This window comes from Phaenicophaeus curvirostris, chromosome 4 (genome assembly GCF_032191515.1).
Source record: "Phaenicophaeus curvirostris isolate KB17595 chromosome 4, BPBGC_Pcur_1.0, whole genome shotgun sequence".
Lineage (NCBI taxonomy): Eukaryota > Metazoa > Chordata > Aves > Cuculiformes > Cuculidae > Phaenicophaeus > Phaenicophaeus curvirostris.
In genome coordinates, this window is record NC_091395.1 from 72994762 (window position 1) to 73066850 (window position 72089).

Below are 72089 nucleotides of genomic sequence, written 5' to 3' on the forward strand. Positions count from 1 at the left end.
CCCAAAATCTGGGCATGGACAGAGAAGCACATGTCTCAAATGGAATAAGATACTTAATTCCATTACGAAACAGACAAGAGGAATGCCTGTGACTGGGCTACATGGTCACATTAATTTGACTTTTATTTGTACTCTTGATGAGAAAGTCTTTTCTTACATTCTGGACCATTACTTTCCATCCATCCCTTGTCTTTGAAGCATATGATGAAACAATCTAATAAAATGAGTATGCTGTAAATAATTTATTTTACTATCTTCTCCTTTTAATTTTCAACCAGGCTAGTGTCTGCATCTATTTAAAGAACAGAGCTGTTATTCAAGAGGCTATGGAAACAAGTAGTTGAAGGCAGAAGAAAAGCTATGATCAGATATAGTAGCTGTAGAGATTTCTTTTGACTTAAAGTCACAACATTACAAAGAGACACCAGGACAAAAGGGGAAAAATAAGAAGAAAGATGGAATCTAACAGGAAAATTAGAGAAAACAGATATGAAAAAGCAGTAAAGAAAAAAGAAAATTAAGTTTTAGAATTAAAAATTAATTGGTTTTCCTTTATGATTCAGGCTAACAGTATCATCTTTTACGGGAACACTGGATAGGATGCTCTATCAAATACAAGAAAAACACTGATAAGGCCTTATAAAGGCAGGAGGGAGGAACTGTATTACACTATTTATAGATGTTTAAATTTCCTTTCTATTTTTCCCAGTTGTCTGGGTTCTTTAACACACCTGCCAGAAAAGGAATGTGTCCAGAGTGGAACCTACCTTATTAAAGTCAAATGTCTAGAGCTGATGGTATGAGTCACCCACTGAGGTGACTGCCTCCCTCCAGTAGCTATAAAAGAAACCTAGAAAATGAGCTTATCATAAAGCCAACTTTCCATGTAGGTCAGATAAGAGGAGATTAATTATATCCAGAAGTCAATGTCTCTAGTTACAGGCAAAGGTAGCAGATGTGTGGCCATATTTTGTATTCTTGAGGGGCAAGAGATACAGTTACCATCCTAACAGAAGAAGTGAAAGGGAAAATTGCAGTGGATGTGGGAAGAACATGGCAATATATCTAAAACACAAATGTCTTAATTTGTCTAGCCGTGTAAGATTTAGTTTGCTCACATGTGGTCAGCAAGTATTTATTATTTTGTCTTTAAAATAAATAAATAGCTGACAGGTCAGCTTTTTGTTCTGTGCAACATGATTTTTCTTTGATTCATTAACGCTCATTACGCTGAATTTTTCCTCTGAGTATTGTAACAGAGAATAATGCAGCTATATGGGAAACAGTCCCGAGGCAACACTAACTTACCTCCTAGCAAGCTATACAAACTTTAAGATGCTTACGTTCCTTTAGTCAGTGAAAATGCACATTAATTGTAGAAAGTTCTGGCTGATTCTGCAAGGGCCCCAGCACCTTTGAACTCCGGGGAGAAAGAGTATATGTGGAGCAGGTGCATTTGCTAAGTAAGTTTAATGCCTGTTAAAAAGCAAAGCAGCAAGAAAAGGATTCAAGTTGTAGACCACCATACTGCAGGAGGAAAGTTTACTACTTTTACCTGTTTGTTTTCACATATCTGCTGGCAGCCTGTTCTGGTCATGGACCTCTAATCTTATGGGTAAATCTACCACTTTTACAGTGGCAAATGATTTCAATTATTTAACCTAATCTGTCTGCAATGGCTTAATACAAATCAGAGTCAAACTCATACAAACAGAGTGGTAAACTGAATAATCCCAGAAAGAGTTTAACACTCATTGTTGAATAGGGAGAATTATCCTTTTCAGTGACACATCTAAGTTTGAAATGCTGAGTTTGTGGACTGCCTTTGCTTCACAAAAAATAAGGTAGAGATGTACCTGGTAGAGCTCTAACAATATCTGTGCTGTAGTCTGGGCGCAGTCAACACTACAAGTGATCTCAACTGTATTTGTATTCATTATAGAATCATGGAATCATAGAATAACCAGGTTGGAAGAGACCCACCGGATCATCGAGTCCAACCATTCCTATCAAACACTAAACCATGCCCCTTAGCACCTCGTCCACCCGTCCCTTAAACACCTCCAGGGAAGGTGACTCAACCACCTCCCTGGGCAGCCTGTTCCAGTGCCCAATGACCCTTTCTGTGAAAAATTTTTTCCTAATGTCCAGCCTCAACCTCCCCTGGTGGAGCTTGAGGCCATTCCCTCTTGTCCTGTCCCCTGTCACTGACACAAGAAACCATAATGTCGGAAAAACCTGTGTAGAAAGGTCTTTAAACATTGGTTAGTATTTCAGTACAAATAAAAGCAACTGCTTTTTCATTCATCTTTCCCTGTAATGGATAGAAGGCAAAAAGAAATATGAATAAGGTAAAAGAACATTCACAGAAAGAAAAAAATATGAATGATGAGGGCAAAAATAATAGCAATTAATGATTTAAAATAATAATGAAGAAAATTGGACATAATTCACTCCTCCTGAGGAAGAATGTCATCTCCAGTTCCCTTTGCAAGAAATCTAGATTCTCTTCTTTGCTCTTTGCCCAAAACAAGCTAGTCAGACACAAAGTCAAGCACAAAGTACAGGATTACTACTCAGAGGAACTGTGCAAAATGAAAGGGAAAGAAAATCAACTTTGTTGAGCGATTGGTCTTTTTGACCCTGTAACTTACAAAGTTTTAGGGTTGTATGGTTTGAAGCAAAAAAATTGAGAAGACTGCATAATGAAAGCTGGCACAGAATGAGCCAAATAGTGATAAGGAACCATACCCTAGCCTCAAAAACTTGGCAGTAACTTGAACAATACACTTTTAAACTACCTTTGAAGCTGCAATCTTGCGAGATCCTCTGTACTTTAGAAGTGCTGCTTGATGCACTCCCAGCTACAGTGGCTTATTAAAAGCCATCAAAATGACTACCCAGTTATTACAGTGTTAATGCGTTTTTAATAATAATTATTTATTGCATCTGTAATTTTGAGTCAATTACATACAAGGCTACCCATGTCAAATAACATGATTTCCTCCAGTACTGAAAACCTCCAGAGGAGGTGCACTTATAATAGCCTATAGTAGGCAAAGCATATGGTAGCTCTTAATAGGGTTTAATTAAATGCTTGTTTAAATCAAAATGTTGTAAAAATATTTATTCTATTTCTATGTATAATTAAAGTGCATTTGTAAAATTACGTTAATTGCTATGCACGGGGGGAAAAAGAACCCTCCCTCCAAATCCATTAAATAAGCCTAATAACACTATGCATTTACCTTACTTAATGTTAATGTGATAACATTTGCAAACTATTTTGAAGCTCTGAAGGGCTACATTTCCTTTTAGTCCTTATTGCTATTCCAATTGCTTTTTAACAAATTTGTTTATTCATTTAATTATATTTCATTTTACAAGGCAATATTTTTCACACATCTGGTAAATGCGGTGTCAGGCATAAGAATGAAGAACTCTACCGGATCTTACTTGCCCAAGACATCATGGCCTGAGACCATGAGGAAATGCTCCAGGACTAGAAATACAAGTGACAGAAGCATTGCCTGCTGGGATTGCAGTCAATTCACGTACAAATTCTTCCTGATATCCAAGTGTTACCATCAGATCTTTAGCAAAAGTCTCCCTAAAGACTCTTTAAATAAAGTAGTAAGGTGCTAGCTTCCACAGGGATCACTGTATGCATTAAAGTTAGGTGTCTGCTGTGCTCAGCCTTTGCAGGAGCCTCTCCCTGTTAATCTCATAGATAAACAAGGAGCACACCTTTCAGTGGTATGAATTCTCCTGTAATTGGATAGAGAGCTGGGGTTGTTTAGCCTGGAGAAGAGGAGGCTGATGAGAGACCTCATTGCTCTCTACAACTACCTGAAAGGAGGTTGTGGAGAGGAGGGTGCTGGCCTCTTCTCCCAAGTGACAGGGGACAGGACAAGAGGGAATGGCCTCAAGCTCTGCCAGGGGAGATTTAGGCTGGACATTAGGAAAAAATTTTTCACAGAAAGGGTCATTGGGCACTGGAACAGGCTGCCCAGGGAGTTGGTTGAGTCACCTTCCCTGGAGGTGTTTAAGGCACAGGTGGATGAGGTGCTAAGGGGCATGGTTTAGTGTTTGACAGGAATGGTTGGACTCGATGATCTGGTGGGTCTCTTCCAACCTAGTTATTCTGTGATTCTGTGATTCTGTGATAATGGGCCTTGTTTTATACCCATAGCATTGAGTTTTGTCTGAGATTTTTTAAAGTGATGGAAGACACAGAGTCTTTAAAGTGAACTAGCAAACACTAATTAACCTCTGTGTAAGATAGAACAAATAAGACTTCATATGGGGTTTTAGTCACTGTGTCTGTCTCCTGCTGAACTCCACGGCTTTAATTCAGGTTACTCACACCAGGAAGGTTATTCGAGCCTGACCCTACTTGCAGAAAATCAATGAAAAGTCAGTGATGGAGGTTAATAAGACCAAGAGTACAGCTTGTATTTGAGGTTAAGATGTATCAAGAAAGGTATTTTACTCTGGAGTTGGTCTACTTTTGGACTGAATTTTGTACAGCAAACACGTTTAAAGGTTTCTGCTAAATAAAACTCAATTGAAAAATATATAAATTATCTTTGTTTCCAATTAGGAAGTCATATACTTGTGAGAAATAAATAGGAACCAGTGTAGTTGAATTCAGATAAGTTTTAGCTTCACAAAGTCTTCCCTCCACCTACTGCACCTTTTGAGAGTGTGAAGGAAAAAAATGTTGGAGAAAAAACACTTGACTTTTTGTTTTTATCAGAGGGTTATTTTTTTCCAGTTCACTGATTTTAATAAGTATAAGGATTTGGGCTTCCCTCTTTGTCCTCACCTTCTGTACTCCCTCTGTGTTACTTCTTTCCTTCCATGTTACTTGAAAGTCTCTTGCACTCTATGCTGTTTCTGTTTATAATAATAGACAGTTAAACTACTTGGTCTCCTTCATGGCCATATCTAATGACTGTCTATGTCAAACCACATCTCCTTGACTGTGCAGCACCAAGCCATATCAATCCTGCAAATAATTCTGAGCTTCCAAGAACAAAGACAACTTTGCTTGGTCTCCCTGGGAGTCGATGCAGACATCATGCCTCGAGAATGCAAAACCCACCCCCTAAAAATTCCACAATTCACCTGCTTCAGGCTAGAGTTGAAGGCTAAGTCATATGCAGAGGACTTTGCCTCAAAAAGAAGCCCAAAGTATGAGACAGAGCGGTTACTACAGCTTTTGTGGAACGCTGTGCAGTGAAAAAAAGGGAGTAGGGCAGTTTTATGGCCTTACACAACGTCCTCATTCTGCTCCCATACTTCTCAAAACTTCCTGCAGGAGGAGTTGTCCTTGCTCCATCATTCCATCTTTCCTCTTCTAGGCGTTGTTACTCCCTACCAGGTAATGGCCTAAAGGGGTCAAGCAGGGAGGACAGCAGGAAGATATATCAGCAGGAGCTCCATTATTTCTCCACCTGCTCGCCCTGTTGACGTTCGGTATGTGACAGGTATTATGTTGGGTCACCATGTCTGTATTCTGAGTATATAGAGCAGCCAAGACGTGACCACTGCCTGTTGCCACCCTGTAGAATCTGAGTGAGAGGTCCCACAGAATGCCTGTGTTCTGCGATACTGAAAGATCAGAAATGAGAAAAGAGTTATATTTCCCTTTGCTCTGTCCTCCATACTGTGCTTCAGAACACACCTGCTGTCCCTGACTGCCCTTCCTTTAAATGTTTGATACAATTAAATCAGGCTCTGTCTGGCAGTGTACAGAATTCCAATGTGCTGAATTCAAAAGGCTAAGATCCTTTATTTTGTCAGGAGAATGTCAACTCTATGATTTGAGGACAGCAAGGGAGAGGAGAGACAATAGCCTACTTTTTATTTCTCCTGTAAAACATGTTGCACGGCTGAAAGCTGTTTGATATGTTTTTACATATCGCTGACAGCACCACATGCCTGTCTTGGCCAGTCAATACAACGTAAATATGCTTTGGATTTCTATCTCCCATTAGCAGCCCTGTACTTTAACAGAGCTGGAGTGCCACACCAGATGTAATGGTCTGATTTCTTTTCAGATTGCCCCCAAAAGGATGGATAATTTCATCAGTGGATGGATGTTTATTACCTACTTTTAGGCCAGGAGGCTGCTGCAGTGTGGAGTCATGTTCTGTGCTTATTTTGCTTAGCTGGAAGTACAGCAGCATTTTCTTTGACTTGAATAAATGGCTGACCTATAACTCATAACAAGGTAGTGCTGTACTGTTTTGCCTCAAAGTTTCCAGCCATAAATGAGAATGGTTTTGAATTTGATGTGCTTTTATTGATGTGCAGCATAAAACAAATGCATAAACTGTATGCAGGGATCATTAATTCATCCTCGAACTGCAGGTAACTAAAGTGGGTGCAACAACTCTTCAAAACATATTTTAAGTCATAAAATAATACAAATATGTATGCATATGCACGTGTCACTGATCTATCCACATTTATATATACAATTGGCTATGTAGTACAGCTTTCTTTCATTTCTTCTAATTTTTGGAGAGGTTAATTCTAGCCTCTCAGAAGACAATCCATACTCAGGCAGATCATTTAGAGATGGTAGCAGCTATGCATTCCCTACACTGCATAATCAACAAAAAAAAGACAAGAGGAAGAGGTGAAGGCACAAGAAAAATGATTAAAAATATGAAATTGGAGAGATCACTGTGTAAGGCAATCAAATCAAATAAGGAAATTCAGCTTAATCAAGAGATGCATAATAAAGTACCCAGTCAAATATAGACCCTTCAGCTAGTAGGAAAGAACACAGGTATAGAGGAGCTAGAAGGGCTGTGAGACTTACATTAATTATTGAAATCAATGAACCTGACATCCAGCTCTAAAAAAGAGGAAAAAAAGGGCCATGCATACTGAATACAGACAGGATTAGGAAACCCCACTAAGCTCTCGCTGTGAAACTGTGTTCTGCATTCAGTAAATCCTCAGACATCTAAGGGCTGGGATAGGTGATAGGATCAGGAGTTTCTTATATGTACAGGAGTATGGTAATTCTTTCTGACAATGTGGCCAACGTGTTTTGAGAAACCAAGTATCTAATGGCAAATACAAGAAGGAAATGATCTTTCACTGCTGCTCTGGCTGGTGGGATATGCTATGTTTGCTCCTCTATGGGCAAGATGTGGCATTTATCTAATTTTTGAATAGCAGAGTCCCATGATCTTATAGTCTTCCAGTCTTCCATCTTAAATATTATCCCCCGGGTTTTTTTTTTGTTTGTTTTTTTTTTTTTTTATTTCTCTGATGAGTGAAGGAAAACCCTTAAAAAGACTCAAACTGCCTTAGTCAATGTATGACTAAGATGGTGGGGGTTACACAGAACTTTGCTTTGAATTTTAATCCAAGAGTGTGTTTGCAGTTTCCTAACTTGGGACCTCTTCATCTTCTGTCATGATTTAACCTACTCTCAGCTAGCTGCCACTGGAGATGCGTGTTCAATAGCAGGTTTGGATATGATGACTGCTTCAATTACTGTCCCTAGCTATCCACAATGCGACAGCATCCCTCTAAAAGCCTGCAGTCTTTTTAGCCGAGATAGATAAACACAAAATGCTATATTACCTACACAAGCCTGCACATCTAATTGGCCAAGCAATTCCATCACATTTTCAACTTTTCCAAATTGTCAATATGCAGGCGAGACAGACAATTGGATATAACCTCAACAATTCCAGCTTATTCCTTTGTGATGTGTGTGGGAAGATACTTAAAACAACAGCAGCTCCCTGGGCATTAGCCACTCAAAATACAAGTGAAGGGAAAAATGGTTTAGATACATCTGCTCTTTCATACACACCTCAAATCTGGCTAGAAGCCTCACCACAGCTCTCATGTTACTTTCATGTTTCATAATAACTTCTTTTCCCTATAACACATGCATGAGTTCTGTGCCTCTTCTTTTGTCCAGGGTTGTAGCTGGCTCTCTACACTAAGGCAATTGGATTAGTTCATGCTGAAGTTCCAAAACGAATGAAACAATGATGACGAAATGTCTTGACACAAAGAGAGTGGTAAACATCTTGTTCCACCCTTTGGACTGTATGAACACAAGCCATACTAAACCTGCAAGTGCAAGGCTTACAGTACCTGTTCTATAACCACTGCAAACCTAGAGGGTCAGTAAAGGAAATAACCTGGGGCATGTCCATGTTCCCTACAGGAACTATTGGAATTACTTGGACATGCACCAAAAGCTCCAGGTTACGGACAGCTAATATTAATTCTCCTTTAGCTTAAGCCCGGGAATTTCCTAAATATTATAGCCTGCAGCAAAAAAAGGTGTGTGCAATAACTCTACAGTTGTGGACTTGTTATGCTGTGTTGTTATAAATAGGTCCCAAGTATTGCTCAGAATAAGTTATATGTTCCTTTTCCTGTGTATGATGTTTACTCCTAGCTTGATACGTAATTAAATATTGTCAAAATAAAACCATTACTGATGCCGTGTGTTAATTTAAGCACTACATTTAGTCTGTTTACTAATTTTGGGGGTTTAGATTAAGATGCAGACCACACACTGAGAAAAAAACCTGGAAACCCTCAGGGTAAGAACTGTAATCTTGCAAGTCTTTACTCTAGGTTAGTATTTTTTCTAACTGTGACTCAGAAACAGGCTCTTTCCTGCTACTTGCATTTCAATGGGCTTGTGCCTCACTCTGTGAGATGATAATGCCATTCTAAATAAGCTGCAAATCTTAGCCAGTTAGTTCAAAATGTCTCTAGAAGTTTCTGTATTCATGGCACAGGATAAATATTTGGAGTCTAGTTAGGACACAATACGTCATTAAGACTATGCTTCCTTGTTATTTGGCATTTTCCTTGCAGTTAATTTTAATGTTTTGGTACTCATTAATATTCCTTTCCTACTTCTGCATAAAGCTACTTTATCTCTATGACTATCAGGATTGTCTAAACCATCAAAATAGCAGATTCTCCTTGGAAATTGAAAAATCTATGAGTATATATCTTTTTGAATATCCCAATTCATTACATTTTCTTTCAGTTTAGGCATCTAAATGTGTGCATCGTACAAGCTCCCTTTCCTTGGACAGTTTGAGACTACTGGGTCTTCCTAGACACAACCTTGTTTTGCAGAAGGAACTACAAGCTTATACGGGGAGCCTGACATTTTCATGACAATCAATTTTTTTGATAAGGATACCTTTAATGGCAGTCAGAACATGAATGCACACTTCAGTTCTAATTTTTGTTTCTACTCCCTCTGAACTTTGGTGTCATCAGAAATGGAACTTTCAGAGAAATATTCTAGAGATTATAGGACATCTATTCATTTCTTCACTGACAATTTAAAAGGTATTTTAATCGCAGGTAATGGAAGGAAAAATGAAATCACTATTCAGATAGACAAGAATGCATTACCTGATGGTAGCTTTGACTCACAATTAATAATTTTTTATCAAACTTTTCTGTTGTATGATAGGAAAAAGTGCTTTCACAATGGGGTATACTGTGTTCATCATAAGCTTGATTTATCCAGTGCTGTCTTTGCAGAAATGGAGTAAAAAGGTCGTAGTTGGTCTGCTCTGTTACAGATGTACCTAAACAGTCTTACTACCTGTCCCACAGACCTTGTAACACAGGAAAGAAAATGAGCTATTTGAAGAAATAGACAACTGCATGGAAACAAAAATCTATTTTTCAAGACATCCTAAGTGTACTCCAGGGCTGAGATCCTTATCACATGTCTAGGTATTTTCGCTGCATTGGAACTAGGTAAAGAGCTCCCTTTGCCCGTGGTGTGAAAAAGAAGCATTTCTAAACTGTGACTTATCTGCCCTGTTTTAGCACAAGATGAATTGCACTGTCAATGTGTCTCCTCCTCCTCTGCATTGGCTATTAGCAGAGTCCAAGACAACAAAGTATCGTGCAGTTATCTTCACAAGGAATGTCTACATTTGGTCAGATTAATCCCATTCCTCATATCTGGCTCTCAAGTCACCAACATACTCTTCAAACTGACATCGCCAATGCCATGAGGCATAAAATTGGGCCTAAGACTAACACAAATGATGGACAGTTTGTCTTGATATTCTGAAATAAATCAAGAGAATTGTGCTTACAACTGAAGGTCTAGTTATTTAGCTGGAGTATATCAGAGGCACGCTGTTGCTTTCCACATCATGTCCTCAGTAACAGTTGTAAAGCAAGGAGTAAAGCAACATAAAATTGGTGAAAACAAGTTTCACATGGATACTTATACATCCAAACACACAAATATCTCTTTACAAAGCTAAAAATAACTGAATTCCTCTTCCCCTCCCACCCCTCCATTCAAGGCTAAGAAAAAGCAAATAAAAGCCAGGAGATATAAATGTTATCCTGTCTTGTGCTGTATGAACAGTCACTATATGAACAACCAGGTGAAACTGATCATGAAATGTGTGCTCAAGCTATAATAGACTTTCTATTGACATCTGCTTTTACATTGGTAAAATAAGGATGATGATATCCACCACCAGTCATAGGAAATTTAGGAGTTTTTATCAGAAAGTGACAACACATCTGTGGAAATGTCTGTGAAATTGCTGTAATTTCAGTAACCAGACTGAATCCCTTCAAGAAGGAGGAGTTAAAAGATCTTACTCAAAATTGCTGTGCATCCTAAATTAAAACTACATACCAGTATGGCGTATCTCCTAAGCAAACATTACTGTTTTAATAGGAAGACGTATATTTAAACTCAGTCTTAACAGCTTCAAAAGTAGATTATCATGATCTGCAGATTAACAGAATCTACATAATTTTAATGAGATGAAAGAGCCACACATCTGTCAAAGACTGTCTCCTTAAATTTCTGCAGTACAAGGGGATTCCTTATAGATATGAATGAATGAATGAATGAATTCACTCCCTTTTGTAGACTATGGACTGAAGTGAGCTTGGGACATGACTTAAAGGAGCATGACTTCACAGACAAGATACTTTGACCAATGACTTGAAGCTTAGAATTGAAAAAATACCACTGATCATACTAACTGTAGTAATAGTGCCAGAAAATTATTAGAAGTGTGAAAAATACATATAATCCTTTTGCAATGGGGGATATTATTGAAGTCAATGCATTTTATTTCCTACTAGGTGGCAAGAAATTCGGAAACATGCTGGATAACTTGACAAGCAAAACCTGGATAAACTGTATGACCTGATGGCTAGTGATTGTTTAAATAGATTGTCGTCCGAGCAAGACCCACACAACAGCTAAGGTCTACAATGCAGTAGTAGGTTTATGCATACCTGGGCTAGCTGGACAGAGCTTTGTCATGACTGCTAACTGAACACAAAGACTTTGGTACCATTCACAATCCTATCTGCATACCCCAGATGCGAAACTAAACTGAAGTTTTTTCTTCAAGTCATCTACAGTATTTTTATTCCTACCACCTAGATAGTTAGCTCAGCTATGTCGATTGCAGTTACTTCCTAAATAACAACATGGATGTACACAAAGTTAGTGGGAGGGGCTCATTTATGGCAAAGCATACTAGCAGAATAAAAAAGCAGCCTGTCTGTATGCCCAACTGTCTTCTAAATATCAATCTCTGCAGGCTTACTTCTATAGTTTTCAAATTTAGCAAGGAAAACTGACCTTTTTGATTAGTCTGATGTAAAGGTAGAGCTTTGTGGGAGAAATACCCTCCAAATAATAAGATTTGAGGCCTTAAAAGGTCATTGGCGCTTTAATACCCTATTCTCAGATGCCACATTAATGAGCATAAACTCATTTAAAAGATTTGTGATAAGTAATTAGGCTACTGTACAACTGCTTCAGCATATCCTCCATCACTCCAAGGGCAAGTAAGAAAGAAGGAATGATTTCCTGTGTGAGCAATAATGAGAGAGAAAGGAGACTCATTATTGTTTTCTGCCTGGGTGTATTGGTAGGCTGGTTTCTTCCTCCATCATATCAGCCGTGCTGTTTATAAAGTCCAATGCATTCTAAACAGGAATAAATCTTTATGAATGACAGTTTGAGAAGAATTCAGGGCCACGGTACCTAGTTAGTTGTGCACTGTACAGGGAAAATGTATGAATGACAGGGAGCCAGGAAAACTTTGTATTGGCCATGTCTATAGAGCAAGGACATCTGGGTCATGGAGTGAATTCCACAGATGTGGATATTCCTTAACGAATTAAACAATAGTTAGTGGAACAGCTCATTTAGCCAAAGGAAGCATCCCAGTATCTCTGTTTCTCCAGCTACTGTATGTTCTGAGGAAGCATCAGGTACTTCTCTGTTCTTTGTCTGACTCATTCCAGCCTTGGATGTATTGTATATTATCATGAATTTGTATTAGTGCATTAATTGGCAGTCCTAGCAAGGGTTCCACGCCTGATAAATTCTGTACCCTCTGAGACTGGAATCCTTCTATATTTAGCTATTAAACGGGTGGGTGCACGGTTTGCGCTTGTCTCCTATGGTCTCTCTGTAGTCACTTCGGGACAGCAATTAATCCTGTCCTGTGTTTCAAAATGAGGCATGATGAACTATCCTTAAGAAAAGCCTTCTCTCACTATTACCTAGAAGGGAAATCCCAGTGACAAACATTTAAATGTCTATAAGGAAGGGTGATGAACAAAGGCATTACCTTCACTAGAGACTTTGAAATATGAAGGGAAAAAAGGCAGATAGAGAGGATTTGGCTTGGCTCAGGCCTTAAAGGAATCAAGGTTGTTTCCTAGTAGAACTTGTCTCACAAAACCTACATGGTAAACCAGTATAGCTCAGTAAAATTTCTTCCCTCTTGTCACCTGACTTCCTGCTTTTTTTCACATTTTCTTTCCCCCCCTCTTTTTATTCTGTATAGAAACCACAGACTTTTCTGACTCTCCTCTTCATCACAAAAAAAAATGCAAGAACTAAAGAATAAAGTGAAAGAGTAGCACAATCCACATACCATACACTTTCCTGTCTTCCTATTTTACATCAGAAATGTTTTAGCGAAAAAGGAATGAAGTAAAAAATCAGCTTAATTTAGCCAATACTTTTGATTTTGAAAGGTTATTTGAAAGCTAAGCCACCGAAATTGCTAAATGTTTTGTCTTTGTAGATGTTTTCCTTTGGGAGCAAATTTTCAACAAGAACACTTTTTCCCAACTGTTTTGAGTGAAAAAATGTAAAGAGGCTCCACTGTTCCCCCATATAAGCACCAATGTAACATAAATTGCATTCTCCCTTGGTGCAAGAAGTTGTGAATTAAAATATACAATGCTTTCCTTTAATCTCAGGCTGCATGAATGTCATTTGGTTTTGTACAAGCAATCATCTGCTCAACCAGCACTTTCTAAAGACAGCTGAGAACTGTGTAGATTTTCAGAGAAAAAGTTATCCGAGAGACCTCAAAACAATTACTGAAAGCCAGCTGTATGCCATGTTTGATTTTTTTTTCACTCTAAGATGCCAGGACTGTTAAAAACTTTGAGAGAGAGTCCAAAATTGTGACACTGATGCTACTGGTGCATGTACTCACACATTGGCCTTCGGGGAGCATTGGGCTTCAGGAAGCCACTTTCTCATCTGATGCATCTTTCTGTACACAGTGAGTGGTGAGCAATCTGGTCCTCTGCTTTCCTCCAGCGCTCAGTAAGGAGTTGGTCAGGGTGGGTGTTTTTTTTCATTCCAGCATGACTCCACACATTTGGTCTCAAAAGACTGGAAGGTGAGACAGAAAAAAATACACCATCAAGCAACCAGTCTTATTGCATCTGAAACTTCAGTTTCAGGCCAAAAAAAAGTGAGTTTGTATATTCAATCATTTTCATTTTGCCTCTGCTATTGATGAAAGATAATGAAAATGTGCTGAGGCATTGAGCTACATAGAATATCTGGGATAAATTTAGTGAGTTGTCTCCACCTGATTTGGTGATGTCTATGTAGAATAACTACCCAGTCAAGTGAGATTTAAGCCTGATTTACATTATGGTTGACTGGAAACAGCCGCTGGTGAATTTGGGTAGTTCAGCTTCAGCTGAAATATTTACAGCTTGGAGAAAAATGGCTGACATTTGGAAACGATATATTGTGTTTAAAGATCTCTGATTTAATATAGCTTAAGAGATCCCTAGATGTAGATGTTTTCAAGCTGAGATCCTGGGAGTTTTTAAGTCATTGGATTTGTTTAGTGACTGACATGACTTCTTTCTGGTTAACATATGGGAGCTTTTCAGCCTAATTGGCCTGCAGCTGTACATTAATTTCATGCTGGAGAGAGATCTGATAAGGGCTCGATTATACTTTTCCAAAAGCTTTATCTGTGAAGGAAGAAAGGTTCAGGGGTTAAGATACTAGTGCAACACTGAGTTCGAAAATAATTTCTTCTTTCAAAGTCTGGATAGATGATTCTCCAGTAAGTCACATAGTCTCCATGTGTGCCTATTCTTCTAATAGAAATGTCATCATGCAGTGTTCAGATACATAATGGAATGAGGGTTCCATCAGTCATAGCTGAAACCACTGCCTCTGGCAGTTTTTTGTCTCACTTTGTTTTCAAGCTTTACTCATTAAATTAAGATGTCCATTGATGCAATTCTCACTCTTCAAAATCCAGTCTTCGGAGAGGTTGATTCCATAAACACATTGGAATGTCCTTGTTGTTCGATAATCCATGAGACTTTACAAGCAGTACATGTATTTCAACAATTAAACATATGTTTGCATATGCAATACAAACATTTCATAGATACATTAATATTAACACTAATCAAGACTTGGTAAGCGTTCTTAAGAAAGATATGTTAGTTCTAGTGTCCCTTCTTCTCTCACTTGCTCTTTCTCTCTCTCCTGTTCTATTCTATGTAGGAGTCCTAACACGCTGTGTTTACCACCAAAGACATCAGAAACAGTTTTTGGGTCTAGTTACATATAGTTTTAGATGTAGAGAAAATTAATACTAGAAACAGGGTATGTGGTTTATTCTTGATACCTTCTCCGTTATTGGTAATTGCTGTTTAAGAATCTCTTTGGCCAGAGCTTGCACTAGGACCACTGTAGTATTTAATAGTTACCCAACTTCCATTCTTTTCAATAATCTCTTCATTAACCCTGTCATATTGTTGGCTACTATCAGAATTGGGAATACATTGAAAAGGAAACATAAAAGCAGGAAAAGTAAGTATTTTTGTTTATTTTTAGGATAAATTCCATGGTTTTAAGATTTGAGAATGAGTAATTATTCCTTATTCATGTTCTCAATTTCTTCCATAATTTGTGGAACTCAACTAAAACTTATCTTAGGTGATACATTCTGTGCTGGTATTCATATACTACTGAGTGTCCTGCAACATAAAATCATTCCAAGACTCTGGTTGTCATCGTTACTCACACTAGAGAATGGAAAAAAATATGTGATTAAGAAACTCAGAGGAATATCACATACGTAGAAATGATGTCTTAGTTAGGAAGTCCCTAAGCTGAAAGTGGTTGATAAAGATAGTAAAGTTCTAGAAGGAAATTGCATGTTTTCATTTTCATATACTCTTTTGTAGATATACACCATGGACAATCTTGAGAAGAGTATGCTGCCTTGATGGACCATAGATCTGTTCCGGTATAACTATCCTTATATCCTCTCTGGACTTTTTCTAATTTCTTAGCTCAGTATCTTTTTCTGCTTCTTCCTATGCAATTTGTGGAATATTTTTCCTCTCTCTCTCTGTGGTGCTTTTATTTTTTTTACTTTATTAACAAAAATATCAGAAGAACAGGACAATCGTGTCCCAAATAGCTTCATTTACTGAATCAGACACTTACCTGAAGAACAATATTTCTCTGAAGTATTTCAGGAAGCTTTTGATATGCAGATATAATGAACACCATAAAAGACAAAGGAAGTACTTAAAGATCTACCACTGTATTCTTATATGGTACCTTTTTCCCTAGTTTTTTTTATAACCTTTTGTATTATATTTGTTTCCTCCACTGTTTATGCACTATCTATTACTTCCTCTCTGCTTCCCTCTACTTTTGCTCTTCTTTGTCTACAAGTCTTTTAACTTGTTGATTGATGTATTATTCTATTCACAGTTGAATCAAGAATTCCCATGTCTTCTATACAAATAAGCAGCAGAAAAACATTGAACAAAACACACTTTCTTTTGGAGTAAATATAAAAAAACATTGATTGGTGTCAAAAATAAAGAGCATAAAGTGATAGAGCCTGAGAAGCCTGAAAGACATTTTCCCCTTCTGTACTTCCACAGATTCTTGTGTTTTGTTCAGTGGTGGTGATCTATTTCCACCAGAGAGTTTCAAGGCTTCAAAGCCATTTGTTTCTGTCAGGCAGCTCTTTAACCATGTAGAGATGAGCAATATAGACAGCAACCAGTCCCAGTCCAATATACAGTAAATATGCTGGGATTTAGAAATAAACTTTTGGAAAATAGATGCACTTGCTCTTGTTAGTAGACCAACTTCGGCAGGGATGGCATGAAATTAGTGGCTTGAAAAAACAGCTTCTTGAAAGCAGAACATTTGAGAATTCATGTGGAAGAAATTACTGCAGAGGTCAAAATTATTAAGGCATACACCTTCAAAACTGCTATGTATTGGCAATATCATGAAGTTGTCAGACTATCTTCTATCAGCAATTAACCAAATTAAGGAGCCTTTGGTCCCCATGTAATTAACGGAAAAAAACCAGACTAAATTGAAGGACTAAATTTAGAAGCCTGAAGTAGAAGGCAATACAGAGAGCATCACACTCAAAGACCAAGGCAGGTATATAAGTACTATACACTGTACAGTAAAATAGATTCATTTAGCAAAATGTCCTTAAGGCCTGTGGATCTACCAACCTGTTCATGGAAGGAGATCAACTATTATTCACGGATTTCTCTGAGGACAAAGGAGCACACTGCCCATGGAAAGCTAAATTAGGTCAGACCATCTGAAAGAATACTCTGAATAAAGAATGAAACCTTTTGAGACAACTTCTGCTAATGAAACTAGTAAAATTAGATGGGGAGGTGATACTCCCTAGGAATGGAAGGAGCATCAAGAAAAAGCGTCAAGAAAGAGCTAAACCTTTTATTTCAAAAATGATTGGAAGCGGGCACTTTCCTCTACTTCATACTATAATCATATATAATATCCCCATCATATCATATCATATCATATCATATCATATCATATCATATCATATCATATCATATCATAGAACAACCAGGTTGAAAGAGACCCACTGGATCATTGGGTCCAACCATTCCTATCAGACACTAAACCATGCCCCTTAGCACCTCGTCCACCTGTGCCTTAAACACCTCCAGGGAAGGTGAATCAACCTCCCTGGGCAGCCTGTTCCAGTGCCCAATGACCCTTTCTGTGCTGCGTGGTGATCTCTGAATCACCAGTGCCCCACGTCCAGGCTCGCTCCTGTCTAGCCTGGTCTCAACACCCTCCCCCTTCACATCTAGTTTAAAGCTTGGTTTATGAGCTTAGCTAGGTTTTTAGCAAGGGCTTTAGCCCCCCCTAGGAGACACACATGTCCCATCATATCGTATATCATACCATATCTTATTTTATCATACCATGCCCATATCATAAAAATAACTAGGAGAGTAAGAAAAAGACCAATTGTTATTTTATCAGTTGTCTAACTAATGCAAGTGAAAATGCACTGCTGATAGCTTACACTATCCTAACGCATGAATAAATTGGAGACTTACAGTAAAAGCTGCAAAAACAGGTTGTGTGAAAATAGTTTATTTCTTTGAGAACAGGATTTGTATGTAGTTAGTTCTCATTTAGAAATATATGAAGATGTAGATTGAGGGGATTATTTGTTCAAATTAGGTTGACCAATTAGAAATCTCTTGACATTTGGCAGGGCTATCATAGGAATAGAATGTCAGTTGCGAGAAGCATGTATAACTAAATGTACTTAATACCTAGGTTTTGTTTATTAAAATTCATAGTAGTGTAGTTGTTCTCGTGCAGTGTCTCACCTAAAGTACAATCAAGACAAAATGGCACTGTAATAGATCAAATCTAAGTAACAGACATACTAGACCGAAGAGAAAAAATATTTTCATTTAATGATAATAAAATAATAATGATGTATAATGCAGTCTACTAGAGTGATCATTTCTGCATATCTGATAGTGAGTGAGGATGCCCATGCAGCTGCTTGGTTTTGCTGTGACCTTTTATAAAATAAGAAGACACTTGTCTAATTAGTCCTCGATAGTTCTATAATCCCCAAGGACAGAGGTTCCACAGCCCCTCTATGACCATTTTGCAGTGTCTTCAGCAACCTCACAGTAAAAATAGTTTTCCTTAACTCTCGTCAGAATTTGCCACGTTGCAATTTGAGCATTTAGCCATTTGGATCCTGAACTTCACTGGAGCCACTACCGAAAGTGTTGCAATGGCAAACTTTTAACTGAAATGTTGTCATATTGCCCTGACCTCTGTGGTGCACGTTTATAGCTACTCAGTGCCAAGCATAATTCTTTCTTCTCCTGAAAAAAAGGTGTAGCTTGGAAGAAATAAGGTTTGCAGGTTTCATGAATTTATTAAGCACGTCACTCTCTAGGGAAAACTGGGTTTTGCTAGTGATGAGCAGTGTTTTAAGAATAAACAGCCTTTTACTCATCAGAAGACTTAGGACCTGCGTTCTGGACAACAGACTAATATTGTAAATGAAGTTGCTATATAAAATTGTGAAAAAAAACCCCATAAATTTGTGTTTAGTATTGATTTCTGCCTGTTTTGAAGAAAGAGATCCTGCACGGTTGTTTTTACATAGCAAAAACATACTAGGGAATATCTTCAACACCAACAAGCACGTAGTTCAGATGGCATCTCACTGTATCTTTCTCAGATTAGTATCAATGAAAGCTTATTCCTCAGTTACTAGTTCTTCTACAGCAAGAATTATTGTGTACTTCTCACCTTGCGAATTTTTTATATTATCACTTCCTTCAAAGGTTTGCTTTATTTTAGCCCACAGAAATATTTTCATGGTCTAGTTTTTTAGTGTTCATAGCAAGAAGAGTTTTTATGGCATCCAAAATTATTTCCTTTCACTTAACTTAAGAATTATGAAAAACAAGATACCTCATTTTCCCTTCTCTTGTGTTACACTAACAAAGAAAGGAGCAATCACTGAGATTATGCAAAGTGAGGTAGCCTCGCAACCCACTTGTGAAAGCAGAGCCAGAAGAGTGGTCACTGCACATGGAAGCTCATCCATACCTCAGAAAGAAGAAGCCTCTACACTAAGCCTTGTGATCCTGGCTCTTTAAACGTATAGAAATAGCTGGAGGCTAGAGTGCTCTGAACATGGCAATTGATTTCCTTACCTGAAATCCATGATAATGCTGTCTCTCATATGCATCAAATTCTGGTTCAGGAGCTTTCTTGAGGCATCCTAACCTCAACATGGTCTGCCTCTATTTTTCTACAAAATTTGGAAAAATGTAAAAACAGAAATGAAGAGAGACAAAGGTCTTTTTTCCAGTGTATTTTAAATTGGAGATAATGTATGGTCTGGGAATATTTTCAGGTGGAATTCTGAAGTACAGTAGGAGCCAAAGAAACATCTCTGAAGGTAAAGTTCATATAATATGTTTGCGACTCTTGCCATATGATGAGTATTGTACCTAATAGAACTTTTGTTTGCCTCTATTGAGATGTCATTCCCACACTGCAAGAAACAAGTTTCTGTGTGACAGCTGCCATTTTTGACAATTAAAAGTAGAAGCAGATTGGAATCTGAAATGATGCATTTCTATGAAAGAAATAGAAATTACGGCACAACATCCCTGTGCAGCTACAGATTAGGGGAAGAGTAGCTAGAGAGCCACCTGGAGGAGAGGGACCTGGGGGTGTTGGTTGACAGCGACTGAACATGAGCCAGCAGTGGCCCAGGTGGCCAAGAAGGCCAATGGCATCTTGGCTTGGATCAGAAACGGCGTGACCAGCAGGTCCAGGGAGGTTCTTCTCCCTCTGGACTTGGCACTGGTGAGACCGCTCCTCGAATACTGTGTTCAGTTCTGGGGCCCTCACCACAAGAAGGATGTTGAGGCTCTGGAACGAGTCCAGAGAAGAGCAACGAAGCTGGTGAAGGCGCTGGAGAGCAGGTCTTGCGAGGAGCAGCAGAGGGAACTGGGGTTGTTTAGCCTGGAGAAGAGGAGGCTGAGGGGAGACCTTATTGCTCTCTATAGCTACCTGAAAGGAGGTTGTGGAGAGGAGGGTGCTGGCCTCTTCTCCTAAGTGACAGGGGACAGGACAAGAGGGAATGGCCTCAGGCTCCTCCAGGGGAGGTTCAGACTGGTTATAAGAAAAAAATTTTCGCTGGAAGGATCATTGGGCACTGGCACAGGCTGCCCAGGGAAGTAGTTGAGTCGTCATCCCTGGAGGTGTTTAAAAGATGAGTAGATGAGGTGCTGAGGGACATGGTTTAGTGTTTGATAGGAATGGTTGGACTCAATCATCCAGCTTAGGGATTCTATGATTCTGTGGATTATATGAATGGAACATTGTATATGCCACATTGCAATCTGCAGCAAATCTTCTAAATGAACACAACAAAATGATCAAGCAGATTGTTCTCTCCCCTGTGATCAAAACTAATGGTGCTGATTTCAGAAACAGCAATGATGTTCACTGTCAGCAAATGACTCCACCTGTATACCTTCTACTTTCTCATCACATTAGGCCACTTGTCATTTCATTTAAATGCTGATTTTTTTATCCATCATTGCTACTTACAGAAGGCAACTTAAAAGTCCCCTAAAGGACTGCTGGCTCTAGCAACAGATAGACACATGCATGCTGGTTCAAAGCTGCTAATCAGAGCATGAAGGAACAGCTACCTATAAGAAGTCTCACAACAAGCATAGTGTTTGGAGAGCGAGACTGATAGAAACTTGTGCTGCAGATATAAACTTAAACTCTTTAGCTTGCAAATCCAAAATCAAAACATTGCTTAAGTGATAGTTATCTGAAAGTTAAGCAACTGAACTTCTCTATAGCCAGTCGTCTTGTAGATGTAAGCAGTGTTCAACCAACCACATGCAATCCCTTGTGATCTTGCAGGATCAATGACCTGTAAAATGACTTTGCACAGTAATGATAAGTATCCCACATCATACCTCTTCATGCAGGGCACAGTACAAAATTAAAGTTTTTTCTGCTAATAAGTTTGCTGCTGATGTAGTTTAAATAGTCCCACTTATTCAAAAACAGGTGGAAAGTCTAAGCTCTTTGCAGTTGTTTCTGCACTTCTGTTTAGAGAGCTGATGTCTTAAGGAAGGGAAGAGGAGGGAGTGAATCAAAGTGAATCATACCTTATCTGAATATTTTCTTAAGGCATTTCATGTGTTTGGACAGTTGTCTGTTACATCTGAAATTATAATCAAGTCACAGGCACAGAAATTACTGTAGAGAAGCATCTTGAAGAATCTAAGTCAGTGGGGTCAGGCTGAAGAAGTTGCAGAAACTTAGGAAGATATTGAGAATTCCCTAGTAACTTTAACACTGTCATGCATTGAATAAAGATTAGCTCTGAAGTGTGGATGCTTCCCTTTGGTAATTACAATTTACAGCTCCAGCTTTTTTAGCATTTTTTAGCATTTCTTCTCATTTTGTAGAAAAGTCAGTGTAAGAACCAGGCAGTTTAAAAGGTGCAATTGGCTCTAGCCTGGTTCATGAGAACCAAAATCTCATCAGAAACCGTTAAATACTCTGAAATATGAGGCATATTATCAGGGTACTCTATATTCCTGTTTGTGCACCCTGAAACAATTCAATTCAGTTTGCAAATGTTTTCTGAGATTATAATAATTTTCTATATAATTATATATTTCTATAAAATTATATATTTCTATATAATTATATATAAATATATAATTATAATTATATATTAATTATAAAAATTTTCTGAAATTATAATAAGCAGCTGGGATATCTTACCTATTTCTGTTGTGTTATAAACCTAAAACACCCAGAATTAACACTGCAGTACACTGGAATTATTATAATGTACCCTAGGCTTGGAAAACTTTGGAAATATGGTTGTTTTATGGAACCTGTGCTGCTCATTGACGTGCCACACTAATGCCCTCCTGCTTGAACTGCCCTGGCAACTATCACTTGCAGTTTGAACTGCCCACCTGGTTCTTCAGCTCTGTGGATTCAGGCATGAAGTGGAAAGTACTGTTCCTAAGTAAAAGGAGAGTTGCAAGTATGTGGGCAAGCAGCTTCTAGGTTGGAAAACAGGAATGAAAATGCTTAGTCTTTCAAATAGTGAGGGAAGTGCTCTGAAATCATCAATGACAAGGAAAAGGGAGCTGTGCTTGCAGTCCTTCATGAGAAAGTGGTGTATTGATCTTTTCAGGCTGTTACAGGAGAATACACATCACACTTCCACAGAGGACCAGAAGAAGCAATTAAAAGACAGCATTTTCCCAATTGGTCTCCTTAAGGGAAATAAACTTAGATGAACATGTTACTCCCACATGGCTGCAAGTTTGCCCTCCCGAACCACTTAGTATTTTTTGAACTTTTTAAGCAACTGAAAACAAATCCGATTTAATAGTAATGATTTCTAAGACACAGAAACTGAAACTTTTCTAAAAATGGATGCCTGGGTTAGAGGAATGAGTGTCTATTAACACCTCCACTGAAAGAAAGGGTATAATACAATACTACTCTTTTGTCACTGGAGAAGCCACATCACAGAAACAGTAGTTCTTCCTGAGAGGTTTTGGATAGAGAGTTCACTTTGTGGTACTTTTGATAGTCCAGTCATTGAACTATAATGTTTAGGAAAAAGGCTTTGTTAGTTGTGTTTCTCAGAGCTGGTTTCCCACTTAAGTTCTTTTTCAGCACAAACTTCCTGCAGAGGTTACTCGTAAGGGTTTGTGAACTGAGTTGCATTTTTTATCATTTTCCCCTAGCTTTTATACAGGAATATATCTCATCTGTGGCTAAAAACTTTCTTCGTGAGGCAGAGCCCTTTAGAGGCCTTCTGTTGAGGATTTTTTTATTCATAAACCAAAAGGCTAACACAGAACTGTCCTGAGTTGTTTGTGCAGGCAGCAATTAATTTCTGACACTGATGAGAGACTAATATAATGCACAACACATTAGTTTTCTTGCTGTGTTCCTTTTTGCATTGACTTGCAAATGATGTGAGTACAAACTTGGTAAAAAATGCTTTGAAACCTAATACAAACTCACACTGTTCATTATAATACTTCACCTATAATACGTTTGTCATATTAACACAGCACAGCACAAAACCAATAAAAATGTTACATGAAAACAAGGGTTTAGTTTCTACGCAGCTGGTAGTCAGATGTTGTTCTTCATCTGGCAGAAACAAAGTGGAACTGACTGTTTCAAAGATTTGACATTAAAACACAATGTGGGATAAAATTCTGTGCAGAAGTCCTCATTTTAAGTCAATACTTATTGTCTTATCTCTGAGTTAAAAGCCTTATGATAATTTAATATTGGAAACATTCATCTAACGACAGAGATAGCTCATTTTTACAGGCAATCTTCTAAACAAGGTGCAACATGTGATTGTAAGTGAAGAAGTGATGTGTGAAGTGCAATATGTTATGGGTGTAAGGAAACAGAAACGTATCCTGCTGTGCTGCTAAAAAAGACAAACATTGCTCTTCATCTAGATTGAAAAGGGTATCATTTATTCTTTCTGTTTATAACGGTTCATAGCTGAAGTCATTTCCATAAGACTGGGGTTCAGGAAAGATAATGATTATAGAAATAATAAGTCTACAGAAAAGGATCCTTCAAAAGTTAGGGTTTTGGCTTAGATTACATTTTACTTTCTGGAAGTTTTAGGGATCTTTGAAAAAAATCTCAGTCTAAATATTAGTTTTCTTATATTGTTCTAGAATAAATTTATATCAACCATTCACAGCTTTTAGTATCCAGTTCTTACTGCTTCCCAGTTATTTTGCCTGGAGTGGGATAAAATAAACATTAGTATTAAGAAATTTGTCAAAAGCTAATGAAAAAATGTATTATAACAAAAATGGGACTCAGAGGCCGTGTGTTGGTGGAATAAATTTCACTTGAAAGAGTAAGAACAGGCTAGTGAGATAATAGAGTTTTCATCTTGCAGTTAGAGAGGAAAAAAAAGTGTTAAGTCTCCAGGTTTTTTCTGTTGCTGCACTTACTGACTCATCTTGGACAAATCACTTAACTCTTTTTGTTAGGTTTATCAACTCAAAAATTGCTGTAAGCGCACTTTAATGACTTGTAAAGTCTTTCATATTTTTCGAAGGAAAATATTGCAAAAGTCTAAGCACACATATAAGTACAAGCAAACAGATGCAGTCTAAAATGATGTAATGCAGAGACATACAAAAGCTGTACTAGAACAATTAACAGCATCTTCATTGGCATTAGAGAAGTTAATTCTCATGGAAAATGTGAGCTGGTGCAAAAGACAAAGCATATATTAAGACAGGAGCAAGAAAGTGATGAGCTTGGAAAGTGCTAAACTTGATGGAAAAAAGTATAAAGGAAACACACAAGCTTGCTCTGTAGGTGAAAGAAAAGAGCCATTTCCTTGCATTTGGGGCATGAGTAGTTCTTGCTCCACTGCTTGCTATGGTGCAATGACACTGCTGTTTCTATGCCAGAGAGAGTCTTTCTAAATTGATATGTTGTCCTGAGGAGATTAATACAGGTTAATGCAAATATTCCACAGAAATATATCCAAAAACCTAACACTTCTTGAAAAAAATATTTCAGGAAAAATATATGATCTCCTAGATAAGTGGGAATTTTTCCTGATAAAGAGTGTTCCAAAACTGAAAATAAAAAAAAAAATCATCTTTAGGCAGCACAATTTCCCTATTTTATTTTTTTTTTTAGTAAGGCCACTTGCAATTAATGTGACATAGAAGAAAACTTTATTTCTATAAATAGCCATTCTTTCCAAAGAGCAACATATGAAGTATAGCTGTGACACAACATATTGCTAAGTAAAACTTTTCTAACATAAATGGAGGACTTTATACCTCTATAAAACAATCCGGAAACCTGAAGTGGTATTGATTTCAGTTGTGAAGAAAAGACATAAGACAAATGGTATTTGAAGAAAGTGAATCAGATCGATTGCTTTCATTTTGCAAAGGTTGGTCAAGAGAGTTTTTCTGATCTGCTGTTGTTTACTTGGTAGTCTTGTGTCAGAAATACTTTTTAACTGTGTTCTAAAAAGATCAAGAAGTACTGGCCGTGGAGAAGCCAGTTCAGTCCATGTAATTGGAAATGACTGGTCCCAGCGTAGGGACCATGCAGTTAATAAGTCGGGTATTACGCTTATCAAGCTCAAAAGAAATGCCCGTGTAAAATAGACAAAGAAAAATTTATAAAGGTTAAACAGAGAACTGATTTTAATTGTAATAATATTGTGCATATGTATCTCAACAAAAACAAAATCTCTAAGCCCTGATAGTGCCCAACAGCGCATAATGATAGAAAACTATAATAACAGAGAATGCTAATATAATACACCCTTGTATCTTCATATGCATTTGCAGCTCATAACTTTCCTAGGCCGGAGATGGTTTCTGTGTAATGTTCAGTGTATTTGTTTTCTGTAAACATGATTGGTCTTCCCTTGAACAAACACAGCGATGATAACATTCATAACTTGATGGGAAGGAGTTTATGCGACTTTCTCTGTTTAGTTTGAGGAGGTGCCTCTTGACACTATCTGGTTCTTCTCTTGGAAATGGGAGTGAACAAGTGACAATCTGCTATGTTTTTTCAAATAAATTCCAGCATAAAAGGGTGTCAACACACTGAAAATGTCACCTGGTCTAAGTTCTGTGATGGAATAAAAGGCACTTAGGTAAGATACTCAGTTCACAGAACCTAGAGGAACAAGTGCCACAAATACCTGTGCAGAATGGCTCCACTCTGACATTTCAAATGAGAAAACGCTACTTTCTCTACTAATCTCCACAGCATGAAGTAGCATTTTGATCGATTTATCTTAGTTTTACCAATTGTTTAACAAGCATGATGGCCATTGGCAGTTTTGGTTTACCTAGAAGCTTGATTATTATAGAAAAGCTATTGCTGGAAAATATAAATCACATGGAGTTTCAAGACCTAGTCTAACTGTATCATTCAGTTTTCACTTAAGGCTGCATTTTGAGCTCATCTGAAGTTTTAAAAAGATTGGTTTTCATAATGATTAGCTTCTGCCAGAACCTGGTGACGTTCAGGCACTGAAGTATTAGATCAAACTGTCCTTTCTGAACATAGAAAATATTTCTTTACTCCTTGCATAGAAGAAGTACATAGAGGAAAAGACAATTATTATTTTGGGTTTACTTATCTCATGTCAGAAAATGGGGATTTTTGCACAGAACAAAACAGGCTGTTGTGTCAACAAGAGAAGTACAGATTTAAGTGTGATGGACAGATTTCTGCTAGTTTTTCAGGGAATACACTTGCTTGTTTCTTCCTTGTTCTTGCTTGCTATCTTGCTTGCTATATGACCAACATCCTTTTGAGCTAAATATTGTTTCTGCAGTAATGAGCAAGGTTGTGACTTGCACGAGATCAGACAACAAAGGGACTTTTCCTGCTGGTTTTGATCATTTTACTTGGCTTTACTCGTTGCTGAGAATTCTGCAAAGAATCATCTTTCAGAAGTCTCAAAGGTGCTAACTAGGCTGTCCTCACCATTTATTTCCTGTGATATAAATTAAGGAAAAGTACATTTTCTTGTTGGGACATTGTCTTGAAAGACAGTGATATTTGAAGGCTACTTAGGACTGGATTTTTTCTGAAAAGTAAGAATTTCACTATTGGTTTTCATCAGTTATAAATTTTGCTTTGAATACCGATTACAGTGCTGTATGCATCTATTAATACACATTGATGCTGTTCACACGTAATGAAAGTGTTTTATAACACTTCTGTATCATGCATTTTGCCGTTTGTCTTTAATTAATACATATTTGAAAAGTTGTAGTGAAAATATTTAATTTCGGGGAGATTGTGTTGACTTAAGGGCAGATGAATTTGTTCATTCTCTTTTAATATAATTGTGGTAGCTTGCTAGTGACTCCTAGGTTTTCATTAAAACTGCCTGCAATGTTTTTTGATGGTATTCTCTTTCAGGACAAACTTTTTCCCCATATTAGTTCTAACTGCAAATGGGATTCCTTGGGGCTGTACTCAATAAAATACTTTTGGGTAATCTTAATTTTTCACGGAGTGAAGAAACTATGATAAAGACTTCTTGGTTACCAACAGCTAATGTTTTACCCCCAAAAAGTATCAGGTCAAAAAAGCTCAATTCATTTAGCCATCTTGTATAGATTCCATGATCATTATAGACCTTAATACAAAGTCGTCATTTTGATAATTATTTGAATTAGAAAATGAACTTATTATCTATAAAAATATCTTTTTAGTCACTTCTGAGGATACTTTGATGGTTTTCAGCCATACCTGCAAAATAAATAAAAGTACATGACAAGGGGGTCTGCTTTTAGAGTACATTAGTTACTTATTCAATGTGTAACTTCTGTATTAAAGCAACTTCTTCATTCCTTAGTTCTTCTGAGACTGTTCCTGAGCCAAATAGGATGGATTGTTTAGTGAAATTAGTTTTTCTTAGCATTTCCTTCTTTTGATCTGACAGTGGAAATAACTGTTTATGCAAACACAAAATAATTGCTGTTCATTAACATCTGAAAGCCTTAAGACATTTTTGTTTGTTCTGTATATCCATTAATGTGGTAGCATAAATAAAGCATACAGGAGCAGCATTATTGCCACACCTGACCTTTCAGTACCACCAGTGTCAGAAAAGAGTTTAATAATGTTGGACTTGAGTATTTTGTTTTTTCCTATGTTGTTCTCCCCAACTTTAATTTTTCTCTGCAGTTTGGGTAAGGGTCCAATGGTTAAACACCAGCAAAATCTCTGGTTGTTCTGAGACTGCTACACTGAGCTAGTGAGAGCTGCTTTAGAAGTCTCATGTCCTGGGCAACCCCATATACCACAGTTTTTATATGATTCTGTTGAGTTTCTCTTCCTAACATGATAAAGAAACAGCTACCATCACTTCTCTTGCACTTACTAAAGCATCTTGTCTTGCACGCCCCATCCAATGTCTGGACAGCAACAGAGGCATTTAGGATTTAGAGGATTTAAACATGGTTTCCTCTGCTCACTTAAAGTGCTGCCCTTCAATGAGCCCAGCAGTGGCTCTGCTGTCTCCCATTGTTCATGAAGACTGGACAAAGACATGAAGATGCTCACTAAAGAACAACAGGCATAACAATTTGTGACACCTTTATTTCACATGTTGTTCACAAGATGATTTACAGAGTTGGATTTTACACAGCCTGACTAAAGGTAAGGAGGTGCAAGCTTACTTATCTAAGGCAATACTAAAGATAAATACTAAGACTACCCAAGAAGTCTGCAAATGAGGCTGTTAGTGAGTAATTATACAAGAGACAGAATTGCAATTAATTCCTTGTGACCAGTCTGCTGAATTGAAATAGTTATTAATGATATAGACTGTCTGCAAAATCTTTCCCCTGGGATATCTTGGCTGTCTTAAGCTCAGCCTAAACCATTCACAAGGTTACCCCTTGTTCACACAGGCTGCAAATGCGCATGTTTTTAAGGAAGGAACTGGAACTTTTCCTTCCTTCATCCATATGTATGGTTTACTCAGGTGACAGTCTAGCTGTTTGGTGTAGTTGATTAATTCCTAGGCACTGAAGGAAATTTGAAGCCAATTGAAAGACCTCTGTTTATTAGTCTGTATATATGATTTTCACATTGGAAAGCAATCTGTTATGCATGTTTTGCGTTTATTCAGTTAAAGAATCTCCTTTTTGTCATGCATCAGGCTAACTGTTGATCTGCATCTTCTTCTAGATATGTTCTTTCCACCCACTGGACACTTTTATGACTAGAAGGTCAGTACAGCCAGCACTGTAATGTATTAATAAAAATCACAGTGTCATCATTAGACAACATTTTAAGAGTAAAAGGGTCTTCTAATGTATTCAAAGCCTTCCTGGTACTGTTTTGCTTTAGTGACACATATATTGAAGGGGTTTAAAAGAGGAGAGAACGGCAAAGAGGAAAGTATTTTGGAAGGAAGGAGAAGTTTTACAGTAAATCAGTAGAAATGGAAATAGGGTTTATTGTTCTCATCCTGTACCAACAGTGCAGAAAAACTACACTGTCCTTGAGGAAGAACTGCATGTGTATTAGAGTTACTTGTATGATGTGTGAAAACTTCAAAGCCTGAAGCAAATCTGTGGTAACTTAAAACATCATGAAAACCCTCAGGTAGTGGAGATAGGTAGCAAGGTGGAAGACGCAATCAGGTACGGACCCCATGTTTTTTGGCACATGTTCTCATCATGATGTCACATGGACTAAGCTGATCTTCAATAAGAAGTCAAATTTTGGCTGAACTTTGTGTGAAGGATGGTGAAGGCACAAGAAATATCCCGTGCTTACTGCTTTGGTAGCGTGGATCTTAGGCCATAATATTTCCTCCAGTGTGAGACAGGCCAATGCCTGGTGCTTTTGAAATGAATTTGCACCCTTTTCAAGGTCAGAGTTGTCATTGTCCTACAGATACAACATTCAGTCTGCTTTTTTAAAGGCCTACTTGGAAAACTTGCCCTCTTCTGTTTAACAATGAAACATCACCCTTGAATGTAGAGAGCCTGGCTTATATATTTATGTTAATAACAAGCAAATCCACTACTGTTCCTTAAAAGAAAGGGTCACAATATCAATCTAAAATTAGTAAGATGAGTTTTAGTGTAACTCTGAATGTGTTTTAGACCCCAGAGCCATTTCTACAAGCTGCTGGTGTGGTATTGCTTTGTGAATTCCAACGTTTTAGGTCTCACAAAATACAATTGTACAGGCTGGCTGAGGGACAGCAAACATAAAACTTGATATTTTTCAAAGCAGAACTGTTTAGACAATGTTGTGTTTGCAATTCAACCTACAAAACCCGCTATTTGCCGGTTTTTGTGCTTTGAATAGCAGCATGTGTTATATAAGTTCTGCTGCTACTGAAGTTCAACCTCATGTTTACTATTTATTTTTAGCCCATAGTATCCTTTCCAAAATTCTTGTCTCAGTCTTCTTTTCTAGTTTTAGTAGTAAATATCAAATCATGAGACACTAGTAATCTGCTGATATCAGTCATTGGTAACAGAATATGAAGTTGTAGGCTTAATTTGGGAGTTTGCACATTACTTAAGAATGACTATACAGTTCAGGCAACCCCTGACAGTGGCCCTAAGGAGATACCTATGGAAAGGCAAGAATAGTCTGTGATAAGTCATAAAATTCTTCCAACCATGAATATATTTATTTGCCACTTCAGTTTAGTATCACTGAAGAATCTTAGCTTATTCTTTACAAGTGTTAATTCTTTGGATGAAAATCACTTCAGATCTCTGATCATACATTTTATCCTTTTCTGAGCTGCTTACAGTTCTGTTATATCCCTCCCAAGGGGAGGAAAGTTTCCAGGTTTTACATGAAACAGAGAACCTCCCCCACCATGCCCACTCTCCTCCTTTCATTTGATTTGGTTTCTTAAGTTCTGCTAAGCACCCAGCGGATGCTTGCAAGGATATTTAGGTTATTTTTTGTAAAACCTGGTCTGTTTTTACTCCTTGAACATGGATTCACGTTTATCTTCATTCAGTTTCACCTGCCATTCTACTGCTGAGTTACTTTGTCACATAAAGATCTTCCGGAAGGGCAGTTGAAATTGGGTGATCTTTAAGGTCTTTTCTGTCCCAAACTATTCTATGATTCTATGAATTCTATGTAGTTGCCCCTATCCTTACTATATTAAATAACTCTGATTAGCAAACTTTAGCACATGATTACTTACTCATTTTCTGTACTCTGTACAAATAAGTAAATAGCACTTGTCTAAAACAGACCCTTTACAACTTTGAGACCTACCTATTGTAAGAACTGACCACTTACTCCTACCTGCTGTGTTTGTCTTTTATTCAATTATTTATCTACAGTGGGACTCTTTCTGTTAATCTTGGTTCTTCCTTTGGATACTCCTTCAGCTTTTGACAGAAGCCTTCTCATGTTCAACAAACTTTTTGGCTTTGTTACTAGTCCAGGTTAGTTTTCTTTTGTCCTTTTGCAACCCTGTCTTCAGATCCAATATATACTGTCTCTGTCTAGTATCACTTATAAGGTTTTCATTCTTTTATACAGCCTGAACTACTTTTTAAGGGCTTTATCTTTCTCTCTGTAGCTCCTGTTTTGGAAGCTGAATGTAACTCCTGCAGACTTCTTGCACTTTTTTTACTCTCCTGAGAGTATGTCACTGTAATGAATCATAGAATCATAGAATGGTTTGGGTCAAAAAGGCCATTTAAAGGTCATCCAGGCCAACCCTTCTTCAGTGAATAGGAACAGAGTTAACTAGATCAGGTTGCTTAGAGCCCTGGACAGCCTAACCTTAAAGGTTTCCAGGGATGGGACATCTACAACCCCTCCAGGCAACCTGTTCCAGTGTTTCACCACCCCCATGGTAAAGAAGTTCTTCCTTCTAGTTTGAATCTACCATCTTCTTGTCTAAAACCATTACCCCTTTGCCTGACTCCTTTTTACTCATGGTAAAAGTGGGTGTGGTTTCCCTTTTTCCAGTCAGCAGAGACTTCACCTGACTAATGAAACAATTTACTGAGACTAAAGTATGGTATAGTTCCTTCAGAGGAATACTTTAGGATGAGATCCTGCACAACTAATGGGTTATGTCTTCTCTTTTGGATTCACCGACCATTCAATCTCTGTTAGTTGTTCATTACTCATGTTATGCCTGGAAAAATTCTTTTTCCTCTCTGAAGGTGGGTCATTAAAATTTCTGTTCCTCCTGCATTTCCATCTCTCATTTTCTGTGTAATTTCTTATATAGCATATTTCATTAAGTGTAAACATCTTGGCAGTACGTTTGCTTGTATAGGTAACACTAGCTGAATCAAAGGTTGCTTTAGCACATGGCTTTATTCCTGCCACCCAAGCCTGGCAAAGTCTAGTTGCTTTCTTGTGAATTTTGTAGCCTGACATTACAAAGTCTTTCTTTTGCCAAATTTCCAGCATGCTTAGGATATTGAAATCATTTAAGGCAAAAATTTAAATGAAAATAAATTAGACTCTCCAGCAATTCACTCTTAGTCTTCTAGCATTTAAGTAGGAACATGTGCCCTGTGGATGTGATTCCCTTCTTGCTGCCCAAATGAGGTGTCACTTTTTGTTTTCGTTTTCCTACTTGACTCTCTATTCTGTGACCTATACTTTATTTGGAAATACAGAATTACCACATTTTCATCCATTATTGTATTCTCATCACAAATGTGTGTTCTCTAATATCTATTTCCTTCCCCCACAGTTCACTCCAACAGGTCACGCAGACCTTCTTAAGTGCCAGTAGTTGGTTTTTTTTCAGTTCTGGTTAAGTCCGTCACCCTTCTAGAGGCCCTCCATATTCTAGAGGATACATGCTCAGTTCCAGAACCATGTGGTTCATCCCAAGATCAAACCCCCAGCTGTTGATATGATTGATGGTAGGTTTTTGCAACCATGGTGACCTGCATCATCTTTCTGACTTGAATTCAGGGTATACATTTTTTCAGAAGGATATTGTTGAGAAAATATGTCTGCTTTGCATGGGGGATGACCCCCAGCAAAATTGTTTTCTCTTTAACAGCCTTTCAGACTTCTTCCTGCTATATAATAATCCTGGCATAATTCCTAAGAGCTTGTATGCCTCTCATTTTCTTCTGGAGTAAGATGGATTTAATTTGCTTGGTGGCAAAACTACTCAGTGGAGTCCCTCAGGTGGTTGTTTATGTTCCTGCCAGTCTCCCCAGCTTCACCCAGCTCAGCCACTTTGGACATCACCAGTTTGCAACATGAGCTTGCAAATACTACTGTCAAAAAGAGCCTATTCAGGCATTGTCCATTTCTACAATAAACTGGGCAAGTCCCCTCTTATTTCTTGAATCTCATCTTCATTTCTTCATTTGTGAATAGATGATAGGTATAGCCCATATTGGCCACTGTACTTACCTAATCCATCCAATGTCCTCATCTATTTTTATCCTCAAGCACAAAGGCTGGATGACCTGCTAACTTTATTTCACCTGTTGCTGAATTCCAACAGCAGCCAAAGACAGAAGAATCTTTGTAGCTGTAACCATGGGATTCGCTGAGGAGGGTGTGGGATCTCTGTCAATGGAGATTTGAAAGGAGGTTAAAGATGTTCTCCTGGCAGTGCTTACCAGCCTGTGACATAGGAAGGCAGTCTGAAGGTAGCTTCTAAGTTCCAAAACCATTGGATCTGTACAGGCTCAGCTAATTTCTGAAAAGAAGCAATTTCTTCCTTGTAAAGCAACAATTTATTTCCATATATCAAAACCTTTCAAGCAGAAAGAATGTCTTCCTCCTTTGTGAGTAGACAATGTTGAACTGAGAGCATAGCACCTAACTCCAAATTAATTTGGGAGGCTGATGCAGGTGGAAATATATATAGCAGTGAGATGTAAGTAAGAAAGAAATTATTAAGTTGTATTGTAAAGATAAGCTATAGAACTCCTTACCAGAAAATGTGGATACTCAGGTTTAGTAAGTGAAGTGTTCAAGGGGAAACTAAACAAATTAGCTAAGAGGAAATCCATTGAGAATTATTACATACATAAAATACAACCCTGACTCTCTGTTACGAATATTTGTGGGCTGAGAAAATAGTAGTGATGGGGGGATATATCATAGGTGGCTTTGATGTGCGTATATTTTTTCCCCAATGACCAGTAGCAAAAAAATCTTGGAGACAAGTTACTGGGCTAGATGGGCCTTTCACCTGAATGGTCATCATTGTATACTGGGCAGATCTTAGAGAAAAAAATGGAACCGGGGGCATGCAGAAGTATTGATAAGAGTAATCTTCTTGTTAGACTTTCTCACGTCTTAATTACTTAAATTACCTAGCCTGCAGCTACTGTAAATCACCTTGATATGGAATTGCAGATCAATTATGTATTTTTCAGAACTGTCTTTAAAGATTTTTTTAGAGTACGAACTAATTTTTTTTTTCCTATACCTTTCCAGGCTCGTGTATCAGATCATCTATACAGCATCTTGGCTTTCCTCCTGAAAAGGTGCAAATGGGACTATTGACAGCTCTAAAAGCAGGGTGTGAGATTGCTGGAAACACTTTAGTCTCAGAAAGGTTACTGCTGCTGTTTTAAGAATAGTCAGTGAACTGAAGAAATGTGTCCTGTTGGGATTTAATCTGCCTGCCTCTTCCTGCACACCTGGAGAAATGTTCTGATCATTTATATGCATTGTTTTATAAAAGTGTTATAAAAAGACACTGGTGATTTTGGCAGACACTGTCATGAAAAGAACAATGCAAATGAAATTTCTCAGAAGAGTTTTGCAGTTTCCATATCGTTTGAAACATTTTCCTGGATGCTTCTGTCTGGGTATTCCTTTGTGTTTGGAGGAGGGGTTTTATATCATGTTAATTTCCTTCCAAAAGCAGCCTGGAAAAGAAACAGGTTAAAAGCAAAATATAAAGTAGGAAAATAGCTTGAACAACAAAGAATAACAATAAAGAAATGCTAAACTGGTGCCTAAACTTAGTCCCAGGGGTTTCATGCTTGGCTGTTTGGTTAATTTGCAAGCTCTTCCAAGGCATAAGTTGCCAAAACTCAGATAAAACTCAAATTGAAAGTCTGTGGCTCAAATGATTTATTCTACTGAAGTTCCCCACTCATTGTTATTTAAAAATTCTGAGTTTAGTTTTTGGAAAAAGATGGAAGAGAAAGAACTGGGAACTTGGTACCTTTCTGGTTGGAAATGCAATGCCAATTTGTGTGTGTGTAGGGCCAGAGTATGAATGAATTCTCTGTGCCTGTCTATATTCTTTTATATTGGTAAGCACTGAGATTTGCAGTTGGTTCCCAGGTCACTTTTGCAATTTGATGGGCTTTTCAGTCATGCTTCAATGTGTGCCTTTGAAAACAAACAAACCAAAGCACCTCCCCAAACAGAACCTTCAAACTTGTTTCCCATTACCCCCTCAACATCATTCTAAGATACCCTTCTCATTGACTACACTGAGTAGGATTAACTAGAGAAGGAACAGTGTGGGAGGTTGGTGCTACTCCTCAGGTACCTATTAGGTGCTGAAAAACAGCCTTTTTCATTCCATTTCTGGTGATCAGACCTGACAGAAACACATTCAGAGTTGTGAAATGCCTCCCCTTCTCTCTCCTCCTCTTATGATTCTCCTGTGAATAGAAAACTTCAGTCTTAGCTATTTCAAAAACTAGAGTCTTGAGGTTTTTTAAGTACATGTTTGGCATTGATAATTTAAAAACTTAATTTCTGATCTGAAAATTTATTTATGCTCTACATACACAGAGTGACAGTTTCATAAGGCTGAATTTCATTTTCAAAAGGAGGAGGGGACACATATGAGAGAAACAGTAGTCAGACTACACTGTGTTATACTGTAATCATTCCCTCAGTGGCGAAAGTAGTTTTAGAGAAAGACGGTTTTCCACCCATTTTTTAAACCTAGTGGCAATATTAGGGATCTGAACAGGCTGGACCGCTGGGCAGAGTCCAATGGCATGAGGTTTAACAAGGCCAAATGCCGGGTCCTGCACTTGGGGCACAACAACCCTGTGCAGTGCTACAGACTAGGAGAAGTCTGTCTAGAAAGCTGCCTGGAGGAGAGGGACCTGGGGGTGTTGGTTGACAGCAACTGAACATGAGCCAGCAGTGGCCCAGGTGGCCAAGAAGGCCAATGGCATCTTGGCTTGGATCAGAAACGGCGTGACCAGCAGGTCCAGGGAGGTTATTCTCCCTCTGTACTCGGCACTGGTGAGACCGCTCCTCGAATCCTGTGTTCAGTTCTGGGCCCCTCACCACAAGAAGGATGTTGAGGCTCTGGAGAGAGTACAGACAAGAGCAAGGAAGCTGGTGAGGGGGCTGGAGAACAGGCCTTATGAGGAGCGGCTGAGAGAGCTGGGGGTGTTTAGCCTGGAGAAGAGGAGGCTGAGGGGAGACCTCATTGCTCTCTGCAACTACCTGAAAGGAGGTTGTAGAGAGGAGGGTAATGGGCTCTTCTTCCAAGTGACAGGGGACAGGACGAGGGGGAATGGCCTCAAGCTCTGCCAGGGGAGGTTCAGGCTGGACATTAGGAAAAAATTCTTTACAGAAAGGGTCACTGGGCACTGGAACAGGCTGCCCAGGGAGGTGGTTGATTCACCTTCCCTGGAGGTGTTTAAGGCACGGGTGGACGAGGTGCTAAGGGACATGGTTTAGTGTTTGATAGGAATGGTTGGACTCGATGATCCGGTGGGTCTCTTCCAACCTGGTTATTCTATGATTCTAATATAGAATTCATACAGCTTGCAAAGTTCTGAATTATTCACCTTAGATTTTAACCATTGATATCAGAACAACACAGAAGTCCCAGAATTAATGATACAGCTCTATATTACCATAGGTAGAATAGATAATCAGAACTGCATAACGCCCAGCATATCAGCTGTTCTTGGTCCCATGGTGGATGATGTGATAAACATGTGCAGTAAAAGGTTCCTTAAAGAAATTAGAGGAAGTAAGTTACCCTATTTTACTGATGCCAACCAAGAGATCAGACACTCCAGAATACAAATGTTAATTACTAAGTAAAAAAACTGAGTTCCTGGAAAGTATGAGATACTTAATTCCTGTTGAAATGATGGGTATTTTCTGCGTAAGTATTGGAAAAGTTTCACATGAAAGTAAGAGAGACTAATAACTTTATATTTCAACAGAAATTTATGAATGTTGTTCCGAAGAACCCCTTCCAAACCCTTTTATTTTCGGAGATTTTTGAGATTTTCAATATTGCTGAACTACATTCCTGACCAACAATATAGTTGCCTACTGTGTGTGAAAAAAAAATACAATGAGAAGCAAACAAAGCATTTAAAATTTTAGATTTTTTTTTCAATATATGTGTTAAATTGTAAGTTTATTTTTATTCTTTACCTTGTGATTTATTTGAAGTTAGTGTCATCTTTTTATCTTCTGGGAATCTGACAGCAGTCTGGTAGTGGATTAGCCTAGAACATGGACAAGAGGTCCTCTAAAAAAAATGTGGCTGGAAGCATCCTCAGGCTCAGTGTTGGAATTGCCAGAAACCTTTCTATGTTTCTTTTTCATTGCTGGAGCATCAAGGGAGGTCAGGTTCATCCCCCTGTGCAATTTTATTCCATCTAATGAAATTCTGTTGAAATAAAAAGGTCTGTAAGGGTTAAGCATGTGTAAGAAAGACGCATTTCTAGGTACTGTCAGGTATTACAGGTAGTATAGGAACCAGATACAAACTCACTAAAATTCTTCCAGATGAATTGCTGGCTAGGAATTTCTAGTGCTCACTTCTGTCCCTGACTCTACTGCTTTTCTGCTAATTCCATTTGAACCAGGTCTTTGCCTCTGTTTCACCTCAAATACTTTCTATTTTTATGAAGTGACAGCTTTAAGGATAAGCAAAATATGCATCTACTTCCGCTAACAAGAATTCAGGAATAGTAGCAAAATAAATCCAGAAATTAATTTAATGAATTTAATGAAACAAATTTCTTCCGTTAGCATTTCTTTCCTTTTAAAATCTAGCAAAGGCATGAATCTGATTCTTCTGGTATATCACTAGGGAGCAAAAAGAGTTTTGGCCTTTTCCACGCTACCCAGTAATGGTGTAGATGTTTGCTATTTAGATTATAAATGCTGTGTAATCCTGTCTTCTTTATTTGAACAGTTGTACAGTGTATAAGCACTACAAGATATTGATCTCAGCTGGGGATGCAAAGCAAATAGTAAAAATATTAAATAAACAGTATGAAAGAATTTGATGCAGAAACATAAACATTATTATTTATTTGAGAACAATGTTCCAAATTCAGATTCTCCTAAACATCTATGCGAACTTATAAAGACCTTATTTACATGTAAATGGCCCTACAAAAGACTGCAAAGAGTTGTTCTCTGAGGACATTATCATCTCTGCCCCCCTACCTCTGCCAGAAGCCATTGAATTTTTATTAGCCTAGTTTCCATTACTCAGCAATGAATGTCTGATCTTTGATCAAACTAATTGAAGTAGTTGCACTTTGCACTTACAGATATATCAAATTTATTAGCTAAAATTATGTATATGCACATGTAGCAAATAAATAGACACATTAAATAGTAAATGTTATGTTTATAATACTTGGAGTGAAGAAATCTTCTGATTAGGTGGTGAATATTCTGCCGGACTAGTAGATTTTTTTCTTCTCTGTATTTTTTTTTGGAAAAACATATTCTCTCATCATGTATTTATGTATTTGAAACTCTACATGCACAGTTATAAGAAGTTACAAGCAGTTGTGTTTTGTTTTAAATATTTAAACATATCAAGGACTCATTCCATTCTAGTGTTCTCTGTATTATTTTTCTTCTCTACCTTGCCACTGGATTGCTCAAAGACATTCAGCTGTGCAAAATCATCAGAAGATTAGGATCATTCTTATAATGTTAGATGAGCTTAATTGGTATATGCTTTCTCTGCTCAATTAAAGGGAAAATCCAGTATGAAAATTTTCTTGGATCTAAATGGAGTTTACAAGTGCATCTATGTTAAAAGAAGTCATATTTCAGGTTTTCAGGTGGAATAATTCATACAGGGCATACCAGCCTCGTGGGCAACATGTCCACATACTTAGGAAGGTTTTATTTTTTTAACACTCACACAAATTATTCCATCTCTTTTCAGAGTATTTGTAAGGTAAATGTTTGGATTCAGGAATAGTCCAGATCTCAATGCACAAAGACTACTTATCAGCTCCCCTAGAACTCTTCTCTCTGCCTTTACCTTTAATTTTCAGATACCGGTATAATTAATTGTTCATTCTCACAGAACAGAGTAGTTGCTCTATGACTCCTGAGCCACTGCTTAACTACAATCCAGGTTTCTGACAGGAGGTGGGCTGAAAAGACCTGGGTAACTGAAATAGCTGAAGAATCTTATTGCATACATAGCCCTATCCCCTACTCCAAAGTGCTGCTGAGGGACTTGTGGGAAGCTACTGCCATTCCCAAACAGATCCACCTCCCAGAACTTCTTATCTCCTCAACAAATGTGGTTAATGCCGCTGTTATTGTCTAATGACTCTTTAAATGCTGCTTTTGGAATGGTGATAAAGCGATCATATTTCAATCCCAGAGTAAACCATGTCAGATATAAGAGATGAAGACACACTTAGATTCAAGGTTCTGGTTTAACTGAAATGTGGGTATCCAGAGCAAAAGTCCTGTATCAGCATTAAAAATTCCATAGTATTCAGGAAGCACCACCTGGGCAGGACATGTGAACTTTGGGGTAGGCTGCCAATTTCCAATATCTAGTTGTTGTGTTTCTTAATTTACCAGAATCATCACACGAAGGAAGCAATGGGAATTGCTTCGGTTTTAGCAGGTACGTTTTGTCTAAGTGTTTTGTAGTTAAAAAGTAATGAATAGTCTTGCTTAGGTAATGAAAACATACTTTAAAATCTGAATTTGAATTGCTTTTATACCAGAGTTACTGCAGGACCTTTAAAATTTGATCTAATCTGGATTCAAGAGCCACCATCTTCTGAGTACTGTTGCTGGGGAGTTGAACTTTGAGAATAGGTCACAATCCACTGATGATGCAGAATAGGATTTGTGGTTATCATAAGCTGGTTCATTACTAAAGAAGGCAAATAAGAGACACTAGGTAGAGATTTTGGGAGAACTGAAAAAGTGTTTAAAAAATAAAACCAAAAACCCAAACCAAAAACTTCATCAAGAAACCCTCCAACTAAAACATACCGAAATCAAAATACTAAGCACCTCCCCCAACCCTCCTCCCAGGAGGAGTATTTTTTACAAACAGAAGACTTTTGTGAGCAGTCTGACAGAATCAGTGTGCATTTCTGAGTCTGGAAGATCACAAGACATTAATATAATCTATTTTAAAAGATAAAGACAGTTCTAAAGTTCATTCCTTTGGACAGTTTTCTACAGATGAATATCTTGGTGAGATTACTATTCTAAATGGAAGATAGAAACAAAGATTTTTTTTTGTAGAAAATCAAAGCAACACAAACTCTAAAATGACTAGTGTGAAGAGAAATAGAACAGATGGGATTTGTTTGTTATCAAGATAGAATAAAAATGGACCTGATGAAAGTGTATAAAATAATGAATAATCCAGGAAAGAAATTTGTAAATTAAGTCCTCGTCTATTCATAACATGAGAGAGGTGATAATGAATGAAACTGAAAACCAGCACATTCAAAACTGGCAAAATGAAGTGTCTTCGTATGACGTGATTTCACTATGTAGCTGAATGCCAAGAAAGTTGCTAACTAAAGATCTCAGGATGAGAAGTGAGGAAGATAATTACAGAACCAATCACAGTCCAAGGACTCATTAGTGCTTGCTGCTGACAGAGAAGGGGGGAATAAATTCCAAACAAAAAAAAATTGCCAGAAGAGGCCTATCCTATGATTTTATGATTGTGATAAATACTGTAAGGTAGAAGCTTAGCCTAACTCTGTTTCATGGACTCTCACACTACTGATCGAAAGCAATCACATCTTTCTGGGTTTTTTTGAAGTTGCTCAGTATTTATATTATGGATGAACGAATGATCTTTGGTATCAGTCCTTATGTGAGCAGCCTATAGGTAGCAGGACCACTACCCATGCCTGCAATGGTTTTGATGTTAGTGAGCTCACAGGTCCCACTGCTGCTGCACACAGTGCCCTAAGTAATGCCTGATTTTAATGACGTACTTTAAAAGATGATGTTTTCAGCGTGAGGCAAGCTACCAGGGGCTGTCTGTAATCAGAGAAGTGGAGGCCTGTTGAGGGTCTATTGCTGCTGCTGTGACAGCAGTCAGATCCCCCATGGACTAAACAGGTGGACTTTGTATTCAAGCACAAGTACTTGAACAAGCAGCTGGGGAAGGAAAAGCTGTTTACTGAGATGCAGAGAGCCCCAGCTAAAAATGCTATGGTTTCTGAGGCAGAGCAATAATTTGGATTTTCTTATCCTTTGGCACAGTGAAGAGAACTAAATGCTATGTTACCAACTTTTCTTGCTGCAGTTTTGTTTTCCAGAGCTTCCATGACACCCAGAGGAGATTTTTCTTTGTCTGTGTGTATTTCCGACACAAAGAGAGAAAGAAAATCTTTGAAACAAAAAATTATTTCCCCTCTGTCTCATTCAGCTGTCACAATGAGCAGTCAGGTCACGAGAGTGCACATTTCTGTAAGACACGGTAACAGGTATTTTATGATAATGTTTATCGAGTGCATCTTCCAAGTGCTGCATTTGGAGCTTTGAGGGGCAAAATCTGTCAAGAACTGTGCACCTGCATCCATCATATAATTTTAAAAATCACTGTCCAAACTAATTGTAAACAAGCATAAAGATTATATCGGCATTTCAATACTTTGAAGACTGTATTTTAACTTCCGTTGAGAAGGGGAACAAAAATACATTCTTCCTCATATTGAATTTCTGTTCTTTAAAGTGGGCCATTTTAAAGAGAGAATGTTTCTGAGACTGTCCCATCCATGCATGAATTTCTTCCATCATCTTATCTGCAGCTACCAGGACGTCGTGTTGAAGACTGCAACACCCACCTTATGCAGAGCTCCAATTCTGTTGTAAAATAAGCATTCTATAATTGATCAAGATTTGTTACTTGTCAGTGGCCAGTTTGGTATACAAATTTCCTGTGATAGATTAGTTTATTTTTATTATTCTTGGAATGAGATGTTATTAAAGGAGCTAAGTCCATGTTTATCAAGGATTACAGGACTATAGTGGTTTGACCTTATCCCTCAACTAAGCACCCACAAGCTACTTGCTATCATCCAGTGCAGCAGATCGGGGAGAGAATCAGAAACGTAGATGTCAGAATAAAACATTTAGAGTTGAGTTAAAGACAATTTAATAAATGAAGGGGCAGGGAGGATGGAGGGAAAAAAGAAGTTGTACAAAGGCACTCACCGACCACCACCATCTACCAGCAGACTAATGCCCAGCTGGTCTCTGAACAGTGTCTATTGTGGAAAGATTCCCTCCACTTGAGTTGCTGAGCGTGATGTTATATGGAATGGAACGCCCCTCCAGTTTGTTTGCATCAGCTGTCTCTTCTGTGTCCTTTCCAGCCTTGTGCCCATCCCTAGGAGGTGGCATTTCAAAACTAAACTCCAGAGAAATACATTTTTTCATTGATATAGGTAAATATATCTATGGAGATATAAATGCATAGATACGTGCACAAATATGCATGTAGTATGTTTTTAAATCAAAGTGAAGCATAGAATCATAGTATCATAGAATAACCAGGTTGGAAGAGACCCACGGGATCATCAAGTCCAACCATTCCTATGAAACATCCTAAGTGATGTGTCTATCTTTCTACATTACATATACTCTAAATGGCCGCAAGTCAAGTTAGTCCCTCTGAGGGGACAGAGTGAGAAACAGAAGAACTTGAAGCTGTGTAAGCCCAGGCAACAGCTAACGTATGGGTGTGGTATCAGCACTGTTTGTATGAGCACAAATCCATAACACAGCAACATATGGGCTGCTATGAAGAAAATTTACTCCACCCCAGCCAGACCCGGTCTAAGGACAAAGCATCAAAACAAACCACAGTTAACATTAGAAACACAAGTAGGTTTACTTATTTAAAGTTTACTGTTTTTCGTAATCTCATCATTTCCTAGTGCTCTTCTGGAACTTGGACTATGCATCAGCAAAACTGGGAAATATCAGCTCCTCTATGCATTTATTTACTTAGGTCAGTAGCATTGGTTCCATTCTCTTCAGTAGGCTCAGAATTTGCTCACAAAGTTCAAATGCAACTATAGGTCCACATAGAAAAGATTCAGAAGGAATGAAATTCCATAGACAGTTGCTCACTGTAAGGTATTAATTGCCTCATTTCATTTGCAGTCTTTGAGAAGTTCTTTAGTTCAGAACAGTCATTAAACTGATGGAGAAAGTCATTAATGAAATGCTGATAGTATGCATCACCACACTTTGTTTCTGCTTCATAAAGCCATTCTGTGGTCAGATACAGGTCCTTGGATTTTATTGTAGGAGTTGCAATATGTATTTCAGAGATTTATTTCTGGCAACAGAGTAAGATCTATCTTAGATTCTTTAAACCAACAAGCCTGAGCTAGTCACCCTCAAGTCTACTTATTATTAGTGGAAAGTAACAGACAGCACCAGGGTGAGTCAACTGTGTAATTCTATCTGCTTTGAGGTGGGATGGAGGGACCAGAAGTGTCTGCTGACTACAGTGGGGCTCAAAGCTTGATGAGAACTACTCTGTGGATGCTAAATGTCAGATGAGGATTGTCTCACACTGTCTAGCTTCAGTGTTAACTATACAACCAAGTGTCTGGCCTAGGATTTTCACCCCAGTTTCCCCTGTAGTAATAATTTTATAGAACTTAGAAAGAGAATTAAGCACTGAATTTAGGAAGAGATCTTGAAGGGATGCACCTCCCTATGAAGATACTTGTAGACCAAATGTGTGTGGTTGTCTAGACAGTTTTTTGAACAGATATTTAATTTAGAGGTGAGTCATTCACATAAGATAAATGTTATTTGTCCCTTGGATTAAAAGAGAAGAGCTATAAACAATGTAACTCTGAATTTTATATATATTAATAGTATGCTCAGTTTTCAGTGTAAGGAAGCACAATGCTTTCTATCATTAAAATGCAATCCTCTACCACTTTCTGTGTCACTGTATTATTTCCTGCTTGAGAGTCTGGTCTGTACAAGAAGGACCTCAGGACCTGTGGCTCTTTTTGTCTGTTTTTTTTTCTCTATATTGATACAAGTGCAATTCTTATTTAACCTATGACACTGAAGAGAGATCATCTTACTTATTATCAGAATTCATGTATTTTGATGAACTCCCTGTATAAGTAATAGAGGGCAAAGTCATTTCATTAGAGAAATTTCACACAATTGTGAGCAATTCTTCTGAATGCCTTTGAAGACTGTGGTAGACTTGACTATATTGGAAGCTGATAAAATGGTTCATTTGTCTCATTCCTCTGTTTATCATAAATCATTCATTTTTACAGACTCTTTCTAGTACTGCTTCTGAACTTTCTGTAAGACTTCTTAAAGATCTTTTTACTTTTGATATATACAAGCAAATCAGACAGGGGTATTCAATAGGAAGCTCAAAAAGACAGAGGTCCTTAGGGAAATTAAAAAAAAGACTAAAAACTTGCTCATTATTAACAGCTGTTTATTGTTTGTTGCTTATAAGACAGTTGTGCTCTATGATACAATATAAAGTAATAATGCCTTACAAATTAAGACTGAAACACTGACTACATAGAGATGCATTAGAAACAGTTTCTTAGATCATAATCATAATGGATATAAGAATACTGTAAACTGCAACTGTATTATGTGACCTTGTGTAAACCACTTCATGAAGCTTTAAGAAGAAACTGGACTATTTTGCCTTTAGTGTCTTCTGGAAAACTTGTCCCTGATCTTTGCCACAAAACATGTTTGCAGTTTGACTGTGTAATAAAACAGGTATTTCATTCTCTGCTTTCCAGATGAGTTCTTGAGTGATACCAGAATATGGTTTGTAACCTTGTGGGTACAGAGATGCTTGTGTGTCTCAAGGAGAACTTGAGAGTTCAGCTCAAAACAGTTATTCTGAGTGATTTACATGGGGTTATTGAAAGTTACAGTACAAAGAATTGTACATAGACTTCCCGAATTCAAATTCTATGCCAGAAATAAAAAATCATCTTTTCATGCCAAAGAGGGACTCTATAATCCCTGAGAAGTAATGAGTGAGATTAGAGTGTTGCACTATTTCCCTGGATTTAGAGGAAGCAGGATAAAAATAGGAATCCTGGAGGTAATAATTTAAGTGAAACTAGATGTCTGTATAGGCAGATAAATAAATCTTTAGGTACCTGGACATACACAATATAGAAATAAATTTTATGTATCAATATAGAAATAAATTTTATGTATCTATATAAAAATAAATTTTATGTATCTATATATACAGGAACATATTTGTATCTTACACAGATAAAAAATATATTTCATATATAAAATATTGCTTTGGGCTAAGGAAGAGATTATACCGAAATGACAAGGTTTTTGATTTACAGTGATAAAAACATCTTTTTGCAGCTACTTTGATGTGATGGGTTGAAATGTGATTTGTGATTATTGAGATGGATTGTATTTTGAAAACAGATTTGAAATGAAATTGACTTTATTTGCTATCGGTTTTAAGCTTTAAAGTTTCCATTTGTCTGATTAAGATTTTTTACATTGTTCACAGTCTATTAATTATTATGAATTTTACTGTGGGGGATGAACAAGAAACACTTAGAAATTTTGTTTTTACAAAGCAGATGTTTTCTTTAAGTCTTATGTTATTATCCCCACATTCTGCACAGCAAAGCATTAGCATCAGTGTTATTTACTTCAGTGGTATTTTTGACAACGTTATCAGAGAGCTGGAATCATCTGGCATATTTTTTACGAGCTGTTTCATCACTAGACCTGACTACATACAAAAAAAAGTTGGAGAAGTCCAGCTGTTTCCATCTGTACTGCCATTCCACTACTCAAATAGCTGCAAGATATGTCTAAGAAAATTCCAGATCAAGGAGAGGACACCGGCTGGAGATCATGTTCATTGCTAGGACTTCACTGTGAACCTTGCAATTGATTTAGCCTGGGAAAAGGCTGCCCTGGACTTACTGGACCCAGGCCAGCCAGACAGCTGCAGTTATCATGGAACAGGATATGAGGGGAAAAATGAAACTCTAGGCAAGGTTCTCAGTGCCATATGTTTTGGGACTGCTCAAGGACTTAGCTTTATGTAACAAAGCAATTCAATGACAAGAAGCTATTTAACCATATTTTCTTCTTTCTTTGCTCGTTGGGGAGGACTGTGCTGTTGGAGGCATTTTCAGTGATCACGGAGGGTGGTTTGCCCAGTCACTGCTAATTACCAAGATCTTAATTTGCTAGCACTAGGAATTTCCCTCAGGCCTCCAATATTATTGAATTAAGTCCTGGCCAAAGGCAATTAGCTACTCTTGAAAAGCTCTGTTACAATCTCTGGAAAAGGTGGGGATGCTCTTTATTTATTGGAGTTGAGGAACTTTTTTTTTTTCCAGTTGGTCTGAGTTCTGTGAAGTGTATTCGAAGGGATTTATTTCATTTTGTAGGACTAGTCATTGATTGGGGGGAGGAAGTTTTTGTTGCTTTTTGGTTTGTCTTTTCCTTCACAAACAGTCTATATATATAATTCTGTCACCTAAGCCTTCTCAAAATATACCAATAAGCCTCTCTGCATGTAATACTTTTGCTAAATCTTTGTTGAGAATATAGGTGGCTTAACTGCTTTGTGGTATGTGCTTATCCATTTAAATTCTCTGATGTGTAAAGAAATGGATGCATGGTACCTAAATTGTACTTAGTAGGAGAGGAGGCAGCCATCCCTGGCTGAAGGGAGAGAGTCTGGAAGAGATTCTTCTGCCATTTCTTCATTTAAACAGTCTAGTGTCCCCGAAGAAAGATTGGGAAAGCACAAGATGATTGCTTTCATTGCACACAAGTTATAGAGATGTTTATGTTTGCTTGAAGGAAGGAGATTTGATTAACAAAATCTGAGCATCCAAGGCAGCAGAGAAATTGTTTTGGATTCACCTACACTCATTGTGCCTGGAAAAGAGCAAGTGTAGTGTATGTTACTTCTGGCTAATTTCTCATTGGATGGAAAAACTAGGGGCATATGTATCAGACTAAAATGCAATAATCAAAATCATATTGACTTGCCAACATTTGCACTGAAAAAGGCTGAAGTAAATAAGACCACTTAACTTTGTTCCAAAAGTCAAGAGCCTCTGAAAAATTGTCCAGTGGTTGGGCGTGAGTAAAGAATGCAAATGCTTTTTTTGAGACAAAGACAAATAGGCTCTAGAGAATCTTGTTGAGGCAGCTAATGCTGTTGCCAGGTTGTCCTCCCACGGAACTGGCAACTGGGAATACAAGCCTTCACTTCAGCATAAGCCCCTCAGAGGGAGTAGAAAGTACTGATGGAAATGATCTTGTGTTAAAGTGCTGGAATAGCATTTGGACTGGCTGAGGCCCAATTTTATCTTTTTGTTGCCTGTGTACAGAAGCTTTGTCTTCCAGCAATCACTCACAGCCAATCTGTTTCAGTGTTAACTCTTTCCATAGCCTACGTGGATCAGGGCTCTCAGGTAGCTGGCCTCTTCTCCCAAGTGACAGGGGACAGGACAAGAGGGAATGGCCTCAAGCTCCGCCAGGGGAGATTTAGGCTGGACATTAGAAAAAAATTTTTCATGGAGACAGTCGTTGGGCACTGGAACAGGCTGCCCAGGGAGGTGGTTGAGTCACCTTCCCTGGAGGTGCTTAAGGGACAGCTGGACGAGGTGCTGAGGGGCATGGTTTAGTGTTTGATAGGAATGGTTGGACTCGATGATCCGGTGGGTCTCTTCCAACCTGGTTATTCTGTGATTCTATGATTCTGTGATTCTGTGATTCTATGATTCTGTGATTCTATGGTTCAAGCTGAGGTGTAGAAACTTGCAGTGTCATACAATCCCTGGGGAAGGCATGTTCTCCTTGAAGATTCCCCAATATGTAGAATATAATGAAAAAGCTGGTGTTCTGGTTCCTGAGTGTTTTTTGGATTGGGAATTTCCTGTCTTTGGCTGCTATTTTAAAATTAAAAGATATCAAAGACTTCTGATTGTAATTTGCAGGTACTGTTAATATAGTAAGATTTGGGAACTCATATAATTCAAAGTACTTACTACAGATTTCAATCAGTATATTTTAGGCTAGATAAAACATTCTTATTTTTTTCCAACTTGTCGTTCTGCTATGAAAACTGGAACATTTAGACATGGCTTTGGGCATGGTAGCACCACCACTTAACTTCCTACCCTGTTCAGATGCGCAAAACAACGATGAATTCGTTGATCTCTCAGAGTCTCCTCTGGTGGAATTCTGTAATTGTTGAGTCTTTGTGTGAAGCTTGGAGGATGTTTGAGGGACCTGTGATGCTTTATGGCTATGCATATTCTTCTCTTTTTATTTCAGTAGGAACAACTGTAACAGCTGGCAGTTCAACAGACACTGGATCCTAATTCTGTGATCTATCTATTGGGCTTATAAGAAGATGGGAATGTATCTAAGTAGCTGGGTCAATTGATAGTTCATCTGCAGGACCAACTCATTGCTCAGATCTAAAGGGAGCTCAGACCCATCTCTTAAAACAGATATTTGTCTCAATTATTAACAGAAAGAGGGCTTTAATTCACAATTTCTAGATTTATTCCAGTGCATTTCCATTGTGATCTAGCGATGTCCATGAGTTATACCTGAAGTAATAACACTGGCCAGTCTTGATAATTTATCTCTAGCCTGTTTTCTCTGAATATGTTGTCTGTTCTTACTTGTGATCTACTCTAGACTGCTTCAACTTGAACCACAATAAAGCTGAGCTGTGTTAAACTTCATGAGGAAACAAGCTGTTCTGATTCCAATGTAAAAGAATGCAGTATTAAGTGAAACATTACAGATTTTAAGGTGAGAAGGAAAAGTAGACTTTATTTTATCGATCTAGGTATTAAAATCCAGAGATTTTCCCTCAGGCATTTCTGCACCCTACCCAACAGCTTAATGAATAAGCAGAAGTAAACTGCTTTGAATGGGTCTACAGACTTGCTTGAAGGATTCAAGCTAGTTTTGATTTACTTCTATACTTCTTCTTCTCCTCCTTCAACCATTTCCATGTAATGAATTAATTAACAAATTGTTGTTAATAAAAAACTTTGCCTGCCCAAAGGATGGTATTGTTTTCCTGACGCTTCTGAATGGTATTTAGGAATCCCAAGCAGAGCTTATTGTTTTATTAAAATAAATAAATAAACAAATAAATAAACAAGTGCAAATACAAGTATTTCTTACTGATTTCACTTCTTGTAAAATATTTTGATGGAAGAAGTATTTGGTTCTTACCACACAAAAGACTACACACATAAATCCATACAAATGTGATGAGTTGGTCCAGGTTGACAGATGCTGGTGATCTGGGAACTACCTTTGGATCTGCTTATGTCAGTGAGAAAAGTTAGATTTACCTCTTTCCTTTTCTCCTATGAGACCTGCCTGAGAAGCACAGCAATGACACTGAATTGAGATAATTTTCTTTCTCATGAAATATAAGCAGAACTTCTAATTTCTAACCTGATGGATATATTCTGCTTTGTGATACTCTCTTTTAAATCTGTTGTAGGCAAGATGGTTGCATGAATGAAGTAAGAATTAAATTTGTCCAGCAGAATATTTATTACTGATTATGACACACAGATAAGAAGGAACAGGACTTGACTTTCTGATAGGAATCATAAACACACACTTTCACATACAGTTTGGGTCTTTGAGGAGAAATCACAATAAACAGGGACTTATATAGTGATAGATTTAAAGTAATCTTTCAGAGCTTGATGAATCTTCAAGGGAGTGAAAGGATTTAGTCAGAAAAGGCAAAACATAGAACTTTTCAAAGCAAACCCTCTATTTTCTCAAGAGAAGGATAGTTCTGTTAATTTTGGTACTAATTTCAAGTAGATGTCAGTTGCTTTCTTTTTAATTTTTCTCCTAAGCATTTGACAAATGTACACAGTAGCAACTTTTGATGAAAATACATAACCCATTCTTATTCTAAAACCTTTTTTGCCTGTTCTGAAGTTAGATTTTGAAATTAAAAATGTGATGCATTTTAAAAGATCATAATTTAAAATTTATTTTTGCTACCTCTTCACTGTGAATAATTAATAGGATATATGGAATAAACTGGGATTAGACATGTAAAGACAATTCCAAGAACATTTGAACTGGTGAAGTGGAATACAATGAAGAAGAGTCTTGAGTTATCTCTCTGTTCTGTATTTTATATCAACATGCACTTCGGGAAACTTTTAAAAACCTGGATATCTATAGCACCACAACAATGCACATAATTTACAAGAAAAAGAATACTATAAAGTAGCACACAAAACCCCTTTATCATAATGGCACTTATCCTGCCTTTTCAAAGAGGTTTTTTTTCCTGTAATATACTCTGTTCATTAAAAACTGAACCAGAGTAAGAAGGATCATAGGTATTAGGAAATGATCATATAATTGGGCTATTCCGTTGTGCACTAAAAAGGTAAAGATACAAGACTTTAATCAGGTTCATTTTTCTTCACACTGAGAATACTATTGTATTCTGCTGGTGCTGCTAACAGTTTTAAGGCAGTAGATTTCATTGTTTCGGTGTTCATGAGCCTATATTGTATTTTCAGCTGTTTGTTATTTAAACTGTATAAATGCCTGTGGTACCAGAAACTACAAGGGTTTTTTTTTTATTTTTGTGAAATATGCACTCCTTGCTCCAAAGACAAAACCACGCAGTGCCCAGTAAACAATTTTCTGCTTCATTGTTAATTAGCTAAAATTTTCTTCTCTACTTTATAACTTGATGTCAGGGTAGGATTTTAAACCTCCCTTCAGGCTGTTAAATAAAGGCTGGGATTTGCTAAAATGCTATAGCATAATCTTTGAAAACAATAAATGAAGGCAATAAGGTAAAAATGACATGAGAAAGAAAATTCCACCGATGGAAAAATAAAGTGAAATTTGCATTGGTGTTAATTTGTACTGTTAGTAATGAAAAAATACTGTATGCTATGCAAGAAAAGATACCACTTCTAGTGATGTACACAATTGTAATATCAGACAGTAATGAGAGAAAGAGAAATGACAGCAGGAGAAAACACAAATTATTCTTGTTAAGATGATACAAAATCTGAAGGCAAGAGGTTCTTGTATGACATGGATCAACATGGGAGAAGCAGCTGTAATGAAAGCTGAAACTTTAAAATTTACAGATGCATATCAAAAAAGGAGCATATTGGAGCTGACAGCTCAAATGTTGCAGTCGCTGGACTATAATGAATAATGTATTTGGCATATGGGTACCTTTCGCTTAAAGCATGTGTTATTACAGAACAAATTGTAGCAAATTGATGTAGTAGCTTTATTCTTTGAAAGAATGAATTAAAGAACTGTTCTGAAATGCAGGAGCTGCCAGGGGATGTTCTAGTGAAACAGGAGTCTCTCAGTGGCCTTTGTGTAATGTAGTGCTCCTGTGTTACAGGGAAAGACATCAAGATATGATTGTCTTGGCTCTTGCTCTTTCCTCTTGCCTATTTCAAGTGCTTTCTTCAAAACCCTTCACAATCCTTGTTGTCTACATTCATGTTTTGAATTTGTGCCTTGTGTTGATGTTTTTTTTCTGCACAGTTACTGCAAACAGCAAGAGGAGACATGACTTTTGGGCACTGGAATCCAGTTGTAAGTCAGTCAGCTTCCCTGCTCTAGACTGTGTTGTAGATGGAACATAACTGTGACAAATAGCAGGCTGATCATATTTTTTGACTGTTAATTTATATCCCTATAGTTCATGAGCATTCTAGGAATGGTCCAGGATGTGTTTGATACACTATTCATCTGTCAACATTCCTTTTATTTGCTATTTGAGTCCTGGATATGGTTCTAATAGAGGAAAAGGTGAATGAAGTGACAAAGAGGTAGAAACATAATTTGTTTAATTTAAAGCAAATTGAAAAGTGAAATCTAAATTAAAGGACATGATAAGTAACTTTAAAAGTATGTCTTCATGGACAGAAACTTACAAGTGCATTTACAGCATTTGCAATTTTTGTCCAAAACCAGAGATGAACTAGCTCTGAAACAGGAACCCTGTATGTATAACAAGTGGAAAACTGGTGAATTTGTGTAATATCCTAAAACTTAATAGAAAAATGGATGCCCTGCTTAATAAAGGAGATCCCACTAATATCCAAAATGAAAGTTGTGATTTTTATGTTCATTTCTCTGTAGGATTAAAGTGTCTACTCCAAATTTAATGTGCATTTATTTAGAAGCCAGTTGGCTGCTGAAAAGAATCTGGGTATCATCATATTGCATATGTAAAGTTTCTCTAAAAGTCTAACTAGAAATCCTGACTGAGCTATCGATTCTGAAATTGATACTTGTGCAAAAGGACTGCTTTAGTCACCTGCAGAGTTGAACGTAGTTATTGCGATGTTGTGAGCATGGTGATGGGTTCTAGGGATGGAGAGGAATTATGTATCTGAGAATATATTTTAAGCCAAACGGAAAAGATCCAGTCAAACATCTTGTTTCAAAATATTGCCCAATGTAATGAATTAGTGTAAGACTGTAAAAAGTGAATACACAGTGTTTCTACCTTCTTACATTTTCTGAACATCTAACAGTCAGAGGAAAACAAACCTTTCTAAATTTTATTTTATTCATTTCATCAGTGTAATAACCTTAATGAATTATCCATCATGAATGTGTTTAATCTCTTTATTGAATACATTGACCTCCAGAGTACTCTAATCCAATGATTCAAAACCTGAATTACATCTCCTTTTTCACATTTTAAATTTGTAGCCTGAGTCTTAACACTGATTCTTACACTGTGAGGAACTGAATAGTCATCTCCTAATCATTTCCTACATACTAGTCTTGATTTTTACAGGAATCTATGGTATTCACCTGTGGGAGGTTGACCTTGGGTGGTCCCCAGGTGCCCACCAAAGCTGCTATATCACTCCCCTCATCAACTGGACAGGGGAGAGAAGATATAATGAAAGGCTTGTGGTTCAAGATAAGGACAGGGAAAGATCGGTCACTAAATACCTAAATGGGCAAAAGAGACTTGACTTAAGGAAATTTGTTTAATTTATTTCCAATCAAATCAGAGTAGGGTAATGATAAACAAAACCAAACCTTAAAACACCTTCCTCCTTCCTATCCTTTCTTCCCAGGCTTGACTTAACTCCTGAGTTCTCTACCTACTCCTTCACACCAGCACAGGAAGATAGGGAATGCAGGTTGTGGTCGGCTCATCAGACATCGTCTTTGCTGCTCCTTCCTCCTCAGAGGGAGGACTCCTCACATTCTTCCCCTGCTCCAGCATGAGTTCCCTCACATGGGAGACAGTCTTCCATGAACTTCTCCAACATGAGATATCCATCCCGTGGGCTGCAATCCTTCATGAACTGCCCCAGCATGGGTCCTTTCCACAGAGTGCAGTTCTTCAACAACAGACTGCTCCAGCATGGGTCCCTCAGAAGTCCTGCTAAAAAACCTGCTCCAGTGTGGACTCCTCTCTCCATGGGCAGAGGAAGGTCAGGCTAAACAGTCACAGAAATAATTTCTGATGTTAACACTGGAGATATCTGTTATCTCTATTGTGAAGACACGAAAATTAAAGAGTAAGAATCAGCTACCTAATTATCGTTTCAAAATCCACTGTTACTGAGCTGTTCCAAAGTTTAAATGTGTGATCACTTTTTTGAGGGTAAATAGCGTAAAATTTTTGTCATGGGAAACATTATTTGAGAAAGCCTTCAGTTCACCAGGGTCAATAAATTTAAACAAAATAAAATTCCTGTCTTTGCCCTCATATCGAGCAGGCCACTGGGCAGGCTGCAGTATTGCTGGATTTGTTTTTCCCAGATCTATTATAATATACTTTCACAGCACTTTATAATGCCCTTTCTTTCCAGTTTGAGTAACAATCCCTCATTTGAAGGTGTGAAAACACTTCACAATGGCAATTTAGTATTGGTAATGAATGAATAACCTTTCAGTTTGATTGAAGTGATGAATGGGTTAGTAATTTTTTCTTTTATGGATGACTTGATTTACTGAGGAGTTGATATCATTACTTGTGCTCCAGAGTTACTTGAAGTAGGACAAATGGGCTCACTGGAGATGCAGGAGGTGAATATATTCTAGCCTTTAACTTGAAGGTTATGAAGTAGGTAATTTAAACCATAAGCAAAAATGTTTGATAGGTTGAAGAAAGGAGACAAAAGGCCTGCTGAGCCTTCAGAACATGGAGGCAAAAAGATCCTTTAGGGTAATGGATAAGAAGTTATGGGCATAAGAAGGAGAAAAATGACTGAAGATTTATTGCAGTTGGAGTTCATTTTTTTTTGCTGAATTTCAACGACATAAATGATATGTTTGTAATCTAACTAGTTGCCTAAGATCTGCTGCAACAGGAGGAAAGGGATTGTGCTCTCCCTGTTTGTTGAAGACTAATGCCTTTGATAAACCAGCTTGTGGAAGTACTAGTGTTTCTTCATGGGTTAGGACATAGAAATCTATGGCAACTTGCTCAGACTGCATGTGTGTGCATCAAGGTAACACCCTGATGATTCTTACTTAAAATGGAGTGAACATCTCATCGTCATTGCAAGCTGAAACTTGATGTTTGGCTGCCCTGTGGTGTGAGGATATATTTAGGAGAATGTTGCTGCTGCTGTGATAGTCGGGAGAGCAAAGAAATTGCAGATAATCTTGGATATATTCCTAGAATTTCAGCCAGTGCCTGACTATCTCTGTTTTTTAAAAGTAACTATTTTCAGAGAATATATGCAGTTAAATTGTGACCAACTCCCTAAAGGTCTCTTGATCAAAACTAGTCTATATGAAAAAACCCTAAAAATCAGCAGACCTTGATTCTTATTTCAGACTTGTATTATTCCAGGATTATAGCTAAACTGGAATTGACTACTCTGTTTTCAAGCCCAATACCTTCACTTCTAGTGCCTCTCTCTTATTCTTTCATGCTTTTAAATCTCTACGTTTTTGCTTTTAAATAAAAAAAAATTGCCTTGTAGAAGGTGAAGTTAATGCATGACTGGTGAAGAAACCAAATCATTCAAGCATTACTGTAGTTTTAAAAACTTTGGAATCTACTGCTACTCTGAAGTTTCTGGTCACATTTATGAGTCTAATGGTCTTTCAACATAGTTTTCCAACATTGCTGGACAAGCCCACAAGCATAATTTTAATTGTCTGCAGGAGTGTCTTCTATATGTTCCTTTTTACATGTTTCATGTGTACCCAGAATAGTTACTCTAGCCTTTCAACTCCTGAATGCAGACTTCTAAATGCTGCCTGACTGGCACTCTTGGTATTGACATACTTTGCTCTATGCATGGTTTGGTTTATTGCAATGTAAGGTACTTCTTAAAAGCATAGGTTCTGTTAATTGTTAAGTATCAAGCCATTGTAAACAATTTTACCAGCAATAAAATGTTATAAGGTAATATAATAGTGTATATTAATCTCTACTCATAGCCAATATCACTAAATTATATAAATAAAATCAAAACAACATGAAGTAAAATCATGCCATTCTGCAAATGAAATGCTAAGTTTTTGAGGATGCCATTATTAATTTTTTTTTAAAAAAAGTGGATAAATTCAGATTCATAGATCATGTCCTGATTTGGAGCACTAGCATTTTTTTAAATGACATCTTGTAATGCAGAGTAAAAATCTTGCTTTTTCACTCAGTATTAGCTGATCTTAGCATCTCATATGCTTACAGATGCATTGTGCTGGACAGTCTTCAAGCAAAAGAATGAAAAGTTTGTCTTTGGGAAGAATATGTGGTACAAGAATCTGTAATATGTCATGCTGGACAGTTACTGGACACTGCCTGACACCTTTCTCTCAGAAAGGTAAAAGTGCAATAGTTAGAATACTGAAGGAAACCATGCTGAGTATTTCACAGTTCCCATGTCTTTTCTGGGAGGGAAAGGGTTGGTTTGGTTAGCTTTTATCTATTCTTTGTTGATATTCTCTGTTTTGAATCACTCATATTAGATACTTTCTGTTTTAAAAACACATATTAGGCTGCATCAGGTTTTGTCTCAGAATAAGCTACTACTAAATTGCTTGTAAGGTGTAGAAAGTTCAATATTCCATATATTAAAAAGAAAATTGTAGCAATAGCAGCAACAGCATTAGAGGGGCTCTTAAAGCTTTTTTTTTTCTTTTCTTTCATTCTCAATATCCAAGCACAGATCTTTTTTTTCAGAATACTTTTTTTTTGCATTCACTACGGCTGTTTAAAACAGCTCCCGCTGTACGGTAACCTCTCTGCCACACAGTCACTTTTGCTCTTTTAAGTCATTGTTCCACATTATTCTTCTATTTATTTGGTCTTGGCATTCTCTGGCTTTTTTCTGCGGGCTTATTAGTGCTGCTACATGTGACTTGGTAGACTGCACTTCCATTCCCGGCTACCTGTGGTGACAGCAGCTTCCTTTCTCCCTCACCTTTTTTCCCAATGCTGGTGAAAAACAGCACACTGAAGATTATATGGAGCATGAAATAGCCCAGGAATGGCTTTTCTCGCGGTACTTAAACTTCATTTAATGAAGCTGAAATACAATGCCATCAGCTGAAATATGTGATGGGAATTCACCTCATCGGCTTAGGAAAGCATCTGTTGTGGTGATCTGAAGCTATCTTAGCTAAAGGCTAAACAATGGTGTTTCTAAAGCACATTCCTGTCATGAAAACAAGGAAATGGAGTCAGTGGAGCAGAGCACAAAGGAATGATCTGAACTTCAAGATATATGTTGTAGGGGAGAGTTCAGTGCAGCGAGTCAGTGAAGTTGATGTTTAGGTCATATTGAACTCTTAGTAAAATTGGTTTTTTTCAATTGTTTTACGTATATTGTTCTCATCATTCTGTTTTTGATTAAAAGGTGCTGGAGCTGTTTGTATTCTTTTTGACTATTTCTGAATCTTTTCCATCTCCTATTTTGCAGTATTATCTTGCCAATTTGAACAGCATGGTTAAATAAGGATCATTGCTCCAGGCAAAATAGGAGTCTGGGTCTACTTGTTCATAACACAGACCCATTCCAAAGCAGTTGTTACCAACTCTAAATGTGACTATTTCACATCTGTGTGTGGGTCTTAAGTTTGCTGATCCACGACATAAAGGAAAATAATTGGAAATTTACTGAACTGTTGAAATAACTAATCATCCGTGCATTAGAAATGAGTAGAGCTGGCATATAATCATGAGATATTTTTCTCATCCTATTCCTAACTTGGGAACACTTGGAGCTGAGGCTGGCACAGTGTGGCAGTCAGGCAATGGGCACAAACCAGAACACAGTAGGTTTCCTCTGAACATCAAGAAACACTTTTTTTTATTGTGAGTGACTAAGCAATAGCATAGGTTGTGAAGTCTCCCTCCTTGAAGACACTCAAAAACAGTCTGGACATGATCTTGGACAAATGGCTCTAGGTGGCCCTGCCTCAGGGGTCTGGACAAGATGATGTCCAGAGGTCCATTCCCACCTCAACCTTTCTGTAACTCTGTTATTTGTAATGAAATTTAGGGTGGGGTAATATATTATACTGCATGTTCTTACTAATTTGGCAGAAACACAAAATCTTGTCTTCAGATGAAATCTATTCTATTGGGTGATCTGCTAGGGAACAGGTCTGTGTTAACCCTTATGAAACCACTCCTTCTATCACAGAGTCATAAGACCTTAAGGATAGAAAGATTTTTAATATCTCAGCTGTTTCTGCAAATAGTGGTAATGGTAAAACCTCCTAATTTAGGTTTTAACTGAACATCTACTGAAATCAAAAGAAATGGACACACTGTATTTGAGAGGTTTGTAAATTAACTTGAGAGAAAATTCTTGCTTCAAGTGCTATTTGGTTACAAAAGACATTTGTCATGTTGTGAGTTGTCACCGATATACACATTTGCTATTCAAAATCTCCATATCTGATAGTGTTTATTTGTGCACAAATATTAAAATAGGCATATGTGTTTCTGTCAACTCAGCCATTCAGCTTGTTTTAAAACAATGAAACATTATTTTTAAAATCTCAGGGGAATAATGTACAGAACAAATGAATGCATCACTTTCATTGAAAAACTGTATCTATGAGTTACTTTCTAAATCCTGACACTGAAGAATCCACTGTCCAAGCCACAGTGATGCACAGAATTGAAATGATTCTACTCTTGTACAGAGAATTTATTATGAATTCACAACCATTCTATAGCAGAAGCTGTTTGTTTCAGATGAAAATACACCATTACACTGTCATGCTGAAAGATGGTTCCTTTCAGCTCACTCTGTCAGAGAGATGTTTTGTTTGAAGTGTATGAAAAACAGGATGCTTTTATAGCTTTCGGATGAAAAGAGGTGTGTAATAATGGCAAGTGGATAGAAACAATGAAACCAGTTCACCTCAGACACCTTTCTTCAGAGCAGGTAATTTATAAGTTACCTGAGGGGAAGGGCATCCACCCATATAAGAGTGTAGAGTCATTTGTATTTGTATTTATGGTTTTGATTGTTAAATAAAAGCATGAAGCATGAATGAAGCTGTGATGGTTGAATGGCTGTAGACAACCACAGGACCCACAGGGGAAAACAAAGTTTTCTGTACTTTTCCTAGTCCATCTCCTGACAAATTCCTGCATGAGGCTGAGTGTGATCATGCCAAGGTGGATCAGTTCCTATGTTTTAATACGAAAGCCTTGAGGTTCGTGTTCTTGATGTTTTTCTGCTAGGCTCATCTCGGAGAGGACTAAATCTGAGTGTTCAGAGTTAGGCTGATTTTCAAGGACTAATCAGACCATAAAGAAGATGGCAAATTATATCCATCTATAGTATTTTACTCTCTAATGTAAGAATATAAATATAAAAGCCTTATGGAAGAGTATGTATATAGTGTAGAAATACCTGCTATTACCAGTGAGCTACTTAAGGTACTGAGAAGCAGTGCCTTCTTAATAACAGAAGCCAGGAGCTCACAGAAAGCTGCTTTGATCTGCTGAGGGATTTGTGACAAAGACCTTGCCTCACTTCAGAGGAAATCAAACTTCCAAATTGCATGTAGGGAAATAAGAATCAGGGGATGTGATACCATCCTTAATGTTGCACAGGTTTTCTTTTGTGAGACAGAGCCATGTCCACAAAAATGAGGTTTGTAGCTCTTCTAATTGCATAGCATGCACAGTTTCATCATTTACTTCGTAAACTTTCTGAGGACAGATAATATTTCAGAATGTATTAGCACAGGATCAAGTTATTGGGACTGAATTTGTGGCACATCAGCTATTCAACAGAGCTCCCCATGTAAACACCCTGGTGTTGCATGCTATATCAGGAAGCACCTCATGTATTGCACGTTTGTAGCCTACCTTTCTTTCTTGTGGGCATCTGTTCACAGCCGTGCTGGAAGTTGTTTTCAGTTTTGGACAGAGCCATTGTCACAATTGCAGCTGGATACAGAACTGCTGGCCAATTCTCACTACAGAGTGGCAAGTATAAGGGCACAGAGTCCAGTTGGAAGCCCAAAGCTAGCCGTATTCCTCAAGGGTCAGTATCAGGCCTGGTCTTATTCAACATATTCATCAGTGACCTGGATAAGGGGTCAGAATGTATCCTCAGCAAGTTTGCTGATGATACAAACCTGCCAGATGCACTAGAAGGTTGTGCTGCCATTCAGTAGAACCGGACAGAACCTAGTTAAGCTTAACAAAGGCCAATATAGAATCCAGTACCTGGGGAGGAATAACCCCATACAACAATACAGTTTAGGTTTTGACCTGCTGGAAAGCAGCTCTGCTGAGAAGGACATGGGAGTCTGGCAGACAGAAGTTAACTGCGAGCCAGCAATGAGCTTCCATGGCCAAGAAGGTCACTGGTATCTTGGGGTGCATTAAGAAGGGAGCAGACAGCAAGTTGAGGAAGATTCTCCTCCCCCTCTGTTCTGCCCTAGTAAGGCTGCATTTGGAGTATTTTGTTTGGTTCTGGGCTTACCAGCTCAAGAAAGACAATGAACTACTGGAGAGAGTCCAGTGGAGGGTCACAAAGATAAGGGGACTGGAACATCTCTATGAGGGGATGCTGGGAGACATGGGTCTGTTTAGCCTGGAGGAGAGAAGCCTGAGAGAGGATCTTAGCAATGCTTATAAATATCTAAAGGGCAGGTGTCAGAAGAGTGGAACCAGACTATTTTTAACAAAGCCAGTGATAGAACAAGGGGCAACAGGTACAAACTGGAGTACAGGAAATTCTACTGAACATGAGGAAAAACTTTACTTCACCTAGATTCCCTCTGCTCGAGGTTCAGTTCTTGTTCCTCCTTTCTGCCTCTTCAATCCATCCTCATTCATGGAAATATGCTCCTGTGAAAAGGGAGAGATATATCAGTCTCATCATATATAATTTCACCCTGGTACCCAGCAACATTTTTCTCATACCTAGTCATGTTGGCAGTAAAAAAAGCATCAAGGAATTGCATGTATTTAGCAAGGTAAACCAAGCAGTATCTGGTCTGAATGTTGCACTGAGAACAGCAAGACATTTTGCTCAGCCGACACTTTACAAAAAGAGTCCTTTAATCCACTCTTGAGATACAAAACCAAGCTAATTAATAGATCTTTTAAGCTCTTATCTCTTCCCCTTGTGAAAAACATCCTCTCTGTGCTTAAAATGGAGCACGACAATTGTAAAAAGAAATCCAAGCCATTTTCCTTTGTGATTGTATCCTAACTGAAGGGCAATATTGTGATGTAGCTCCCATGGGTATCTATGGTATTCTATGTGCCGTAAGAACCTTCAGTCAAAGCATAATGGTTAGAAGATTCATCGCAGCTCAGTTGTGTTCAAAATACAGGAGGGATCAGAAGACTGGAGGGACTCCTGTCACAGAAGTTTATTTTCAATGTGAAACATTTTCAGTCTGTTAAAATATAAGTTGCAGTAACACTAGTGCCAGGGAAGTGGAAATAACAATATTAAATCTGTTGTTTTAATTATGTAAAAGAAACACACTCAAATGTTTTCCCCCATTTTTAATTATGTGGGGCTTAAGTTTTGGCAGCTATCTTGTAGCCACTGGTTATTTTAAATTATGCTATTGATGCTTCCCTCCTGTAGCTGGTATGATTATCTTCTGACTGTGCTGATCTTTCTTTATATCTGTAAGCTGTGAGTGCCAAGAGTGCTTTGAGTCTTCTATCTCCACATACATATGCTGGTTTTATCCAGATGCTGTGTCAGCAATGAAACCCATTCAGTGGTAAGACAGGAGGTAATGAGGAGCTATAACACCTTTCCGGTTAAATATCCCATCTGGAATAGCAAGTAAGCAGGACCTTGTGTCCAAACATTCCCTGCAGCTATATAAACTCTTTATCTGATAGTGTTGTAGGCGAAACAATCTCAAGCTGGGGAATTTTAATTTAATTTATTGCTCATTAAACTTTTATCTTCTGAACTGATTATTGAGAAAAAAGTATAAAACATGAACAATTAAGCAAACGCATGGAGAGATACTTTGCTCCCTGCATCAGGCTAAACTCCAACCCAGCATCTCTCTACTTCTTAGTCTCAACAAATTATTTCCACTGTTGGTTATACTTGGTCCATCCCAGTCCCTTTGGTTAGGAAATGAGTGAGGCAGGAGGTTTGAGTTGTTTGTGTAATGGTTTCTGTCTGCCACTCCTTGCTTCTTACTTATTTTCCTCTGCACAGGTTGACCATGGGCCACAGTCTCCTTGAGGGTGACCCTGTCTCATCGTGGGCTGGTTGCGCAAGGGGTGCAATCCCTTTAGGGTTGTTTGCTCTGGTATGGGTTGCCTACGCGCCATGGTCTCTTCAGGGGTGCCTCTGCTCTGATGAGTGTCATCCACGGCGAGCAGTTTATTTAGAAATGTAAATTCCTCAGCATGTCTCCTGTGGGCTGCATTTACCCTCAGAGACATCCCTGCCCTGGTATGAATAATCACAGAATCACCAGGTTGGAAAACACCCATGGGATCATCGAGTCCAACCATTCTTATCAAACACTAAACCATGTCCCTGAGCACCTCGTCCACCCATGCCTTAAACACCTCCAGGGAAGGTGACTCAACCACCTCCCTGGGCAGCCTGTTCTAGTGCCCAATGACCCTTTCTGTGAAAAATCTTTTCCTAATGATCAGCCTAAACCTTCCCTGGAGGAGCTTGAGGCCATTCCCTCTTGTCCTGTCCCCTGTCACTTGGGAGAAGAGGCCAGATCCCTCCTCTCCACAACCTCCTTTCAGGTAGTTGTAGAGAGCAATAAGGTCTCCCCTCAGCCTCCTCTTCTCCAGGCTAAACAACCCCAGCTCTCTCAGCCATTCCTCATAAAGCCTGTTCTCCAGCCCCTCACCAGCTCCATTGCTCTAACCTCTTTCCAAAAGAATGCTCAGCCATGTCCCCAAGATAGTCTCTTTCCACGTGTCTCCTCCATTCCTCCTACCCTAAGGAGCTGCCAAACTTTCTAAAATACATTTGAACACAGGTACCATGTGCTTCTCCCTCTTGCAGAGGTTTATATGTGCAGTGGGTTGTTTACATTGAGTTCAGATCTGTCTGGAAGATGCTGTAAGCAGCATAGAGCAGCTCATGGCCTCCTCACACACAGATCACCTCTGCAGCCCTCTGCTACTGAAATCCTGCAGGTTTTTCTGAATACAACTAACCAAAGGAGAACAAGTTCTAGAGTACGGCATTCCTTCTTACTACCCAAAATCAAGTTTCAAGTATTCCCACAGAAAGATGGAAGAGGAAAAAAAGTTACTGCAGGTGTCTTGCCTGTTCTCAGATTAGCAACTTCTTCCTGTGTTATGAAACTACAACATGTATGTCAGTGCACAAAAAAAAATCATCCATGTCACAGATGATGATGATATAGAATCATAGAATCACAGAAAGGTTTGATTCAGAAGTGACAGTAAAGATAATCCAGTTCCAACCCCCTGCCAGGGGCAGAGACATCTTCCACTGGATCAGGTTGCTCAAAGTCTCTTCCAACCTGGCCTTGAACACCTCCAGGGATGGGGCATCCACAGCTTCTCTGGGCAACCTGGGCCAGGGCCTCACCAACCTCACAGGAAAAAAATTCGTTGTAATAACTAACCTAAAGCTTTCAGCTTAACACTGTTCCCCATTGTCTTAGTACTGCACTCCCTGATAAAGAGCCCTCCCCAGCTTTCCTGCAGTCCCTCATTTAGAACTGGAAGGCTGCTCTAAGGTCTCCCTGGAGCCTTCTCTTCTCTAGGCTAAACAAGCCCTGTCCTCGTATGAGAGGTGCTCCAGCCCTCTGATCATCTTCATGGTTGTCCTCTGGAGTGGCTCTGACAGATCCATGTCCTTCCCACACTGAGAACTCTAGTATACCTTGTGAAAGAACAGAATAGATAATCAGATAACCTTTAAAGGTGTCCTTTCTATCTAACTTAGTTCCTACAGACTTTATAAATGAAATAATTTGTTTCTGTCATTAAAAAGAAGCTACTTTTGGAGTCCAAAACAAAGCATACATTTTGTTGTGCCTCAAGAGAATGTCTCTTTCTATTGTTCATTAGTAACCTAAGGGCCATAAGTACCTCAGATCATCCGGATAAATCTTCAGTTTTATGAGAACTGAAACTGCCAGATCAGTTAACTTGTCACGACGGCAGGATGGAGAGCACAGTGACATATGAAATAGAAACTGTTATTTTGTAAACTATTTTGCTTTATTTAAGCTGAATGCCATTGTTAACTTGGAAAGAGCTACAAGGAGACTTAATTTGGAAACATTAAGGTCACTGAAGGCCTAACAAATGGGAAGCCTTTGGCAAAAACATACCTGCTGACTTGAGCACTACCTCTGAAAATAAAACCAACCCAATATACGTTATAATCAATTTGAGTGTAGAAAGACTCTGGGTGTATTTCCATTGCTAAAGCGGCTGAACAGACACAATCTTAGCACCATTTCAGCCAGTCAAGTCTATTTGCTCTCATTTGATGTGTGATGTTAATAATAAATAGTGATAGTAAATGCTGATACTATTGAGCTGCTGATTAATAGAGTTGAGCTCTTCAGCTCACGCAACAATAGCTCACATGTTGGTCTTCTCATAGTTTGCACTGAATCTACGTCAGGCAGTGACTCTTTTCTGTAATTGGGCTAAAGGATTACAGACATTACAGAGATTCTCAAGATATTAATGGTCACAAACTCCAAAATTAGAGTACAACTCTGTCATCTAAACTTAATGCATTTGATTTCATGTAAAGAAAAAAAATCATACTAGAGCACAAGCACATAGATACCAATAACAAGAATTCGAAGTGAAAACTAAACCACACCTTTTCATGAGTAGACGTCAGAAAATAGGGTTGACCATAAATGAGCAATGGGGTTGTACGTTCATATATACGAATGTAAATGTATACATACATATTATATACAGATTTAGATTTAGGTTAGATATTAGGAAGATTTTTTTTTTTCCTATGACATTGGTGAGGCACTGGCACAGGTTGCTGAGAGAAGTTGTGGCTGCTCCATTCCTGGAGGTGTTCAAGGCCAGGATGGATGGGGTTTTGAGCACCTTAATCCAAGGGGAGGTGTCCCTGCCCATGGCAGGGGGGTTGGAACTGGATGGGCTTTGGGGCCCCTTCCAACCTATAGCATTCTATGATTCTATGATTTTTATATATGTTTATACAATCACATTTGTGGAAATATAGGTTATAGAATAGGTTTAGATACTTATGTAGATTTGGATAACAATTTTTAGTAGTATCTGGTATATGTTTCAACAATTTTGGATCTATAATAAGATAATAAAGTATGATTCCACGATCAAGATATTTCCTGTCCCTAAAATTTCATTCCTGGAGCCATAACTAGCTTGAGAATCCCTTAGACTTTCTTTGAAAACTAACAGCTGAACACACATAAGATAGGTAGATTTTTTTCCCACTAGAGTGACCACCTTCTTGTGATCTTTAATGTATTTATGATTGCTACTGTTTGTCTTTTATGTTTAATAAATATGTATTCATTGTATGTTGATTCAGGTATGATTTTCTGTGTTGTTTCCATTGCAGTGTTAGTCATGCGTCTATCATGTTTTATGCTTATGATTATAGGAAAATGATTTTTTGTGTTATTGCCGTGACTAAGAACGTGGCCTGATTTTCAAAGGTATCAGCCAGAAACTTATTTTCACTTATTTGGATCAGCTTTGAAATAATGTCATTTTTTAATGCCTTTCCTAAATTTCACCACATGTGTCTGATCAATGTGTACAAATTCCATTACACTGTTTTCTCAGATATATATCTGCCATAAAATACCTTAGAAACTTCTGTATCAACTTTGAGTCTGTTCTCCAAATTTTCCCAGTTGTCTGTTTTCACACTATCTCAAAAGGGGAACATGATTGAGGTGCTGTTTGGGATTTTTGAGGCTACAGTGGGGAGGTGTCATATGGCAGAACAATGTACAAATGGGCCTCGTGTTCAGCTGGAATGGATCAGTTTTGCACTATCTGCACAGCTGCATTTATGTTCTTGCTAAGGGATTTTTATTTTGTTGTTGTTGTTGCTTTGTTTTCTAACCCAGAGACATTAAACTTTCTATTTTGAAAAATTAATGTCAAAAGGGTAAAGACAGCTTTAATTATTGTATTTTAACTAAGTGCATGCACAGTTATCCATGTATCCTAAGATCAAAAAGTACTGTAAAAATATAATGCAGCACTGGCCAGAAAAATAACTGTTGTTATTTTTTAGCAAGAAGTGGTTTTCCCTATTATATGCCTGGTCGGTAATTATAGACATAGCATTGATACTGCAATTATATGCTACCCAGACATACTGTACTGGCTTATGGTCATCTAATATGCTGGAACAGGGCTGGTTCAGTTATAGGCTGTAATGAGCCTGTTGGAACAAAACGCATTCATATGAGGAAAATGACTTCACCTCAAAGATCATCCTTGTTTTTAAACAAGTGTAAACAGTATGGTATTTGCATGGTCTTAGTGTAACCTCCTCATCAGTTTGACAATATTTGAAAGCATGGGGAAGTGTAAGCATTCAATTACTGCTTGCAAGCCGTCTTAAGCCAGGCATGGAAAATCAGAATCTTCATACAAATTCTATTCCAAAGTGGTTTTCTTAGTGGAAAAGTCAAGGTTGTTGTTTAAATACTAACACATAGTAAAGAAATCTTTTAGCAGAAGGTTTCTTGCTCTTGTAAAAGGAGACGTAATGTTTATGTGTGGGGGCACATAAAGTAAGATGAGTTCAGCCAAGAATTAAGATCCAGTTTCCTAGAGCCGAGGGAAATTAAACATGGAAACAACTTTTTTTGGGAGGCAAGAATAGTACTTTGTGTGTACCTTTCAACACAAGATTAAACGTCTTTCCAAAAGATAGGCTTTAATTCTGCATCTTAGAAGAACTCCATGGCCTGTATTTACAGAAGACTAGGGAATTGTCACCTCTTGAGTATATAAAGACACCATATCTACAGGTTAGCTTCAAAAAACCCCAACCACTAAATATAGACTCTGAAAGGAGGGACAAAAGAAAGGAGATGTCAATAAGCAAAGGAAAAATATATCTTAACAGGTTCGGTTTGCCTGGATGGATTTTATTTCAGAACTTTGTTCTTGAAACCAGTCCTGGAAGTTCCCGTACTGAGAGACTGTATTGTGAACCCTAGTACTTGGGTTTTGCTTTTGATTTTTAGGATAAAGAGGATCTGATCACCTGTGTGAAGCTGAAGATGAATGAAATTGTTAGCAAAACTAAGACATAAGAAGAATTTATTTTAATATGCAAGGGCAGAAAGGGAGATGATGCTGTATGAACAAAAATAAAAGGAGGAAGGAGTGGGAGAAATAGGAACAAAATACCATGTTTTAAAAACCAAAATGCTTAACTTTGCAAGCAAGATTTATTTTAATATAAAGCACTCTACTTGCTCTAAGTTCTGGAATTTCTTTTAGCTCAAAACCAAGCATAAATACCTTTCTATGAGTTTGTATTAAGAATTATTGGACACAATTGTCCTGTGAGAAACCTCAAACCACTGGAAACTGGACTCCTTGGACTGGAGGTGGTGGCTTCACTATATTTCTCCATAGAAATATTAGATGGATATATGGCAATCACATTTAACCACTGGCGTTCAGAATGCTTATTGAGGGCTTTTGTAGGGTTTTCATTTAACAAACGGAGTGCTGCGGCACAACTGGATGTCTTTGTCCAGGTTTAGGAGGAACTGGTCTCTCATATTAATTGATGTGAATAAAATTACTCTGCTGCTGCTGTTCACTGAAAATTAAATAAAAATCAGAAGGCAGAATTATTTTTTTTGATTAATTGGCTTTTAACATCCCTCCCCTCTTTTGTGGTTTTTTTTTTTTTTTTTTTTGCTAACTGGAGACTGTTGCATTTGCATCTGTTGAACTTGAACTGAAACACTGTGGTTAAGTTTTAAGCACTTTTTCTAGTCTACATGAAAAAAAGGCCAATAAATTTTTAAGGAAATTTTGACCTGGAGTACTATTTTAAATAGTCATGTCAATGATTTTCCTGCTGAACTTTAGCTATATGCATGCCTAAACTAAACCATAAAGTAAGAGAAAGACACCAGCTAACCAAACTACAATGATTTCTGTTCCCAGAAGAACAGGGTGGAAATAATGCAGAATGAATTAGGAACTTGCTGTATGGACAGTATTATTCATGGTAAAATACAAACATATAATCACTTTAGGAAGAGCCCCGCATTTTTTTCTGTTTTAATTTTCATTTAATACATTTACATTATTGCAAAGGTATCTATGGTAGTCCACAATGAGGAAATCTAAATCCTGTCTTACTTAATGTGGACACATAATGACCTTCATTGAGATAGATTCTATGTGCAAAAGTGTGCATCATTTATGAGTACAGAAAAGTCAGGAAGCAAGCTAAGAGTAAATTATACAACAAGTCTAAGTCCAAGAAAAAGAATTACTCTGTCCATCTCATAAACTGTCCTTGCTGTACAATAACTCTGTCATCTCACTCCAGCTTTTTAGACCTAGTACAAACAACTTTACCAATGTGAATTTGGGTACATTATTCAAAACAGTGATTCCCCTACAATCAGTGCAAGGTACAGATGTTAGTTGTGACTGAAAAAATTAATTTTCTATACTAAAGGAAAAGCTGGAAGTTTCCATGACAGGGTTTGAAATTTTTTTCTAAACTGGAAAAGAAATAAAATAATAAATTTCATAAAATAAAACAATTGAAATAATTATGGTTCAGAAGTGTCTAAAAACCTTTTTATTGGCTTGACACCAAATTCATAATGCGCCTGCACTGTAGTTTGGAACCCTGTCTGATTTCAGTCTCTCAGCTGATTCCTGGCTGCAAGCCAGATTTTGCTTCCAATCACATATTTCACACATTTATTGAGGAGCTGCTGTTCGTGGCCAGAAACTCCTACAAGGGACTGAAACAACTAAGCCATGAAAACAGAGATCACCATACATCATGGGAAATACAAACCAGTCAGATAATTTTGTACAAAAGGTACCAGTAATAGAATGTTTCACTTTAAAATTTGTGACCACCCTGAATCTGGTAGAATGTTTCTATTTCTTGGTTTGATCTCTGTTTACAGTATATTCCACTAGTAAATTTAAATATTTTGATATCACAATAGACCAGAGTAATTTTGTGACGATTTATTTCTTGTGTGACTATTACCTGTTACAGTTGTTGCTTTGTCTCAGAAAATTAAGCGTAGAGAAGGGAGCTCTTTGTAAAAATAGAAAAAAATCGAACATTGTATCCTGAAGCTATCTAGGCATACCTTACAAACACCGTTCGCAATAGGCTTTGCAGTTTGGTGGTGTGCATAGTTTAATTCTCACTCTACATTCAGTGTTTATCATCTGAAGACTGTATCTGAAAAGGAAACACTGTTGGGTTTTGATCATTTGCTTCTAAGAGAAGCCAGGAAAACTGATCCTGTAAGAGGTGTCCATTGAGTATCCATTAAAGTTCTGACCAATGATGACTACTGCTGCTTCTCACCTTCCTTGACCTTCTTGAAGCTACAGTGACAGGTTTTGGCAAATCTGGGACATCAGAAGTTATCTTGGCTGCCCTCCAGCTGTCAATCAGGGAAGCATGGGACCCCCTTGCTTATTATTCACATAGTTTGTCCCAGACTTCTGCAGATGTCTAAAATACACTAGATGTTAGAGGTCATTGGATGCCAAAATGTGTGAAGCTGAAACCAGCCTCAATGTAGTGTGGGACAAATTTCTTTTCGGGACACTTCTCTGTCCATTGACTACAAAAACATTAGAAGTAATGTAGTTGCCTGATTTTTCAGTCACAACGTTACTGTGGTGAATTTCAATATGTTGACAATTTGCAAGCCAACAACAGGCTTTTATAAGCACTGCATGGTTACGCAATGAAATAGAGAATGATACCTTGGAAAGTTTACAGTCTGTGTAAAGGAGAAGATGCCACGTGAGAATACAGGAAGGTTACAGTGGGTTGGAGAAGCTGACAAACAGTTATTCTCTATGTTGTTAGCTGTAAGCACAGCACATACACCCACTGTGCCTTAAATTGTGCATGTGGTTAACATGTGGTTAACTCTGTGGTTAACATGGTGACCTCTGACAAGTGCATCTAACTGCAGAGCCTAACCCTACTTCTCTGCATAGCTTTATTTTCCTGCCATTCTGAAGATTAAAAAAGTAGCTTCTTTACAATCCAAAGGTGAGTGACGTATATATTTTTATAGAAAATACAAATCACAAAGGGATGCACCCTTGGTTTTGTATCTTGAATCTCTGTTACGGATTTTGACAACCTATTTTTCAAGAGCGTCAATTTTTTTTTCTTGTTATGTTTTTCTTCCCCCTCAGGAGGGTAGGTTTTATTGTTACAACTGTCAAAGTCTGGTTTTTTGCAAAGATACTTGTGGAGAAAGGAAAAGTCCAACACTTTCTGCTGTTGAAGAAGGCCTGATACAAATACATGGAGAGGGAGGCAAAAATCTACGCGGTCTCTTTAGCAGAAAGTGAATGCTATGGGTTAGAGAGATACAACTGTTTAGGTATTATACAAAAGAGCATTAAATCCCAAGGGCAGAATAATGAAGGGCAGCATGGTGACTCAGTATTTGGTCTGTGAGTTAGGAGATCCAGATAATACTCCAAGGACTGACACCCATCTGCACATGCTGTGACTTTGGTTTATATTTTGTTTATTCCTATATATGATAGGCCCCTTGGGTGGAATTTTTCTAACTATATTTAGCTATCTAGGACTTAGCTAATTATCTTAAACTCTCTTAACAGTCACAGAGAGGCATTCAAGGGTGATTCATCTCATTCTAGACGTGTGAATCCTCTGAAACAGGGCAGAGAAATGGCATCTTGGCTCTAAAGACAACCTGAGATATTGTCTCAGACGCCAGTATCTGTTCTACAGTTAGGTCTCCCTTCCCTGTACATCAGAGAACAGATGCTGTTGTGGATATTTGGCATGAATTCTATGATGGTTTTCTTTCTGGCTTTTAGGGGTGGATTCATCCAGCTGAGCGGCTGGACTCAGTGATCTTAAAAGTCTTTTCCAATCTAAATGATCCTGTGATTCTATGAAGTATGGCACCTAGGGGGGAAAGAAAAAAAAGATAGGGATATTCATACATAGACAAGGTTTGTTTTCAGTGAGACAGAAAAAGTTTTCCATTACCTTTTTTCCTATGGAACTTCTTTCTAGTATGTTCCTTGTGATGTCCTTTATTCTAGTAAATGAAGCTTGTGTTTGGTCTTTTATGGTACCATTTGTTTCAACTACTGATATATGCCCTATCATGGAATGCAGAAGTACTACAATATTTAGAGGTTTGTTATAAGCAGAGCCACATAACCGTTTCCTGGACCCAGCTTCTGAACTGAATATTTTTAAAGCATTGTCTTTGTTCTTTTCAAAAATTATTTAGGAGAAGTGAGAAAAAGTGCCTCAAATTTCTTTTTAGTTCAAAGTATTCATTTTTCAGTACTCTTTGAGATACTCAATCACTACCATAAACTTATGCTCAGTAAGACTCATCAAGGAATTCTCAATGCTTAACAAAGATTACCTGAATAAACTACAGCAAGAAAGAGAGAAAACATTGTTGCAATGGCCGATTCAACCTTTAGAATATTATATGGTTGTTTGGACATTTTTTCAGATGGATTGGGAAAAGTGCCAATAACAGACTTCTATTTCATATATTTTTTCCCTTGCATGAATGTAGTTCTGCAAAGAAAAGGATCAAACACAGTATTAATTTTCTAGCCTTTTATAAATTAAATGCATTTCTTAGTGAACGGTGAATTTTCGATGTGGAGGAAAATTCAAGTCTAATCCACTGGTTGTTGGTGCTGGGAGTAATGACTGGTAATGAGAAATTTTATCTTTATTTCTGCATCTCATATTTTTGGTCCTGGTAAGTCCAAGTATCCTTTCTTTTTTGTTTGGGGTGGGAGGGGAAGGAACGGATGCCTCATCTCTCCAATTTCCTCTCTGATCTTTAAAAACAACTTCCCTGATATATTCTCCACATTCTCACTTCAACAAAACTGGGCTAAAGATGAGTCTTTCTGGGCTGAACTTGCAGATTTATGTATTCAAGTTTTGACTGGTAAGTTACGTAAAGCATAGTGGACTGAGTTATCTGAAAAGTAGTAGTTATGACTGCTGGTAAAGTGAAATGATAGGAAGGCTTTCAGACTATGCAACTTCCTTACACTAGACTGTCCCAGATAAGGCTTTTATGGTTCTTCTCTTCGTAAGAGTCAGTTCACAGCTGGAGACACTTAACCAGCTTTAGTTACTGGCATTGATGCTGGAGAGTCTCTGCAATTTTAGTGTGTCAGAATACCCCGCTAAATCTTCTGGAATGAAATGAGTGCTCTCACGTCTGGCCTTCCCACTGCTTGTTCAGACTCTCAAGCACTTTCAACATGTGAAGGGGGTGAGTTGACACAAGGCACGGTGGGGAGAAATCAAAACACGTTACCAGTGATGGCAGC